We start from the raw sequence: 61463 nt of genomic DNA on the forward strand, positions 1-61463 counted from the left end.
AACTCTCTCAGGGATTTTTTCTTTATTGGTGCATGCACACTCTATTCCTTCCAGACTGCACATCTGTTCTTAAATACCATTCACAATTTGGGTTCCCCGTAAACTTAGTGAATACCATGAACTACCTTGAGTAAAGCTCTACAGATTGAGACCATTTTAAGGTGCATCACATCAATAGTTTGATCTCTAGTTCTGTGCAAAATATACCCACCTAGAATCTTGTTGAAAAATGACTATTTTGTTGTGGGTTATATCTCTGTAACTCCTCAGGTCAAAGATTTGGGTCACTAATCCTACCCTCTTGGGGCACATTGTCACACCCCAATGCCCCCCCACCAGGGGGTCCCCTGGGGAGGCAGATCAGCATTGCATGTTGCTAACGCTGTTGCAAGCATCACAAGGCATTTTGGGAAGAGTTAAAGGGTTAAAGATGTAAGTGTGGAGTGGAAAATTCCTTTGCAGGTTGCAAGAGGCTGAAGGTTTGAACTGGTACAAAAAGCATGGGGAACAAAGGTGCCTAAACAAAACGCCCCCAAAAAAACCCTCCTAAGAGCTGAAGCAAGTTGGAGATCAACAGTGGACCCTGGATGACCTGTGCACAAGACAGAACTCCCATCCACCTCTTCTTCATACGTTGCACCCAGGCTTGGCCAGCCCCATATAGTGTGTGTGTGAGTATGAAAGTGGGTTAGGGCTTGGGGCACTAACACTTTCTTTCTTCCTTTGAATTACATGGGAAACCCCCAGCACTCTCTGCTGTTATTTTATTATTTTATTAATAGAGCTTTAAAACTCAGTCACTTGGTGTGCTCCGTTATCTCCTCCGCTAACGATCCTGTGGCCTCAGCCTAATCACCTGACGCTGCAGGCAGATTGGTAACATAAATCTGTCACAACATCCAATTGCAAAGGAATCTGTCTTAGCATGTAGATTTTAGAGGACCTAGAAATATTGAGCTTTAAACAGGAGTCTGTTGCACCATTGTAAAATAAAAATTGATAACATTAATATAGATATCTGCCATATTCTTCACATTTTCAGAGCTGGTTTTATCTATTATAAGCAAGATCTGGGTATATTAACTTTTTTTAACATAACACACTTTTATAAAGAATCTTATCTTATCTTAGCCAGTGATATTTGTAAGTCAGTTATTCTTGTTCTCCCAGCATGAAAATGTTTGGATAATGTCGGATATCACTATCCAAAGTTTGATTATTTCCTCCTCAAAAGGATTCGTCTCTGTAATATATGCATTAGTGAAGTCAACTTTAGTCTTTCTGTTGACTTAGTGGGCTTTGCACAAGGCCATAGATTCACCTTTCCTTCTCCACACTCCCATGGACATATAAATGCACATTGGGAGAATGTATTGTTTGTTGAATGTATCAGTGGAGCGTTAATATCAGGTAGTAAAGTCTTGCCTTTTATCTCAAATGTTAAACTTATTTACTAAAAATCTCCTTTGGGGGAAAGAGTTATTCATCATTATGCATGAGCAAGAAAAAGGTCAAGGGCCAGATTCTGATAGCCTTACTCATTCTGAATAACCTCATGGTTAAATGGGACTACTTGTAAAGTAAACTGTTACTCAGGGTAAGTAATGCTGTCAGAATCTGTCCCCTAATGAGGATTGATTTAGTTCTTAAATAGAATCCAGTAGGACAGTAAAGAAAAGTTACAGATTATTAATGGACTAGATCTTCAGATGATGTAAACTGATGTAGCGCCATTGAAGTCAATGGATCAATGCTGATTTACACAAGCTAAGGGTCTGGCCCAATCCTCCCTCCCGCCTCCCCACTCAACCCCCAAATTAGTAAAGTCACTGTGATTTGATATGTACTGAAAATATTATTCCAAAAAATGTTAAAAACAAACACACTAAGATGGACATTACTTGAAACATGGTAATTTAAATCAAGAACTTGGAAGATAATGTCCTTGTTATCTTTCATAAGGCTGCATTTTTCAGATCGCAGTAAAAAGGTATTGTTAAGAACGCTGTCATCCTGCCAAAGCAAATTTTGATTTTATACTTTGATTAACATATTTGTAGAATTTTACATATACTGCCCAGAAGGTAGAGTCATGCTGACCTTTTCAGAAGAATTACACTGTGGAGGAGAAACCACTTCTGATAGCCTGATGCTATTGAAAAAGTTTTAACAATTGTCCCAAAAGCTTGAGATCAAGTTGAGACCATGTATCACTACTGAATTCAACTGACAGAGCCTATATTCAAATGAATCATGCAAAGGGACTAATAACAAACCATTGGAGCTCAGTCAGTCTCTCTACAAATGATTCATAATTCTAATCTTACATCAGAAATTAAAAAGTGGGTGAAGATGGGTGGTAGTGCAGTTAGTGGTTGGGTCCCAGGGATCACAGCAGCTTTCTCTGAGTACCCCTTACTGGCTTTTCACTGATGTGGATGCAGAGGAAACAACCACATCATATTCTCACAAACTAAAATGTAGTACACTATGATGATTGTTATTGAACCATGTGATAAATTGCATTTTACAAGCACCTTTGTCTCCTTTGCCTGCACCGTGCCTAATGATCAGTCTCCACTGGAGCATGTTCTGATGTTCCAAACTGAAGAGGTCGGCTTCCAACAGTTACTTAAACCAACTAAACATGCACGGACACCTGCCAGTTTCCTTTTTTTCCTCTAGAATTACATTTGACAAAGGCTCAAGACAAGCAATATTCAATCCTGGTCAAGTGAAAGGTTTAGGGACCAGGTTTTGCCATTCTTACTCCCGTTGACATCTGTGGGACTACTTATATAATAAGGTACTAGTCAATTTGAAAAAGGACAGCAGAATCTGGCCCTTCAGGTCTAATGCCTTGTAACCCTACAGAGTTAGAAATGGAAACTTTATACCATGAGAAAGAGAACACACTCAGCTTTCCAGCAGGACACACTTTGCTTCTAGCCCTGGAAATTCCCAAGATACTGGATCTTAAAACCATCTCATTTTAATATACAGAAAAGCTATTTTAGGTCATTTGTAGGGATTCCTAAAATGTTATTAGTTGTAAACTTCCTTGCCATCTGAACCCTGCGTTGTTGGACTCATGGTTTTTAAAATTTTCTAAAACATTTCTAAAAGAGGTTTTCTTTAAGATATGTGGCTTATATGAAATGTACAGTGATTCATTGTATACAGCTATTATTTGCACTTTTGTGGAATAAGTTGCATTACTCAGACAAGTGAAGCCACAAGTTATATGGCCAGTCCAAACACGTCACTAAAAGCTTTAAACCACACCGTGTATTCCCTATAAAGCATTGTTAAGCAACCATCCAAATATCACTTTTCTCTTCCCCACTGTTCTGAAGAACTCAATATATTTACCACAACAAGTCTCCAGTTTTTAAAACCCTTTGCCTTACTGGGCCAACGTTATGCACTGCGAACATTTTAGAAAAATGTTGGTGACATGCACATGTAAAACCAACAATTATGCTCCTACCTGGATTGTATTTAGTCTCCTAAGTAGCTGTTTCTGTGGTTATTCTTATTCCTTGCAACACTGAGTTCCATATAAAACAGAATTTTTACTGGGAAGGCACACATTTTGGCTAGTACATTCCTATTTGTTAAAAGAAGAACCTTATATTACCTTCCCTGTACATGCACCACTCAGCACCAACCCTACGGTGTAACAAGCTTTCTGAAAAGATTGACGTGCACTTGTGGGGGCAGGGGAAGGCTCAAGTATAGTCCATTTCAAATGTAGTCCATTTCTGTTAAATGTAATCCATGCGTTCCATGGGTGACCCAATCATTAGTCCCAAATACGACTGGGAGTTTGAATTCAGTCCAGAAATTTGCCATAGAATCATAGAATCTCAGGGTTGGAAGGGACCTCAGGAGGTCATATAGTCCAACCCCCTGCTCAAAGCAGGACCAATTCCCAACTAAATCATCCCAGCCAGAGCTTTGTCAAGCCTGACCTTAAAAACCTCTAAGGAAGGAGATTCCACCATCTTCCTCAGTAACCCATTCCAGTGCTTCACCACCCTCCTAGTGAAAAAGTTTTTCCTAATATCCAACCTAAACCTCCCCCGCTGCAACTTGAGACAATTACTCCTTGTTCTGTCATCTGCTACCACTGAGATCCATCCTATTTGGAACCCCCCTTTCAGGTAGTTGAAAGCAGCTATCAAATCCCCCCTCATTCTTCTCTTCTGCAGGCTAAACAATCCCAGTTCCATCAGCCTCTCCTCATAAATCATGTGCTCCAGCCCCCTAATCATTTTTGTTGCCCTCCGCTGTACTCTTTCCAATTTTTCCACATCCTTCTTGTAGTGTGGGGCCCAAAACTAGACACGGTACTCCAGATAAGGCCTCACCAATGTCAAATAGAGGGGAATGTTCATGTCCCTCGATCTGCTGGCAACGTCCGTACTTATACAGCCCAAAATGCCGTTAGCCTTCTTGGCAACAAGTGCACACTGTTGACTCATATCCAGCTTCTCGTCCACTGTAACCCCAAGTCCTTTTCTGCAGAACTGCTGCCTAGCCATTCGGTCCCTAGTCTGTAGCAGTGCATGGGATTCTATAAATCATGAGGAGAAGGGGGATGGCAATGGAGTTCTGTGTGTTTGCATGCAGTCCTAACAGATGGTATTGGAAACCATGGGGGTGCACTAGGCCATGCTGATACTAACACAGAATTCTGTTGATTCCCTCATGAATTCTGATCCAATCCCAGGTGCCGATAGCTGCAAACTTTCCCTGTAGCAGGAACTCCGGACAGGCAGTCACATTTCAGGGAAGTGTATATTTTCAGGGCTACCTTGGTAGCTCTCCATCCCACTCCATTTGTAGATGTGCTGTTCAGTCACTATGTGTTTGAATACTTTGGTGGCATACTTTCCATCAGCAGCTTGGAATTACACCTCTCTTTGCCAATTGGAGAACTGTTATGTCCTCCAAAATGTGCAATGTCTGAAATGACAGAAAAGACTAATATAGCATGCTGTGGCCACCAACTTCTCCTCAAACTCTATTAAAAAAAAAGAGGCATAAAGGAAACATGATGATGATGATGATGATTCTCTCAGCACTTCTTTCACTGAGATTAACACAGCTTGTCCACATTGATTCTGTGCTCTGAAGCCAATGTATTGATGTTCAGTTTTAAAAAGTAACAATTTTCTATCCTTGAAAATCCAAGCTATTCAAGACAATAACCCCCTGGGTCATGTCCTATTCCAGGCACCTCGACCTCTACAGGCTGCAATACCTCCACAGCTCGCCCACACTATAGAAGCTTGGCTCACTGTACTTTCACGGACCATTCCAAGAGGAAGTGTTCCTGTGATGAACTTATGGTTGAAGTTCTGAACAGGGCCAACATGCAGGTTGAGCAACGAAGGCAAACAGACTTGTGACAAGAGGAAAGACATGCTGAGAGGCAAGTGGAAAGGATCAGGCTATCTTCACAGCTTGAGGACAGGGTAGCGGTGCAGGAGTAGGCAATCACTTTGCAGTTCCTGGAACAGGAACAGTTGTTAAGGGAGGAAGATAAAGCACAATGGAGAGAACTGTTTCAGCAGCTGCTGGCTCTAATGGCCGCAAGAATGTAGACTCCTGTTGTGCCAGCATCATGGGCTGCGTCCTTTCCATGGTAGCCTGGCTTGCATTTCAGGAGAAGCTTGGACAACTCTGTAGCTGGGTGGCCCATGCCATCTAGGCCCTATATGCAGCAGGACAGGCCGAATGTATCCCATGCAGTCCTTAGTGCTGAATCTCTTTCCCTTTGGATGCCTCCAGCCCCCTTCCCGGGCACCAAGTGATGGCAAAGGTGTGTAAGCAGAGTCAGGATGAGCTCTACCCTGACATCTGGTGGTAGATTATGGGGAGTGCGGAAAGAAGTGTCAAATATTCGCATTAGCATTTCAGTTATTTGCATGGGCACTCCTACCCCACTTAGCATACCGCAAAGCAGCCTGGGATGGTTATTTTCACAGCTATGGGAGCCCCAATTTTGTTGTTATTGGGGCAGGAGCAATAAAATGTTGTCATCCCAATTAAGTAAATGAGGAACTACAAAACTGTCTTATGATAGAGGGTTTCATTGTCAACTAAATAGCACTTGCTAGACAAGGGACATGGGTTCCAAAACCCAGTCAAGAGAGAGAGGCTGGGGACAGAGATCTGTACTTGGTGGTGCAGGCGCTTTGTGTGAGCCAGAAGCACCAGTTCCACCTGTGCCTCTCTCCACTGTGGAATGTCAGAGTTAATTTTTGATTCCCTTAAGAATCTAAATGAAGGTTACTGAGCTGAATTCACTGGTACTGGGGCTCCCCTACTAAAAGCTGGAATCACTAAGAGCTGAAATCACTGAAGAGCTGGACTTGCTGAGCTGAGAGCACTGAGTACTGTGCTAATGAGTGGGGGAGCCTGAAGCCATACTGTGGAGCAGAGCAGCTGGCAGAGCAGAGTGGAGCAGTTTGTGCAGCCACTGGGTGAGTGGAGCCAAGCAGCTTGCGAGGACGGCTGGAGTGGCTCACAGGACAGCTGGTGGACCAGAGCAGCTGGCAGAGCGGAGCAGCCCACAGAGCAAGCGGAGCTGAGCTGTTTGCAGGAATGACTAGTGGAAGCAGAACCCCACGAAGAGGCAGGGCAGTTGGCCCCGAAACCACGTAAGGTGCCCCTTTCTACCCAGGCTGGGGAGGGGGACCTCTGCAGAGAGACTCTTGAGCTCTGGGGCTGCACTGACCTGGGACAGAGACTTTTGGATTGTGGGACTTTTGGGACTGTGGGTAATTTGGGGGTTGCTGGACTCAAGGGCCCCGAGAGAAGGACATGGCCCAATTTGCTGGAGTGGGTCTTTGCTCACGGTTTGACCTATGAACTCTAGCTGAGGTATTTTCCCAATTTAATGCTTGTTGTTTGTCATGTAATTAAACCTTTTCTGCTACACCAAGACTCTGTGCTTGCGAGAGGGGAAGTATTGCCTCTTCGAGGCGCCCAGGGGTGAGTGTAAAATTTTCCCAGGTCACTGGGTGGGGGCTCGAGCTGGTTTTGCATTATGTTGTGGGGAAGGGACCCCTATGTATTGAACCCGGCCCTTGCTGCTATCGTTTCAGCCCGGCAGAAGGGTTACACGTGGAAGGAAAGGAAAAGAGAATGGGGGGACAGGGGACACACAATACTGTGGTGGGTGCCTTGTACATAGTTTAACTGTTTGCACTTGTTTATGCAATTTGTTCTTGCTTACTTCTAAAGCTTTTTGTGTTGCTGGTGTTTTGGTGTTCTAATGGCAGCTGGCCTACCAGGCAAAGGTGTAATATTGTACTTTTCCAATACATGTGTAAAAATAAAGGTTTTTATTTTATAAAGAAATTTTATTGCCATCACTGCAATACATCATGTAATATGTATTTCAAATAATAAAGGTACACTCATGATCAGGGACAACTGAGAGGTTGTACACAAAACCCATTGTCTCAGCACAACTATATACATCAATCCATACATCAGTTATTTACAGCAATCCATACTGTTCTCCCCCCCTCCCCATTTCATAAGCAGTCATGTCATTCAAATTATTATGCAGGCAATCAACCTCCCCCAAGCAATCAACACCCTCCCTCACATGTACATTCATAAAGGTGCTATTTTCCCTCTTCCATTGGCCCATACAAATCCAAGGCCGCCCAGAGGGGTGGGGGCAAGTGGGGCAATTTGCCCCAGGCCCAGGGCTCCGCAGGAGCCCCCACGAGAATGGCTAAGGCTCCCTCCCCGGCCCCAGCCCGACCCCGCCTCCGCCCCTCACCCGGAGCCTCAGCGCATCCAGGAGCGCCCCTGGACAGCTGCAGCATGGCTCCGGTGAGGCCTGAGCTCCTCCCCACTCAGAGCCACGTGGTAAGAGGCGGGGGCTGCGAGCTCCAGCAGGGCCTGAGCTCCCTCTGCTCAGCCTGGAGCTCGCAGCCCTGCCCCCTTACCACGTGGCTCTGAGTGGGGAGGAGCTCAGGCCTCACTGGAGCCATGCTGCAGCTGTCCAGGGGCGCTCCTGGATGCGCTGAGGCTCTGGGAGAGGGGAGAGCCGGGGGTAAGGGGCCGGTGTCAGGGGCGTTGGATAAGGGGCAGGGAGTCCCGGGGACAGTCAGGGGACAGGGAGGGGGCAGAGGTTGGGGGGGGCAGTCAGGGGACAGGGAACGGGGGGGTTGGATTGTGGGCGTTCTGGGGGTCTGTCACGACTCAGCGGGGGGTGGATAGGGGTCGGGGTAACCAGGGGACAGGGAGCAGAGGTAGGGTCCCGGGGTGGCAGTTGAGGGGGGTCTTTGGGGGACGGTGAGGAGACAAGGAGCAGAATGGGTTGGGGATTCTGAGGGGGCGGGCAGTGGGGGGCAGGAAGTGGATGGGGGCAGGGCCAGGCTGTTTGGGAGGCACAGCCTTCCCTACCTTAAAGCTCTTTCAGCAGTTTGAGGCTTGCAGAAGAGCCAAGCTGTTAGCTTTTCCATTAGGGCTACCATCCCTTTCACTTCTCAAATGCCAAATTATAGTCTATATTTAATTTCAGTGCCATAGGGAGATTCATGTCAGGGGAGGGTAGCTTCATTTAAAATTAGCCACTGGGGGAGGGATCACATGAGAAGAGCAATATCCTACACCACCTACCTCCTTCCCAACCCTACCAAGAGAGACCCCCCCTCCCCTGCATTCCCTGAGGCTTCAGAGGGGTTAATTCAGTGGTTCTCAAACTTTTGTACTGGTGACCCCTTTCACATAGCAAACCTCTGAGCATGACCCCCCCCTTATAAATTAAGAACACCTTTTTATATATTTAACACTATTATAAATGCTGGAGACAAAGCAGGGTTTGAGGTGGAGGCTGACAGCTCGCGACTCCCAGTAATAACCTTGTGACCCTCTGAGGGGTCCGGACCCCCAGTTTGAGAACCCCTGGGTTAATTTAATTTTAGCACCCTGTGTCCATTCACATGCATGTGCTATTTTGAGCATTTTAGTTTTCACAGCATAGGCTCATCCCAGATTCTGGAACAAGCTCAAATGCTCAGTTCGTGGAGTATGTACATAAGCTATACTAAAGACAAACCCACAGTAACCGTCTCCAGTTTGTGAGGGACCCCGTGGAGCCAGTCTCTAGGAAACAGATAAATGCATGGAGGTTAAGTCCATTAATAGCTATTAGCCAGGATGGGTAAGGAATGGTGTCCCTAACCTTAGTTTGTTAGAGAGTGGAGATGGACAGCAGGAGAGAGATCACTTGATCATTACCTGTTAGGTTTACTCCCTCTGGGGCACTTGGCATTGGCCATTGTCGGTAAACAGGATACTGGGCTGGATGGACCTTTGGTTTGACCCAGTATGGCTGTTCTTATGTTCTAACCTAAATGAACCCAAAGTTATGGAGATAGATATGAGTCAAGGAAGCCAGCCGAGTATCAGAAACCTGGAAAAATCTCTGACTGGATGGGCTCAGGCGTTTGGTCACAAGCTGAGGTGGTTCAAAAGTTTTGGATTTTTTTTAAGCAGAATTTTTTTATTGTTTCTTTAAACAATCAAACACAGCAAGCAGCAAATATTTGGCCACACTTCTGAAATCCCAAACCATATTCAGATTTTGGCAGACTAATTTCAGCTTTTCAATTTAAAAAAACACAACAAATTTTGAAGGAAAGCAGACATTGTCTGTGATTTTTTTCTGCTTTTTAAAAACCCCTAGTTTTCGATCCAAAAAAAGTTTTGACGGAAAATATTTGTCCAACCCTTTTAATGAGCTTTAGTGCCTTTTAGCACTAGCTGATGCTGAGAACCAGTGATACCTTGTAAAGAAGTTTTCTCAAAACTGGGTTTGTGCCGAGATGAGGAAGGTTTCTTTTTCCCGCGGCTGCCTGTGGGGGTGGGGAGCAAGTGGGGAAATTTGCCCAGGGCCTGGCAGGGCCCCCACGAGAATATAGTATTGTATAGTATTGCAATTTTTTTTATGGAAGGGGGCCCCGAAATTGCATTGCCCCAGGCCCCCTGAATCCTCTGGGCGGCCCTGTACAAATCCATAACATAGGAGCACAAAGTACTCCTGATTTCTGTTGCCCTTGTGCTTCCAGCTTCAGCTGTGGTAGGTGCACTTTCTGTCTGAGGTGGCCCTGTTCTGTTCAGTGGCCCCTTACTGACACAGGTCTATTCAGAGAGCAATGGCTCACCTTGGCTTCACAAAGATTGTGAAGAGGACAGCAAGACACAGTAATGAACACAGCACTGAGGACACAAACAGGTGTGTAGACACCTTCAATGGGATTTAAATCTGCCAAACATACATTCAATCACCATTCTACACCTGCTAAGAGTGCAATTAAACCTTCCTTTGCCAGGGCCTCTGATATCAGGGTGCATTTTCATAAGCAAAGGCACAAGGGGCTACTTGGTGTTACCCAGAATAACAGTGGGTAACACTGTGTATGACAATGACACAGAATAACTCTGTGTATGACAATGTCACGTAGTGGGAATAGAGTCCCAGCCTGTCCATGAATGTAGACCCCCAATTGTTGCAAAATCCTGGCATCATGAACTTTTCCAGTGCAGCCAACACTGACATTCATAAATCAGCCTCTGTGGTCCACAAGAGCCTCCAAAATTATGGAATAGTACCGTTTGTGGTTTATGTACCCATGTGCTCCTTGAGGAGGGCAAACTATGGGCACATGAGTCCCATCAATGGCCGCAGTGCAGTCTTCAGGAATATATTTTATGTCGGCCATCTTGGGGTAAACCACACACCTGATTGCCTCAGAAACGTCAGCCACCACTTTATCCACAGTTGACTTTCCAACACCAAATTGGTTGGCAGTGAACCTGTAGCAATCTGGGGTAATCAGCTTCCAGACTATTACAGTAACCTGCTTCTGGACTGGCATGGCCACCCTCTTGCGAATGTCTTTATGCTGGAGGGTAGGGGCAAACTGTTCGCAAAGCTCCAGAGACCTAGCTTTCTTGATGTGAAAGTTCTGGACCCTCTGCTGGTCATCCCATGTCTGCTTGATGATATGGTCCCACCGGTCCATGCTTGTTGCACTCCTCCAGCAGTGCCCATCTATGTAGGGCATCAGCAGCTATACGGAGTATCATGAGCAGCATCAGCCAGTTTCATTCTGCCATATCTATGGCCTCCTACTACTACTACTCTGTCATTAGCTCTGTCAGGTGCCTTTGGTGCATCAGATAATACTGCTGAACTGTTCATCAGCATCTCATGGAAGCTCTGCCCATGTCCTGAAGCAATGAAAGTTCAAGCAGGAGAAGTTCTTCAAATGGTGACTTCTCCACATTGCTAGCTCCATCTGCTGGGAACACGCAGACCGAAATGACAGCTCGGCAGGATGTGTTGGCAGGCTGTTCAAACTTCCTGTAACGTGTAATGTCAAGGTTTCCCACACTATGAATAAAGGGCTAGAGTGGCCACATTTTGGGACAGTGCTAGGAAGTCTGGGATATGGGTGGTTGGACTCAGGTCTGTGTACTACAGTGTGGCCACCAGAATCCCAGGGCTCATGCCTGGGTTAAAAAATTCTTAACCATGAGTTGACAGTGTAGATATTCAATTCCTGGGTTCTCATACTCAAGTCCCACTAACCCTGGGCTTACACTGTAGTGCAGTCATACCCTAAGTGTTAAGTATCAGAGGGGTAGCCGCGTTAGTCGGTATCTGTAAAAGCAGCAAAGAGTCCTGTGGCACCTTATAGACTAACAGACGTATTGGAGCATGAGCTTTCGTGGGTGAATACCCACTTCGTCGGATGCATGCATGTATTCACCCACGAAAGCTCATGCTCCAATACGTCTGTTAGTCTATAAGGTGCCACAGGATTCTTTGCTGCTTTTACATACCCTAAGTGTTGTCTCTTTACCAGGCCCTGGCCTAAAGCCTAACTAAGGAGGAGCTGGTTCTAGTCCCATGTCTACAAGAGCAAATCATGGAACCATTCGGTGCCACAGTTTACCCATCTGCAAAATGGGAATAAAATACTTCCCTATTTTATCGGGGTGCTGTGAGTAAAATCCACTAATGTTTATAAAGCATTTTGAACTCCTCATAAGGAAGCTGCTGCAATATACAAGTGTGAAATATTATTTTTATTTTTACTGCATTAATTTAAAATGTACTTAATTCACATAAAAAGCACAGTTGAATATCTAGCTAGATAGCTACAGTATATATGTCAAATAGTATTGAGTTATACATATATTTGAGTCATGTAATTTAATATAACAGATTTAAGAACATACAATATTTAAAAATAGATAGCCTGTACATACTGTAATGGCAATAACAAGTCATCTGTGAAAACCAGAAAAGAAAACAAATCCACACTGACAAACATCAATATCTGTATTGCACACTACAGTTGTTCATCGTGAGGCTTTGGGAAAATGATAGTAAAATGGAGGTTACAAAGGAAGTTTCTGTCTCTATTCTGATGGTTTCATTTGTCAACAGATGAATTTAGCTCCATGACAAGACAACATTAAGGGAACTATTAAGCAATAGATGTGACCAAATGTTATTTGTTTAAACCATCAAAACTTATTATTGTCAGAGCCACTGGCAATGTGACAGGCTTGGAGAGAGCGAATGAAAAGGCTGGTTGCTTTTTAAACTATAACTAGTAAAAAATATGCAGTTAACATAACATAAAAGTCTGAGGAAACTTTTTCTTACCATATCTCCCTTAATGAGGTACTTCTAGAAGAAAACCAAACCAATAAATGCAAAGGTAAATCTTGATTTTATATATAACTGAGGAGTAGTTATACATGTAGGTTCAAATCTCTGATGAACAGTTTACAGACTGCCATTTTATGGATATGGTCATGCCCCAAAGCTGGCTGACTATACTCATGGGGTCATACAGTGTCATTAGGAAAGTTAGCTGTGGCTGGATTATAGAAACATGATGTTTGCACCTCCTCCCAATTTAGCATCATCTGCAAAATCAAATAATATAGAATTTAGTTCCTTCTCCAGATCATCAGTGAGTCAGTCATTATAAAATGAATTAAGGGTCTCAATCCAAAGGTAGGTGGACAACTGGTATCTTTGTTCATGATCTCAGCAGAGAAGCCAACAGTAAAGCTGGTTGGGAATTTTCTGTCAATATGACTTCTTTATGGAAAATGCAGTTTCTGAAAAACTGACATTTTCTGCATACAGTTTTGATTTTACTGATTTTTATATATATAAAATATATATACTTAAATTTTCCATTAGGAAAATCTAATCAAAACATTTCACTCTGGTGTGTTGAGCCAAATAATTTTTTTTAATTTACAGTCAGTCTGACATTAAGCTGCATCTGCCTAAGGTGATGCAGTGCCTCACGGGAAGTTGTAGTTCAGGTGCCTTCATGGCTGTATTCCTTCCTATGAACCAGGCTCTTTGGCCTGCCTACATCTCCCATGATGCATTACAGCCTCCCTTCTGACCAAGCCACATGGTGCATCATGGAAGTAAAACAGTCTGTAGTGCATCATGGAAAATATAATTCTGCCAGGAAGCCTGGCTTATAGAGAAGAATGAGGGAATGAGGCATTTGAACAACAACTCCCATGTGGCACTGAGGTACTTTAGGAACATACAGCTTAATATCTAACTGACTGAAAATTAAAAATTTTTATTTGGTTCAACACACCCAAATGAAATGTTTTAATGTAGGGAATGTTGGAATGTTTCATTTCAATGGAAAAAGTTGAAACAAATCATTTTGACACCTCCAAATTGAAATTTTTCAGAACTTTTTGCTACATGAAAATGTTTTGCTATTTCAACTTTTCTTCACAATTTGGGACAAAAATGAATGTTGAACTATTGGAATTTCCTGTGGGATGGAAATTCTGATTCTTGTATAGCTCTACTAAATGGTCATGAAGACTGAAGAAGCGGTTATTCTAGGTCAGAGGTAAGGCACATTGGCAGGATAGTGTGATGAAGCATGTGCTGCTGCTACCCAGGCCTTACCTGTTCTGTGAATAGACATATTTAGTTTCCATGACATTCAATTTAGAACCTCTCAGGAGCAATACAATTAAACAAAACATTTTCTTAAAAAATCAACTTCATCTCCAAAGGTGAAATGCGGAATGCTCTCCACTTCCAATGAGCAGGATTGGGCCCACTAGGAGGGCTTGTTCAATTGTTTATAATGTATCCATCCTCAAGCTAAAGTATTTCTAGATGCTTTAAAGAGAACAGAATTTTAGGAAACTAATTCAGACTATTTGTTCTGAAAGCATGACTTCTAAGTGCCCAGTTCAATAGGAAGCCATCAGGAGGGATGCCACTTACAATCTAGATGACGATGGGGAGCGGGGGGGGAACTCACATAGAAACCAAAGCTATATAAAATGAAAAGAAATAAAAATGTTATTTCCTGAAAGCAAATCACTTCCCCAGGCTGAATTACAAGCCAGTCAATTTGCTCAGATGGCCCCTTACTTGACATGGTTGAGGCCTTGCTGCTACACAGCAATCACACTCCATCCATGTATAGAAAGAGTGACAAATAGAAGACAATGGCTGGCAAACAGAACAATGTCAGAACGCACAATACTGTAAATTTTACCAGCAGAACTAATTTGGACTGTCATGGACAGGCACAATTAACATGAAGTGACACCACTGTGGTCTGATGATGAGTCTGATGAAAATAGAACTGTCAGAGTGCTTCTCTGTGCAATGATAAATGATGTCATCTCTACTTCAGAACGTTTCAGATGAAAGGAAAGCTTAACCACACAAATCATGGAATGAGAATGACAGGAGAGTATTACATCCAACTCCAAGAATGGAAAAATAGCTTAGATTGCCCGATTCAACTTGATGTAGACACAGTGGCAAAATGAGGACAGACACATGCATGGAATTAAACCACAGGCCACAACTTTCATTAAACTTTAACACGGGAGAGGGACTCTACTCACTCATCACCCACACTCTCCTATGCCAGGCATTTAATTGGTTCTAGTGCAGGAGTTATAGGGCTCCTTGCCATATAACCCATAACTAGCATCAGCGTTACAAGGTTCCTTTCCATATAGCCCATAACATGGGGTAAACTCTCCTCAGCCTGCCCCCCAGGACTCGGTTCTCTTTGAGTGAGGGAGACAGAGGGTGCTGCAGGGTGGGGAATGGAGTCAAAAGAGGCGCCACATAGTCCCCAGACCAGGTTAAATCCTGGGAGCTGGGGAATGCTGGCCAATCAGCACCTCTCTCCCCCACCTGGCCAGTGGGTGCCCGAGACTCCGAGGGGGAAGAGCTACCTTGGCAAGTGTCTCCCTCCCTTGATGCTCTGACTGTCTCCCTTTCACCACCAGCCCCATCAAGTTCCCCCACCTATTGATACAAGAGCTCTGCATTTGGTTCTGGGTAGATGTCAACAACTTGGTGAGCAGCAAAAATACCTAAGCATCCAGAAGGATTGGCCTGTGAAGGATGATTAAAAATACTAATGGCCAGATTCTGCCTGACAGGTGAACATTATAGGGTGTAAGGAGTTTCTCCTGCTCTCACAACTGCCCCAGAGGTGCATGACAATGGGATAGTGAGTAGACAAAGTCATGACTTCACCCCCAGATGCAAGCCAACAGAGCTACCAGCCACTCAGGTGAAGGGAGCATGTTGCACCTCATAAAGGGGTAGTAGCAATGTGCATGTCTAAACTACTAGTGAGTGTATGTTACTTACAAGTCCCCTTCTGTGCCCAAGCTGCAGAAGATATTGCTCTGTTACAGCTCCACCTAGAGAGCCTTGGCTTTTTAGTTCAAGCTATAGAGTCTCACAGTTTTAGCCCTGGGATGTCCCTGTTTCAATCCCTGGTGTATCAGCCAAGATGACTGCTGTCACACAGGCTTCTCCTGCTCAACAGGGAAGCTGCAGGAGGAATGATGGCTCCCTCTGGCGAAAGGTCTCTTAGAGGTGCTTCCTCTAAGGCAGTGAAGCTTTGTACCACCCCCAAAGCACAGTTGTGCCTAAATGGCACAAACAATCCCTAAATGACTGATGAACAGATTTTGCCACTTTTAATGGAAATACTCAGGGAGACAGATACTGTTTAACATGGGTAAGGATGACAGAATCGAGGCTTAAATTTTTCAGTCTTCTTACTTAAAATAAAATAAAATTAAGGTTAAAGGATGAATTACAGCATCACTAGGGCAAATCAAGAGTAACTCCATTGTTTTCTTGAAAGAAATTTATATTTACACCTATGTAAATGAGATCAGAATCTGGACAAGTTGTTTTCACTCATCAGTCATGGAATCTTGTTTGCTAATAGCTTTACTTGCAGCTAATAAAATGATTATGACAACATGAAACGTTTGTTTGGCCGGTGTTTAATTATCTCACTGTTAATTTCTTTGCAAGTCCAATGTGTCAAGCAAAATTATAATATCCATCACACAGATATTTCCTAGCAAAAAAAGTCAGAGGGGTAATCTTCTTGAAAACAAAGAACCAAATGCACCAATCACTGGTTATGATGTTTCAGGACATATCAAAACAAGCTAAAACATTTAAAGAGTTTAGCAGAGCACTGAAATTACAGTACTGCAAACTAGTCTATTTTAAATTCCAGGCAGACTAATAAATAGCCAGAAGCAAATTCATATTTTTAAAAGTCATTCACATTAGTCATCTTGATAATATTACATCCTCTGTCCTTTAGGTGATCCAAGTATTAACTGATCCAAGGAATTTCTTCTTGGAACCTCAGCATATGCAACATTTTATGTTGTTTTAATGTCCTTATCACTTCTCTGGCCCACTTCCAAAGGGTCCTCAAATACAAAAAAAATTTCTGTTCCTCTTCTTTATCACTCCACAATGGGTGGAAGATCCCTTTTTACCACTGCTTTCACTCCCTGAACAATCTGTCTACCTGCCTGAGGAAAGGAAGAGAGAGAGAAGCTAATGACAGTGTATGGTGCTATAGCAGTTTTATTGTCATGAGCTGGAGATTAATTCATTATTAGCTGAAAGCCTGTGATGTCACACAAGGCTAAATTGTAAAACAGGGAGCTGCAACCTCTGGCATGCAGCTTGCCGGGGTAAGCACCCTGGCAGGCCAGGCGGGATTGTTTATCTGCCGTGTCGGCAGGTTCAGCCGATCCCGGCTCCCACTAGCTGTGGTTCGCCATCCCTGGCCAATGGGGGCTGCGGGACGCGGCGCAGGCAAGGGATTGCCGACCCCTGTTGTAAACTGTAAAAAAAGCTGAAAATGGCTGAGAACTTAAAAATTGGACCATAAATCGCAATGATGATTGAACCTGGTGATATTCTAGACAAAAAGAGCTCTCAACCATGCTTGTAGGTGTGTCCATCACTTCACACTGACTCAACAGACATTCTAGGCTTCAGAGTGACAATCCTGGAACCTTACTTTATAGTTCATGAGTGGTGCATTACTCATATTCCTGTTGCTCCGTGTTGCTGTCTCCTCCTCAGCCATGGGGGCCCTGACCCAGATGAAGAGCCTTGATACTACTATAGCAAGTATGGGGAAGGGATCCAAGATTCCATAACCCCATGCAAGGGATGTGGACTACCTTGTATCATGTAGCTGTGTTCTCCAGAGGTTCATTGTAGAGGTGTTTTAGTAGATGGTGCAGGGTTGGAGCAGGGCTAGTGGATCATCTGTGACTATATGTATCTGCCAGGGGCGGCTCCAAGCCCCAGCACGCCAAGCGCGTGCTTGGGGCGGCATGCCGCGGGGGGCGCTCTGCCGGTTGCCGGTAGGGCGGCAGGCGGCTCCGGTGGACCTCACACAGGCGTGCCTGCGGATGGTCCGCTGGTCCCGCGGCTCCGGTGGACCAGCGGACCCTCCACAGGCACGCCTGTGGGAGGTCCACCGGAGCCGCCTGCCACCCTCCCGGCGACTGGCAGAGCGCCCTCCACGGCATGCCGCCCTGCTTGGGGCGGTGAAATGTCTAGAGCCGCCCCTGGTATCTGCTAGTTATTCCTTCCTGCAAACTAAGGACACAAAACCTCCCCATTTCCCTTGTAGATCTCCACAGTTCACCTCCCAATTAATCTGTTCACTAGAGCCAGGATTTGGCCCTCTCTGAATAGGGCTGTTACATTTCACTCTTATGGTTAGATCATGCCTGTTAGGCAGAGGTGAAAGTAAGCTGGTAAGCCCCGGTACTGCATACCAGCAAGACCCGGTGCACCATACTGGGTTGGCCCGGCTTCCCCAGGGGGCAATTTAAAGGGCGTGGGGCTCCCAGAAAAGCAGCTGGGCCCTTTAAATTGCTGCCAGAGCCCCGCTGCTGGAGCCCTGGGGTAGCGGCAGCGGGGTTCTGGGGGCTATTTAAAGGGCCAGGGCTCTCGCTGCATCTACTGCCCTGGGCCCTTTAAATAGCCGCCGGAGCCCTGCCGCCGCTACCCCAGGGCTCCAGCGGCTATTTAAAGGGCCTGGGGTGGTAAGGCAGGGGAGCCCCAGGCCCTTTAAATAGCCCCCGGAGCCCTGCTGCCGGAGCCCTGCTGCTGGAGCCCTGGGGTAGCAGCAGCAGCCAGAGGCTCTGGCAGCGGTTTAAAGGGCCCGGGGCGGTAGTGGTGGTCGAGCCCTGGGCCCTTTAAACTGCTGCCAGAGCCCCCATCTGCTGCTGCTACCCTGGCGGGGGAGGGGGAGGGCGCTTACCGGTACAGGGCGGGCTGGGGCTGGCTCTGACCTCCCCATCCCCGCCCCTTCCACTGGAGGCCCCACCCCTTCCAGGGGCTAGAGCCAACCCCAACCCAGCCCCGTACCGGTCCCTATTTCTACTTTCTACTTTCACCCCTGCTGTTAGGCAAAGCCCTTCACTGAAGGTGAACCACTGACACTCTACCCCAGGGAGTAGAGCTCCCCAGGGCATGTGGTGAATTCATCTGCTGCTGCGCCTCTTTACTGGATGCAGTTTGCTCTTCTGGCACCCCTTCTCCATCCCATGTGCCTGGGTGGGGTGGTACAGTGAATTTCTGTTTGTTTACAATCAATGCTGAGACTGAAGCTGAACTCATGACATTCTTTAAATAATTGTTTTTAAATATTTTTATAAAAACATTATTAATATGGAAATATGTTCATAGAGCTACATTTGTCTTTCATGGTTGCTGTCGATTAGGTGCCAGTCTGAGTGTGTGCAACTCCATTGATGCCCATGGTGTTGAACCCATTTTCACCAGATCTGATTTTGGTCCGAAGTATTTAGTAAAGTCTTTATTCAACCAATTTTGTAAATGGTGACAGTAATGAAACAGTTAACATTCAGGAGCAAATACATCAAGTTAAAAGAGAAAAGAAAATTTCTTTTTATCTTGCTGTCATATGCCAATGATAAAAATATGGGAAGTGTATTTATATCTGATGGCACAAGCCTATCCAATTTCTTGCATTGTTTAGGTTAGGTCATTTATTCAGGTAATTACTGTAGGACAGACTGTGTATGGAAGACAGCATTCAGTTTATGACCAAAATGGACAGCAATTGTCTGGATTGCGAAATTACCTTCAGTACTGGGAAAAAATGTTACTTCTTAAAAAAGACAAAGTCAAAACAAAAAAATATTTATTACTAACAATCAGCAGGTAGTCACTGTTTCCAAGACCAAGACTGATTTCCTGATATCATTAGGGATGTCTACAAATGCATCAGTTACTAGATATTTTCAGCATCTGCATGATGAAATGCATGTCATTGGTATTTCTCACAGGACATCTGTTTGGGAAGGGGTCTAGTCTAGACTAGGATTTAAAGGTAGATGTTAGAACATGTTAGTTATCACATGAACTCAGAAACACCAACTTTCTAATGTGCTGGGGGATGCTCCACCTCCCCACCTCCATTCCAACCCTTCCCCCAAGTCCCCACCCCTGCCCCCACCTTTTCCTGCCCCCGTTCTGCCCCCTCCCCTGAGCGCAACCAGCCCTTGCTGCTCTCCCCTCCCCTCCAGCACCTCCTGCATGTTGTGGAACAGCTGATCTGTGGTGGTTGGGAGGCACTGGGAGGAAGGGGGAGGTGCTGTTTGGCAGGGTGCCGGTGGCTGGAGCACCCACGGAGTCGGCGCCAATGCATGAGCTAACACATTTGAAAAGTCTGTAGACAAGGCAGTGTATATTTTAATACATATTGAGCTGGTCGAATTAAAACCGAGGCTTCCCTGTAGGCTTTAACTCAACTGTCTAATCACGTTAAAGGCAATGTGCCTTGTCTATACTAGACTTTTCAAACTTGTTAAAACACATTCACGTTCTAATAATATACTTTTATTCTAGTCTAGGAAAGACCAAGTAACTGTCAGAGCCAGCTGGTCTAGTCACTAAAGAGTAGTAATAAGTATTTTATATCAAGCATTTATATAACACATTGAATCTGCTAAGATCCCAAAGCACATTACAAATGTAAATTCTAATCCTGCAATGTGATGTAGTGAGCAGACACTTACACCCCTGTGGAACCACTTGCCTGACATGTAATCTCAGATGGGTACAACAGTTAACATGATTTTAAAGGTGTTAAACTGTATTTACAGTAGGTTCTAAGTGGAGTATCAAATAATATTAGTTAACTTGTATTAGTTAACATGATTTTAAAAAACAAACCAACACCATTTTTCCTAGTCTAGACAGATCCTAAGTAAGGGCTTGTGTGAGAACATGACTAATCTTAGGGTATGTCTACACTACGGGATTACTCCAATTTTACAGAATTCGATTTTTGGCAACAGATTGTATAAAATCGAGTGCATGCGGCCACACTAAGCACATTAATTCGGCGGTGTGCGTCCACAGTACCGAGGCTAGCGTCAACTTCTGGAGTGTTGCACTGTGGGTAGCTCTCCCATAGCTATCCCATAGTTCCCGAAGTCTCCCCCACCCATTGGAATTCTGGATTGAGATCCCAATGCCTGATGGGGCAAAAAACATTGTCGTGGATGGTTCTGGGTACGTGTCGTCAGGCCCCCCTCTCCCTCTGTGAAAGCAATGGCAGACAACTGTTTCGTACCTTTTTTCCTGGGTTACCTGTGCAGACGCCATGCCACGGCAAGCATGAAGCCCGCACAGCTGACCATCACCATAAGTCTCCTGGGTGCTGGCAGACGTGGGACTGCATTGCTACACAGCAGCAGCTCATTGCCTTTTGGCAGCAGATGATGCATTAGGACTGAAAGCCATCGTCAGCATACAGAGATGGGAGTGACTCAGCCAGGTCATTTCCCATTTTCTGCCGAGCGCCCAGGAGATGTTGAGGGCTAGCAGTCATAATGCAGCATCTTCTGGTGAGAAGCCAGGAGATGACGATGGCTTGCAGTCATAATGTAGCATCTTCTGGTGAGAAGCCAGGAGATGACGATGGCTTGCAGTCATAATGCAGCATCTTCTGGTGAGAAGCCAGGAGATGACGATGGCTTGCAGTCATAATGTAGCATCTTCTGGTGAGAAGCCAGGAGATGATGATGGCTAGCAGTCATACTGCACTGTCTGCTGCCAGCCTAAGATGTAAAAGATAGATGGAGTGGATCAAAACAAGAAATCGACCAGATTTGTTTTGTATTCATTTGCTCCCCCCTCCCTCCATGAAATCAACAGCCTGCTAAACTCAGGCTTTTGAATTCAATCCTTGAGGGGACCATTCTGTGTGACAGTTGTTTGTGTTTCTCCTTGATGCAAAGCCTCCGCCTTTGTGGATTATAATTCCCTGTAAGCCATGTCTCAGTCGCCCCTCCCTCCGTCAGAGCAATGGCAGACAATCGTTTCACGCCTTTTTTCAGTGCAGACGCCATACCACAGCAAGCATGGAGCCCGCTCAGCTCAACGCAGCAGTCAAGAACATTGTAAACACCTCGCACATTATTGTGCAGTTTATGCTGAACCAGAACCTGTAAAACTGGGCAAGGAGGAGGCGACAGCAATGCAGCAACGAGAGTGATGAGGACATGGACACAGAATTCTCTCAAACCGCGGGCCCCGGCGCTTTGGAGATCATGGTGTTAATGGGGCAGGTTCATGTCATGGAATGCCAATTCTGGGCCAGGGAAACAAGCACAGACTGGTGGAACCGCATAGTGTTGCAGGTGTGGGACGATTCCCAGTGACTGAGAAACTTTCACATGCATAAGGGCACTTTCATGGAACTTTGTGACTTGCTTTCCTCTGCATTGAAGCACCAGAATACCAAGATGAGAGCAGCCCTCACAGTTCACAAGCGAGTGGCGATAGCCCTGTGGAAGCTTGCAATGCCAGACAGTGGTCAGTCAGGAATCAATTTGGAGTGGGCAAATCTACTGTGGGGGTTGCTGTGATGCAAGTAGCCAAAGTAATCACTGACCTGCTGCTACCAAAGGTAGTGACTCTGGGAAATGTGCAGGTCATAGTAGATGGCTTTGCTGCAATGGGATTCCCTAACTGTGGTGGGGCAATAGATGGAACCCATATCCCTATCTTGGCACCGGACCACCAGGGCAGCCAGTGTATAAACCACAAGGGATACTTTTCAATGGTGCTGCAAGCACTAGTGGATCACAAGGGACATTTCACCAACATCAATGTGGGATGGCCGGGAAGGGTTCATGACGCTTGCATCACAGGAACACTAGTCTGTTTAAATGGCTGCAGGAAGGGATTTACTTTCCAGACCAGAAAATAACTTCTGGGGATGTTGACATGCCTATAGCTATCCTTGGGGACCCAGCCTACCCCTTAATGCCATGGCTCATGAAGCCATACACAGGCAGCCTGGACAGTAGTCAGGAGCTGTTATAGGCTGAGCAAGTGCTGAATGGTGGTAGAATGTGCATTTGGATGTTTAAAGGGTCGCTGGCGCACTTTACTGACTCGCTTAGACCTCAGCGAAACCAATATTCCCGTTGTTATTGCTGCATGCTGTGTGCACCACAATCTCTGTGAGAGTAAGGGGGAGACATTTATGGTGGGGTGGGCGGTTAAGACAAATCGCCTGGCTGCTGATTACATGCAGCCAGACACCAGGGTGATTAGAAGAGCACACCAGGAAGCGCTGCTCATCAGAGAAGCTTTGAAAACCAGTTTCATGACTGGCCAGGCTATGGTGTGACAGTTCTGTTTGTTTCTCCTTGATGAAAACCCACTCCCTTGATTGACTCATTCCTTGTAAGCCACCCATCCTCCCCCCTTCGATCACAGCTTGCTTGCAAAGGAAATAAAGTCATTATCATTTAAAAACCATGTATTCTTTATTAATTGATTATAAAAATAGGGAGAGAACTGACAAAGTAGCCCGGGTGGGGTGTGGGAGGAGGAGAGGAGGGAAAGAAAAGGCCACTTCAAAACTTGTTGAATGACAGCTTTCTGTTGCTTGGGCTGTCTACTGGGGTGGAGTGGCAGGGTGAATGGAGCCTCCCCCCCTGCGTTCTTGGGCGTCTGGATGAGGAGGCTATGGAACTTGGGGAGGGGGGAGGGGGATTAAACAGAGGCTGCAGTGGCACTCTGTGAACCTGCTGCCGTTCCTGAAGCTCCACCAGACGCCGGAGTATGTCCGCTTGATCCCGCAGTAGCCCCAGCATTGCATCCTGCCTCCTCTGATCTTCCTGCCGCCACCTCTCATCTCGAGTGTCCGTCTTGTTCTCACGTTCATCCCTCCTGTCCTCATGTTCATGGGCCACTTTCCTGTACTCTGATACTGTGTCCTTCCACTGATTCAGATGAGCTCTTTCATTGCGGGTTGACTGCATGATCTCAGTGAACATTTCATCTCATGTGTGTTTTTTTCGTCGCCTTATTTGAGATAGTCTTCGGGACGGAGGAGGGAGACTTGAAAAATTTGCAGCTGCGTGAGGGAAAAAAGGGAGAGAAGTATTTAAAAAGATACATTTTACAGAACAATGGGTATACTCTTTCATGGTGAACAACACTATTCACATTACATAGCACATGTGATTTTGGTACAAGGTCGCATTTTGCATCTTAATATTGAGTGCCTGTGGCTTTGGTGTTAGAGATCACAGACGCAGGGCCGGGCAACAGAATTCGGCTTGCACGCGGCCATGGTAAGCCATTGTCTTTCGGCTTCTGCAACCTTCATAAAAGCAGCGCCCTCCTTTCCTATACCAAGCAAAGACCGATGAGTGCTGTGGTTTTCGTGTTAACATGCAGCAGCAGAAAACAATTTAACGCCCCCACCCATCCAATTATCTGGGACGATCGCTTTACCCCTCCCTCCACTGCGTGGCTGGTATCAGGGAAGATCCCTGCTAGCCAAACGCAAACAGCTCAGAGCCAATGCTCCCCCCTCCCCCGGCTTGGCTAACTGTGGGAAGGATTTATTTTCAGCCACAGGCAAACAGCCCAGTAGAAACGGCCACCTCTAAATGACCCCTTAATTAAATTCCCGTATTTCAACCAGGTTACCATGAACAATATCACTCTCCTGAGGATAACACAGCGAGATAAAGAACGGATGTTACTCGAATGCCAGCAAACACCGGGACCTTATGCTGCCAGGCTTTGTCATGCAATGATACCAGATTACTTGCTACATGCATGGCATGGTAAAGTGTCCTACCATGGAGGATGGAATAAGGCTGCCCTCCCCAGAAACCTTCCACAAAGGCTTTTGGAGTACTCCAGGAGAGCTTCAGGGAGATGTCCCTGGAGTATTTCCACAACATCCCTAGACACGTTAACAGACTTTTCCAGTAGCTGTACTGGCCACGAATGCAAATTAATAATTAAAAAATGGTTGCTTTTAAACCATGCTTTATATTTACAAAGGTACACTCACCAGAGGTCCCTTCTCCGGCTTCATGGTCTAGGGTACCACCTTGGGAGGGTTGGGATGCTATTTCAGTCAGGCTGAGGAAAAGATCCTGGCTGTTGGGGAGAACGGTGTGCTGTGTGCTCTCCGCAAGCTCGTCCTCCTCCTCGTCATCTTCCCCGTCCGCAAAATTCTCAGGCATGGCTGAGAGTACCCCCTCTGCGGAATCCATGGTCGGGGTGGGGTAGTGGTGGTGCCCCCCTCAGAATTGCATGCAGCTCAGCGTAGAAGCAGCATGTCTGCAGCTCTGCCCCGGAGCATCTGTTTGCTTCTTTGGCTTTCTGGTACACTTTTCTGAGCTCCTTAACTTTCACGTGGCACTGTAGTCAGTTCCTATTGCGAGTCCCTATTGCGGCCTCTCTCCATCATGCTCTTGGAGATTTTTTCAAATGTTTTGGCATTTTGTCTTTTGGAACGTAGTTCTGCTAGCACAGAATCCTCTCCCCATACAGCGATCAGATCCAGTGCCTCCTGTATGGTCCATGCTGGAGCTCTTTTTCGATTCTTGGACTGCATGGTTACGTGTGCTGATCAGCTCTCCATGCTGGGCAAACAGGAAATAAAATTCAAAAGTTCGCGGGGCTTTTCCAGTCTACCTGGCCAGTGCATCCGAGTTCAGACTGCTGTCCAGAGCGGTCACAATGGTGCACTGTGGAGGCCAATACCATCTAATTGCGTCCACACTAACCCTAATTCGAACCGGCAATGTCGATTTCAGCGCTACTCCTCTCGTTGGGGAGGAGTACAGAAATCGATTTTAAGAGCCCTTTATGTCGAAGTAAATGGCTTCGTTGTGTGGACAGGTGCAGGGTTAATTCGATTTAACGCTGCTAAATTCGACCTAAACTCATAGTGTAGACCAGGCCTTAAAGAGTCATGTCAACTAATGTGATGTTAAACAAAACTTGCTGTCGGTGTAGACAGGGACAAACTGTATCCTATCAGCTGTTTGTAATTAAACCTATAGTTACAGTAGGACTAGTCATGATCAGCTGGCACAGTGTCATGACTTGCCCCATCTACATTGAGTACAAAGTCATATTTAATGTCATGTTCATTAACATGACACTTCAAAGTCATGTTCCAACTCAAGCAAATTTTCTACTGAAGACAAACCCTACTGCATATTTACACTACAAGCGTTGCAGCAGCACAGCTAATGTGCTACATATTTGCTACTGTAGGGTAGACGCTTCCTATATCGATGCAAGAGGGTTTTTTGTCAATTTAGTTAATCCACCTTTCTGAGAGGCAGTAGCTAGATTGATAGAATTATTCTTCTATCAACCTATCTGCGTCGACAGTGGGGATTAAGTCAACCTATGTATAGTGCTCAGAGCACAACATTTTTCACAGCCCTAAGCACCGTATCTAATTTTTAAGTGTAATCCAGGCCTGAGAGAGATATAAACAGGATGTCTGCCTCCAGTTTTAAATAATCAAACAAGAGTTTCCTTAGAACAAAGACCTCATGTATTACGATTTTGAAGCTGCTAGCCTAGTGTAGATAAACACAAAATATGTTCTCTTGAAAACACAAGATCACTCTCTGGCTATTTATGGCCATTTCTTCTTAGAAGTACATAATGTACTAAATTGTATATTTAGTAGCACTAGGTGAGGCAAACCCACAGCAAGACCAGGGTTGCTCACTCAGGTGCTCTGATTTACCCCTCCAGCAGAGCCTGTAGTGACTCAGCCCTCAGACATGCTGCAGCAGCCTTATTCCTGGACTGAGCCCAGATCAGATGATCAATTTTTTGATGAGGTATTAAGGTGTAGACAGGAACTAAATGTATATTTATTATTCATCAACTTCAGCTTTATTTATTACAGGGCCCTTTAAAGCTCTGTTGACAAAACGGGGCAAACATGATTTATTCAGTGTCTCTTCTACACATAGCACAATTGTTATATAGCTTGGCTGGATTTTGCTGACTGACAGGGACGCTGAGTCCAGTAGTATCAAGATGACAAACACAATTAGGAGGGTATCAGTTAGTTTCCTGCAGAGACCAAAATGTCAATAACAGACACATGGTTTTCCCCAATTTGGGCAGTAGTGATGCTGCGTGGCAGCTTTTTGAGCAGTGCTTTTCTGTCACATCAACATTTTCACTCAATCTGAGATACAAGAGGGGCAAGCTACTTTGTCAGGCGAGTTACAGACAACCTAGCTGGTTGCTATTTCTGTTGTTTGATCATTAGTCTCATGGTAGTTGGTATTTTCCTTAGAGACCCCTTTTCTTTCTTTAATATCCCTGGGGTGCTGTGAGTGCATACATCTCTCAGCTTTTCTTTCTTTCTCCTGCTCAAGGCTGTGGAGGACACCGAGCTTTAATGGGTTGAAAACCAGAAGGCAAAGGCCCCAAATTTAGATAACACTGGGGGGGGGGGTTACATCTCAGGATTTGGGGGTGGGGTGGGTGACTCGGTATTTTTTAACTCCTAGGGTTGACACTACTGTGACTAGGGTGACCAGATGTCCCGATTTTTGGGTCTTTTTCTTATATAGGCTCCTATTACCCCCCCCCCCCCCATCACGATTTTTCACATTTGCTCTCTGGTCACCCTGTGACCCTGCCCCCATTGCAAACAACGGGAGCCTGGCCCCTGACGGCTGCCGGGCGCAGGATTCAGCAGACTTCAGCCTCCAGGCCCTGCCCTCGCTCAAGGCCTGATCCTGCCCCAGCAGCGGCTCCGCGGCCAGGTTGCCATTAGCGTCACGTGTGCGGAGGTATTGGGCAGGCGGCGCCGCAAACGCGAAGGGGGGAGGTTTGAGCTCCGCCGCGCACCGTAGACCAGGGCTCCTCCCACCCTCTGCTGTTGCCGGGTCCGGGCGTCGAGATGGCGGCTCCCCTCCCTGCGCGGAGCCGGTTTGTGGTGGTGGGAGGGGGGATTGCGGGAGTCACCTGCGCCGAGCGGGTAGGTACCGCCCCTCCCGCCTCGCGCGCGCGCGCGCGACACCCACCACTTCCCGCCGGCCCCCAACCGCCCAGTGAGTGGGGCGCGCGCCGGGGAGCGCGGGGCGGGGCGCGGGAGCCTCTTGGGGTCTAAACACCTGCTCCCCGGTTTGCACTGTAAGAAAATCTCAGCCCCCACTGCAGGTCCCTGAGCTGTCGGGTCCACCAGGGCACCGCTCGGCCATGCACGCGGCCCCTCTCCCCTGTACACACCTCTTCCTCTGTGCACTCCCCTCAGCTGTGCACACAGCTCCCGTCACCAGTGCGCAGACCCCACAGCTGTGCAGACAGTCCCCCTGCACTGTGCAACCCCCACTGTTGTGCATATCCTCCCACCCACCTGTGTGGCACAGGCCCCCTCATCAGTGCACAGCCCATCTGTGCATCCCCTACAGCTGTGTGTCCACACTGCCCATCTGTGCACCCCCCTTCAGCCATGCACACAGACCATCCTTACCTGTGCAACCCTTCACAGCTGTGCACACAGCCCCCCCATCTGTGAACCCACACAGCTGTTCATACTGCCCCCCCTTGTGTTCCAAAATGTTTTCTTTTTTGCTACAGTGTTCCATTGTTGACTTATATTAATTTTATGAGCTACTATAGCCCCCAGATCCTTTTCTGCAGTACGCCTCCTTAGCAGTCATTTCCTATTTTGTACTTGTGCAATTGATTATTTCTCTCTAAATGTAGTACTTTGAATTTGTCCTTACTGAATTTCAGACCATTTTTCCAGTTTGTCAAAATTATTTTAAATTCTAATCCTGTCCTCAAAAGCATTTCCAACCCCTCCGAGCATGGTATTGTACACAAACTTTATAAGTGTACTCTCTAGGCCATTATCCAAATCATTTATGAATATATTGAATAGTGCAGGATCCAGGACAGGGGCCTGCAGGACCCCACTCCATATGCCCCTCCAGCTTGACTCTGAACGATTGATAACTACTTTCTGAGTATGGTATTCCAACCAGTTGTGCACCCACCTTATTATAGGCTTATCTAGGCTATATTTCCCTAGTTTATCAGAACATAATGTGAGACAGTATCGAAACCCTTACTAAAGTCGAGCTATATAATAGATTTAAAAATTTTATTAAAGTGAATGTTTGAAATGAAATATACACAGGTTGAGAGGGAAGGTACTGTACATCTGGGGTGAGGCTTGGGTTATGGGGGGTTACAGATATCATTTGTAAGGATGAAAAGATACATACATATCGCATAACTGGCATAGACCCAGATTGGGGTGCAAGGGTTTTTAAAGTGTCAGTGGATAAGTGGGCTCGGGTACACCACCCATGGAATGAATAAGGAGTCCAAGTCAGTATCGGTGGAGCGGATAAGTACATGAGTGGGGTGCGTCCCTGGGTCCATCAAGGAAGGGAGTGGGTTATTTCCCTGGTTGGTGGTCTCGGTTACTTGGTGTGGTATTGGCGGTGTCCGGTGATGTGTTCGGTATAAATGTCTCTGGACCACCTGATGGTGTCGGACACCATGAGCTGTCTCATGGGCCGGGCGTAGTGTCGACCGACCCCTCACGCTCTCAGAACCGGCTCATTGCGGGGGTCCCACGAGCCCAAGGCTCCCACGATCAGGGCGTGTACCTGGACTTCGTAGCCCTGGGCTCTCAGGGTCTCAGCCAGCGGGGCGTACTTCGACTCCTTCCGTGCTCGGGCCTCGTGGAAGGCTGGTGACCGGTTTTCGAAAGGCACCATGACGTCTACCAGGAGGACCTTCTTCTTTTCTGCGTCCGTCACGACGATGTCGGGTCGCAGTCGGCTGTCTGTCCTGGGGATGGCGGAGTCCAGGGTGATCTTCCCCAGAGACGGCGGGATGGTTTTCACCAGCCAGTTCTGGATGGTGGTGTGGCGGTGCCGCCAGGCTCCGGAGTGCTGCTTACAACCACACAGGACGTGTGGCAGGGTCTCGTTTGCGTAGCCACACTTCCTGCAGCGCTTGTCCCGGTTGCCGTGGCGGATGGCTCCATTGAGGGGAATGCAGTTGAGTCGGGCCCTGTGGACGAACCGCCAGTCGGCGAACCTGGTGAAGCTGCCCCTGGGGAGGAAGTGGTTGCTGGCATCCCATTTGCTGGACACCTCAAACACCTTGCCCTGGTCCGGCTTCCGTTTGAGGTTCTCGGCGTAGTGACAGCGGATGGCACCTTTCAGGGACCTTTCTAGCATGGCTCTGGCGGTTGGGGTGATGATGGTGTGGTCCGGGGTCTTGACGCGTGGCACCAGTATGCCCAGCTCCCGGTGCTCCTCGCACCACTTCCAGCAGCAGCCGATCCTTTTACCCAGGCGTCTCGAGGCATTGCGGGTGCGGGGCCAGAGAGAGGACAGGTCTCCCCCCTCTCTCCCGAACTCAGCCTCCAGAGAGCAGCTGAGGTAAGTGGCAATGTCCCGCTTGGGGGGGGCCCTGGCGATGCATTTCCTGACCGCGTCCCGTATGGCCTCCTGGGTGATGCGCCTCACCGTCTGGTCCGGGCACGTCAGGAGGCGGAAGGCATGGGTCATCACCGCCACATCGCACAGGTCACCCATCCGAGGTACGTTGGCGCTGCCCTGCCTGTGGGAAATGTAGATGATGTCCGTGCATGCCCTCTGGGGAAGGTGGAGCCACTTCTTCACCAGCTGTCTGATGGTGCTGTCATCTACAGCTTTATCAATCTGCAAGGCTTGTTACCATCTCAAAGAAGGATAGTATGTTGGTTTGACATGATTTGTTATTGACAAATCCAGGTTGACTGTTACGTATCACCTCTCTGAAAACATCTGCTCATTTTGCAGCAGCAGTCAAAAGAACAATATCATATGCCACTGTACAAATCAATGGTACATCTACACCTTCAATACTGTGTGCAGTTCTGATCTCCCCATCTCAAAAAGATATATTAGAATTGGAAAAAGTTCAGAGAAGGACAATAAAAATTATTAGGGGTATGGAACAGCTTCCATATAGGGAGAGAGTAGAAAGATTGGCACTGTTCAGCTTAGAAAAGAGGTGACGAAGGGAGATAAGATAGAGGTCTAAAATAATGGAGAAAGTGAAAAAAGGAAGTGTTATTTAACCCTTCATATAACACAAAATCAAGGTGACACCCAATGAGATTAATAAGCAGCAGGTTTAAAACAAACACAAGGCAGTACTTTTGCATACAACACACAATCTGTGGAACTCATTCATTCTCTGGGTGACCCTAAGTCTCTGACTGCCAGAGCTGGGACAGGATGACAGGATGACACTTGCTAATTGCCATGTTCAGTTCATTCCCTCTGAAGCACCTGGCAGTGACCACTGTCAGAAGACAGGATACTGGTCTGATCCAGTATGGCCATTCTTATGTTCTTCTTATCTTCTAGTTGCTTTCAAACTGATTGTTTGATTATTTGCTTTATTAACTTTCTGAGTACCCAAGTTAGGCTGTCTGGTCTATAATTCCCTGAGTTGTCCTTATTCCCCTTTTTATAGGTAGGTATTATATTTGCCCTTTTCCGGTCCTCTGGGATGTCCCAAAACTTCAGCATGAATTCATGAGACAGTTAACTACGACTTTGCCAAAAGATTAGATTACATCATGGGGATGTGCTCGCCGTCCTGGGATGCAGTTCTTTCCATCCCATCATTCCTTGGGCTTCCTATTTCATTTTGTGCCATTTTTCAACAGCCCTTGTAAACTGTGCACTTGCCATCTGTGCCTGACAGCATGGATCCTGAGCTTCTGACCATTCTGGTGATGAGTATTATGAACGCAGTGCAGCTGGTCCTGCAGTATTTCATGAGCTGCGAAACACAGAGTGAGCTGGTGATGCCTGCCCTGCTGTCTTCCGTGGAAATAAATAATTCAAGATTGCTGCTGGCATTCACAGACCAGCTTGCCACAGTGGACCATTGATACTGGGATCGGGAAACAAGCACTGAGTGGCGAGATCGCCTTGTGATGCATGTATGGGATGACGAGCAGTGGCTGCAGAACTTTTGGATGCGCAAAGTCACCTTTCTGGAACTGTGCGTGGAGCTCGCCCCAGCACTGCAGCTTAAGAACACCAGAATGAGAGCTGCTCTGACTGTGGAAAAGCAAGTGGCGATTGCTGTGTGGAAGCTGGCAACTCCAGACTGCTACCGATCAGTTGTGAATCAGTTTGGAGTTGGAAAGTCCACCATGGGGACTGCGGTGATGCAAGTGTGCAAGGCCATTAACCTCCTGCTACAAAGGACTGTGACTCTTAGTAATGTCCAGGAAATAATTGATGACTTTGAGGCAATGGGATTCCCTAACTGCGGCAGGACGATAGATAGAACACATATCCCCGACCATCTTGCGACAGAGTACATCCACCAAAAGGGCTACTTCTCCATGGTCTTGCAGGTGCTGGTGGATCACGGGAGCCATTTCACTGACATCAATGCGGGGTGGTCAGGGAAAGTGCATGATGCACACATCTTTTTGGAACAATGGACTGTATAGAAAGCTGCATGCTGGGACTTTCTTTCCAGACCAGAAGATTCCAGTGGAGGAATATGAAAATTTCCATAGTGATCCTTGGAGATCCCGCATACACCTTGGTCCTGTGGCTCATGAAGCCTTACACAGGAAACCTAGACAGCAGCAAGGAGCAATTCAACAACAGGCTTAGCAGGTGCCGAATGACCATTGCATGTGCCTTTGGCTGGCGCTGTCTTTTTTACCAGGTAGACCTCAATGAGGAAAATATTCCGATAGTCATTGTGGCCTGCTGTACTCTCTATAATATTTGTTAATTGAAGGGGGAAAAGTTTCTCCAGGGTGGGCCACTGAGGCTGATCAACTGGCTGCTGATTTTGAGCAGACAGATAGAAGGGCAATTAGAAGAGCGCAACGGGAGGCTATTCAAATCAGGGAGGTTTTGAAGAAGCTTTTGACAGTGATTCTCAGTATTGTGTCTGTATGTGATGCATTCAGCCAGACAATGTTTACTTATCCCTGTAGTGCTTGCTTCTTGAGGATGTATTACAAGGAGCAAATATTCCTACCTATAGCCACTGTGTTTCAGTGTTAGCACTGAGTGATGTATGTATGTCACAAATAAAGACTCATTTTATTTCAAAGACTCAAGTTTAATAACAGGATAAAACACAAACTTTTGGACAAACGGAACATGAAAATGAGGAACAGTCTTGCGGTTAGGACTTTCATAGCTGGGTGTAATTCCAGTTTTCATTGGAAAATCATTACTGTGAGGGACTGGGAAACACACAGGGGAGTTGGGGGAGGGATGGACCAGAGTTCTGTAGTGGCTGGAGGGAGTCGGGCGTGGATTTGCTCTGATTGCAGGCTAATGAGGGACTTCAACATCTCTGTCTGGTCCAGGAGGTTTATCATCCACTCCTGCCCGTGTCCCTTCCTGGCTTTCAAGCCTCAGTCTTTCATTAATTGTCTCCCTCCATGCTCTTGTTTCACTATGAGCTGCGTCTATTGACTGCAGCACTTGTCAAAACGTATCCTCCTCATTCCTCTTGGGTTTGCTGCCTTATCTGATGGAGGCTCTCTGCCAGTGTGGAGGAGTGTGTTCTCAAGGCACATGTGCAGAAGGCAAAAGAACAGTGAACAGAGACAATATTGTGAGTGCGTTCACAGACATGAATCACAAAAGTTACACACACCTCTTTCTCAAAGTCCCTTGGATAGCACACAGTTGGCCGCGAGTCCCAATTATGGTGAGTTCGCGAGGGGAGGAAAGGGCAAGAAAGTACAAAGGGTGATTTTCGAAGGGTTTACTGTTAGTGGCTAGGGAACCTATTCTGAATACTTGTACCCTTTTCCGCAGGCTAGGGTAATCAAACCCGATATCTCACTCCTCAGGGTAATTCAGGATGCAAGGGAACATCTCCTGCCTGCATGTGGTTTCAGACCGGCTCCGTATGCTGCTTGTCTGTGTGCCACTCTGGTTCCTGCAGAAATAATTGCTGGGTGGTGCGGCAAAGTTTCATACACTGGGGGTAGAAACAAGGCAGCTCTACCAAGCAACCTTCGGCAGCAGATTGCAGAGTACCTACAGGAAAGTTTCCTAGAGATCACTATGGAGGATTCCAGAGACATCCCCATGTACATTAATAAACTTTTTCTGATGTGGCCCCACTGCATAGATGGACAGGCTCTGTTGTTAATTTCTGTCCCTTATCCCATCTCCAACACATAACAAAGTACATGAGAGCTCAATCTCCTGTCACCAGGCAGTATGAAAGCAAAATGAGCACTTACCAGAGCTCTCCTCTCCTGCATCCTCCGCGCCAAAGCCAGAGTGCTGGGATTAGCTAGACCCCTCCGAATTGGAAAAGAGATCCTGACTCACTGTGCCACTTGATGACCCTGCCTTGTGCTCCACATAGTCTTCCAGCTCCACCTCCATCTCCTCGTCCACCACTTCCTCAATGGAGTTGAGTCCGATGGCTGTTGCCTCCATGCCCCTGAAGTATCCACGGGGCTCTTGGTGGTGGAGATGGGGTCACTGCTGAGGATGTCGTGCAGCTCCTTATAGAAGCAGCATATCTTTGGTGCTGCACCAGAGCGATGGTTGGCCTCCCTTGCTTTCTGGTACGCCTGTCTCAGCTCCTTGATTTTAGCACGACACTGCTGCATGTTCTTTTTGTGCCCCTTCTCCTGCATGCCAATAGCAATTAGCCTATAGGTATTGAAATTCCTACAGTTGGTGCAAAGCTGTGACTGCACAACCTCCTCTCCCCATATATCAGCAGATCCAATAGCTCCTGTGTGTTCCACACGGGAGCGCATCTGTTGCATCAGCTGTGTGAACTGTGCACACCGAGCAAACAGGAAGAGGAATTTCAAAAATTCCCAGGCCTTTAAACGGGGGATAGGTGCATATCAGGGCAGCAGAGTTCAAACTGCTGACCAGAATGGTCATGATGGGCATTGTGGGACACTTCCTGGAGGGTGACATAACCAAGTAAGGTGTCTACACTGATGCTGTGTTGCTCTAATTATGTCGCAAAAAGCTCTATGTCGCTTGTTGAGATGGTTTTATTATGTCAGCATAGCAGGGAAGTTACATCAGCGGGAGGAGCATTTCAGTATGTATACCTCAGTGTTTTGTTGACGAAAGCTGACTTTTGTCGACAAAATTGTGTAGTGTAGACAAGACCAAAGAAATAGTGTGATTTAATATTCTAAATGTTGGTTAATTGGCCTGTCTCAAGACAGCTCCTTAAATGGCTTTTTCTAATTGATTTATTTATTTTTATTTCATAGGATGTAGTTAGGATTGCCTGCTTTGCGAACTATAAACTGTTTGTTTATTAACAAGTCCACCTCCCATGAGACTAAATTATAAAACATTCGTAGGTATCTAAACAATAGATTCACAATAATTTGGGGAAACCATATACTTGAGTCTTACCTTACCAAGACAAAAGTATCCACCAGAGGCTCTTCACTCTTAAAAGTGTAATTCCTGTCAAAAACTCTCCTCAGAGAGACCTATAGAAGAAGTTGTAATGGAAATAACCAGTTTATCATTTGTGTTTGGTCATTTGTGGTGTTTAATATTTTCTTTTCCGTTTTTAAATATTAAAATAGCCATGGTTAATAACAGTGATTATTTTGCTTAGTCTTGCTCGTGGAGCCCTTAACGTACCTGCGACTAAATAATGGGAGCCACACGCCTCAGTTGACAGCAAGAGAAACAATTAATAAGATCTGGCCTACCATTTCTTATTACTTGAAACTAAAGAATTGTAGTAATTTTTAAAATAAAATTACTTAGCATCCAACAATTTAAAATTATCCCTTTCAACCCTCCCTGGCATTAGTCAATAATAAAGGTAGTGAATTGCATGAGAATTTATACTGCACTTAGAAGAGCATCTGGGCTCCTTGTTCCTAGCTAAGGGAACTTTCCCTTATGAAGCAAGCCCACATGCCTCTTCCTCTCTTTATAACATACAACATTCTTGCTGCGGCACAGTTTTTTGTCATTAAATTAAAAATCAGTGGCTTCAGATTAACGCACAAACTTGCTGTTACCACTTTAAAGTACTTTTGTTTAAAAAATTGCCATTCACTTACCCGAAGATCATATTCTAGGAACCTGTGTTACGGAAACAACGATATGTGCAAATTTGAACCAAATCCGTTGTTGTATCTTTCTGCTAGAGGACTACAGAAGCCAATGAGAACCTCCCTGGCAAAAATAGCAAAAACATGAATTTTTAAACAGCTTGATTATATAACCAGGACATCAAAAAATCCATAATTAGGCAAAGATTATAATCCATTTTCCATAAAACTCATTCAGAGATACCAGGTATTCACTGTTCTTTCTATAGTCAAAAGTCTTTAATACAATTTTAACTGAGTTACCTCTGGCCACTAATAATTGGACTCTAGGCATACAGGCTCTTCAGATCTCAATTAGTGTGACTTTACACCTCCCAGTTTGGCTTGTGTGATGGTATGAAGAGTCGTCTTGTGGTTAGGTATTTATGCCATGATGTGAGTCTTATGGAAACGTCTGTAAATAAAGAAAGCCTTGGACCTGGGAGTCAGGTTCGCTTCTATTGTATCACCCAAACCAAGTTTACCCTTCTGTAAAATGGAGGTAATATTTGCTTACATCTCTGGGTTTTACAAGACTAAAATCCTTAATACGATAACTTCTGGTTTTTTTTAGTACTGTTATTGTCTTATTTAAAGTCTAATTCCACTGACAGCTGTGTTCACTCATCATGCTCTCTCTTTCTTTACAAGCTGGCTACAGAATTTCCATCAGAAGATATTCTCTTAGTAACAGCTTCTCCAGTTATAAAAGCAGTAACAAATTTCAAACAGGTAAGAGAGAGACTTAATTTTTGTTTTTGTGTTGGTGTCTATAAAAGTTACTAAAGCATTTACTCAGTAGAGATAATTTAGGGCCTGACCCCACAAATGCTTATGCATATGGTTTCAGTCTCTTGCCCTTTTCCCCTTGGCTCCCAGTCTGCTTGTCCAACCTGTTCTAGCTTCCTTCCTTCAAGCTCCCAAGCTCAGTCTCCATTCATAGAATATCAGGGTTGGAAGGGACCTCAGGAGGTCATATAGTCCAACCCCCTGCTCAAAGCAGAACCAATCCCCAGACAGATTTTTGCCCCTGATCCCTAAATGGCCCCCTCAAGGATTGAACTCACACCCCTGGGTTTAGCAGGCCAATGCTCAAACCACTGAGCTATTCCTCCCCTTCTCCCGTCCTGGCTCCCTGTAACAATCTCCATGCCCAGCCATTCCCAGTTTCTCTCCCCTGAGTTCTTCCAGTCCCAGTCTCACCAGACTCCTTTTCCAATCTACTACTTTCCCACCCCCTGGTCTGGCTTTTGCCTCCTCTGCATTTGAATCAGACAGCTTCATCCTCCACGCTATCCGGGTGCCAACAGAAGAGACTGCGCATGCCAGCTTGGAGCAGTCATTATAGGGAAAGTCTGACTTCACCCCCTAGCCCTGGGCTGGAGCATACTCAGTTGCTTGTGGGGATGGTTTATGCAGAGTCTGGTCACAGGTAGGAGCTGTGAGAGAATGGCTCATGCTCAGTTGGTGTATGGAGATAGCATGTTTGTTAGATCAGTCTGCACTAGGAGCTATGAAAGACTCAAGCATGCTCAGTGAAGATGGAATCTTCAGAGATTTTAGCTGTGAATCTCTAAGAAGTCTCTCCTGAATACATGTATGAACTGGGATTTTTCATTTACTTTTATCACTTGGCCAAATTTTGGCATATTTTCACAGGAACAGCAAAATACGTATCCCTTACACAAAGGCCACCCCCCTGCCAAATGTCAAGTCCCTGCTCACAGCATATGGGTCATAGATCTATTCAAAGAAAAGATCACCAGAATTTTTTAATGTGGGCAAAACGGTGTATTTTTTTTCTAGCCTTGTTCTTAAAAACAACTGAACTGTTGTTGCTAAAATTTTCCAAAAAAAATTTAGGCTAAGGCCCAGCATGGAACATTGCAGCCCAAGTGAATTTAGTTTTGCAAAGTTATAAGCAACTGGAAACAGTCTTAAAATGAAAAGCATAGGGCTACCTTAATAATAGATGGTTCCACCAGCATAGGGCTACCTTAATAATAGATGATTCTACCAGCCCCACTTATAACAACAGAAATTAGATATGGAAAAGACCTATTTGATTGATTAGTCAGTCCTCTGGGGGCAAATATAGTCTCAGGTGCTTAATCTAGTCTAATTTTAAATGTCTCAAAATAGGGATTTAGACGTCCAAGTTCCATTTTGAGTGATAACGTACTGCTGAGAGCCTTTCTTAGGAATATTTATTAACAGATTATGTACCTAAATGCTTAATTTTAGTAGTAACTTTCTAACTTGGTTGAAAGAATTTGCTGTGGGTTTCGTGCTTTAAGTTTACAGACTGGGAGTGAACATATCTATTTTCTAATCAATAGGTTTGGTTGAAAACTTAATAAAAGAAGAAAAACAATTAAAACATAAATGATTGCTCTCTTTTTTTTTTTAAACTATAGGTCTCCAAAACACTAGAGGAATTTGATGTTGAAGAACAACCAAGCACTATGTTAGAAAAACGGTATCCCAACATTAAAGTTATAGAGTCTGGAGTGAAACAGTTGAAAAGTCAGGAGCATGTAAGAGAATTTTGTTTTGCCTAATTTTTATGGATCCTGAAAGTGAATGGGTTTAAGAAGGGATCCATTTTTCAAATGAAATATGTTATTAAAACAGAATTTTTAATGATTTAAATTAATTTACCAAGATTTAGAACAGAAGAGAAATGTCACAGTTCACTTATAGTGCACTTTTAGAAGAAATGTAGGCAATGGGGTAAAAAACAATCATAGGTCATAAGTCATTAGAAAATTTCAGTGGTTAGGATGCTTAGATCAGGACTCCTGATTCCTCTAATATATTGCATGGATCTTTAGAGCAGAGTAGCAAAGAGGTTGATCATGAAACCAGATATAATAGAATTAAGATTCCTGAAAAATTTTTAAATCATTAATCGGCACTCTCTGTGAACTGTCACTTGGTTTGTTGCCAAAGAGAAACCAAAAACAGTACTGACTTTATAAATTTATAATAAATACCCACTTTTAACTCTCAGGAGAACAAAATAAATAAATCTCTACACTTCATTCTCCAGCAAAAATATAGTACACACTGTCTCTCTAATCCTTGTTCAGTGTCTTACTTACAGAGTAAAGTTGGAAGGCTTTGTTTTTTACCTCAATATTATTTGTTTACCCACATTCAGAGCCAACTCTGTGTTTTTTGCTTTTATTATATGGTATACCTGTAATTACTGGTATACCTGTAATTAATTCACTGTACTTAGGTTAAGGTAGTATACTCATATTCTATATCTGTTAGGCTGATGTATGCGCTCTGGTATAATACATTATTAATACTATTGTGTGTGTGCTTTATTAATATGTTGCGGGTTTTGTTTTGTTTTAGGGATGTCCCCTTGGATGGCCATTGTGACATTTTGGGGATCACCCAGACCAGTAATGGGTTCAGTAACTCCTGCCCTGTACCTTTGGGTGGCCTTAGTACTATGCTGCTATAGCTCAGAACCCTGACACCAGTAGCCAGACCACAGGCATAAAGGTCTCACCCTTGCTTCCACCAGCCTAGTTACTCCTTATAGGGTGACCCCAACAACCCTTCTGTTCTTGAATCTCCCCAAATCCATCCTTCCTGAGTTCTTAACTAGCAGACACTTGGACTTTGCACAGTCTCAAAGACAGGGATTTATCTGTGAATGCTGGATCTCCCCTAGCTTGGGCTAGGGAGCACTGTGGGAAACTGTTCAAAAGCAATAGGTAACTTTTATTAGAAAAAGGAGTTTATCTAATATGGAAGTGCAAAGCCAGAAGTTGTGTCTTTGTTTATTTTCTGTGTAACTTATATGTGTTTGCCTTTCCTTACAGTTTCATCTTTGAATCTATGAGTTTTCTAGTAAATAAACTTTTTGTTTATTTTTACAGCAACCAGGTCTCTGGTGTGCAAATTGTTTGGATTGTATGTGCCAAAGTGAACTGATAATAGGAGGGCAGGGGCTGTTTTCGCACCTTCATGGGTGTTGAACAAGAGGAAAAATGTCTGAGTGTCTGATAGTTAAGAACTTGGGGTAGGCGGATTTGGGGAAAATTGGAAGGGCTGATAGGGTCACCCTGCAAGGAGTAATGAGGCAGATGAAAGCCAGGGCAAGACCTTTATGCTTGTGGGCTGGTTATTGGTGTCAGGGCTCTGAGCCAAATAGTTTAGCATTTAGGCACTCAAGATTATAAGGCAGATGGTGACAGATCCTTTTACTGGTCTGGGCAGTCCCCCAAAAGTCACAGCCATATTGCATGTGTACATCATCTTTCATCTCAAAGGATCCCAACGCTCTTTATAAGCTCTCTACAAGATGGACAGAACCATTGTAATGTGGCCATCTCTGAGGTGGAGAACAGCAAATAAGCTTACAAAATGTTGCATTTTAAATGTTCCATGCTGCAGCTTTCTGTGGCTTTCTCCAGAACCTGACAATGTTGCTCTTTTAGAATCTGATCCAATGTCTATTGAAGTCAGTGATAGCCTTTCCATTGACTTTAATGAACTTTGGATCAGATACTTGGTTGACCAGATGTGGCAGTATGTAGAGTTGCATCCATGGCACTTATATCCTTTGAAAGACCTGGGGGAAAAAGCATGATTTTGAACACAGATCCCAAAAGCAACTATTTATACTGCAGGCTGCCCCCAACAGAATTCTGTGTACATACATGTAAATTAATCGCAGCCTTCCATTCTACAAAATACAGATGTAATCTCCAATATAAAAAATAGCATTTGGACTAATAAAGCAGTGTAGGTTTTGTCATGATATACAAGCTAATAAAAAACAGTCTAATGCACAAAACAAACTCTTCTGTCAACACCATAACAAAATACAGACTGCCAACAAGAGGCATGCTTTATATTTTGTCTTGTAATCTTATTGAGTTTACTATATGCAATTTCCATGTAAGTGATATAGGAACTCACATAGCACTGTCATGAGCGTAGTATAAACTGCTAAGATATTTAATTAGTTAAGAGAGAGGACTTGCTTAATTATTTTTACTTTTCCCATAGCCAGTTACAGTTTTTGAAACCAGCAAAATACTGTGATTTTTAGGTATGCCCTAGGTTTTCTTAGTTGACCTATATAGATGGTTTACCTTTTTAATCTTTTAACAGAAAATTTTCACAGAAGATGGCAAACAGTGTATATATGAAAAACTTTGCCTATGTGCAGGAGCAAAACCTAAGTTAATTTTTGAAGAAAACCCATATGTATTAGGAATCCGGGATACTGACAGTGCTCAGGTAACGTATTTTCATGGTTCATTAACATGTTAGCATTTTGCATCCTAACCACACACGTGGTTAGTCACAGTGTAATGTAAAAATTATTGTGGAATGAAATAGATAAACAAGATGTTATCCTAATACCAGAAATAAATAATAGAAACCATTGTTACATATTTTTAGAAGCAAAGAAGTAACTCTGAAATGCCATTTTAAAAAATAAGATCTTTATTTTAAAAAATAACTCATGAATGCATAGAGTGGGTTCCCATTATGAGAACCTTCAGAATAAGCAAAATAGTAGTTTATTTTGTGCTGGTAACAGGTGCCAGATTGAAAACATACAGCGTAGGCAGCAAGCTTCCCCATATTCTCTTGCTTACTACAGTATAGGTATGTCTACACCATATATTTTTAGCTCAAGTTCAGTGCTTGCCAATTAACTTGAGGTACTCAACAAATTTGTAAAGGCTTGTGAGGATGCCCCACACATTTGATCCAGGCTGTAAATTTGTTTTTGTAAAGAAATTGGCTATCCAGTAACTTGAGTTAAAGAAGGCTAATGAAGACAAGCCCAGAAAGACAACCTCTAGGGCAGGGGTCAGCAACCTTTCAGAAGTGCTGTGCCGAGTCTTCATTTATTCACTCTAATATAAGGTTTCGCGTGCCAGTAATACATTTTAACATTTTTAGAAGGTCTCTTTCTATAAGTCTATAATATATAACTAAACTATTGTTGTATGTAAAGTAAATAAGGTTTTTAAAATGTTTAAGAAGCTTCATTTAAAATTTAATTAAAATGCAGAGCCCTGCCGGCCCCACCCCCTCCTCCGGACCGGTGGCCAGGACCCAGGCAGTGAGAGTGCCACTGAAAATCAGCTTGTGTGCTTCCTTTGGCACACGTGCCACAGGTTGCCTACCGCTGCTCTAGGGACAGGATAGGAGAGGATAGTTGTTTCCATAGCCTCTCAGTTTTTTATTTCTCTGTTGTGACTAACCACAAGGTTGGTCAGTTGTGTACATTGATCCATATGGTACGGGATGGAGACTACCAGGTCATTCTTTCATAAATTCTTGAACCATCACCAGATCGTCATGACTCTTGGTCACTGCTGATCTGGACTAGATTCAAATCAACAGTTCAGAATTTAATGGCTTTCTGTGCCATGAACTATTCAGTCCCAGTGGATGCAGATTTTTGTTTAAAATATAGTGTCCCAAGTGATAATGATATGATAGAAAATACTGTCTGGTATTCTTTGTTTTCTGAATAGCAGCACCTCTTGCTCATAAGTTATGTAACTCAGGGACTTAATTTTCTTTTTCAAAATCTTTTCCAGGCAAACAAAACAGTCTGTGGCAAATCTAAGAACCTTACTGTTAAATCAATGTTATAAATGCAAAACAGTCTCCTTATCCTGGTCCATTTTCTCTTTTTACAAGATATTGAGTGAAATAAAATTGGACTCAAACAAACAGAACATGATTTCAATATTGGTTTTTAAATACATTATAAAATATGAGAAGAAACGTGCTTTAGTGATTAGGACAAGGGAGAGACTCCTGGATTCTATTACAAACTCTGCCATTTAATCTCAACTAAATCACTTACCTTTCCTCGTCTCAGTTTATTTATCTATAAAAGCAATATAGTAGAGGCACACTGTGGCATCCTAACAGAGCTATAGAGTCTTAATTAACTTCAATAAAATGCCTTAACATAATTAGATGTGTATCATTCACAATCATTAATATAATAATTATTAAAATTAGATATTTGAGAATTTGAGGAATATTAAATTATGTAAATTGATCAAGTTTGAGTGACTAAAATACTGTAAGCTGTACTTTTTTTTTAACTATAGGCCTTTCAGAATCATTTGGCTAAAGCTAAAAGAATAGCAGTTGTGGGAAATGGTGGCATTGCGCTCGAATTAGTGTAAGTAAATTATTTTCTTAAAGTTATTGAGAAATGTGTGCAAATAAAGACTAGAACAACTGGGTTATCCAAGTGTGTGTTATTTTAGGATTTTTTAAAAATGCTTTATAATAACGTTCTAATTATTATTTATTTATATTTAGTAAGGGCATTGATAAAAGGAAGTACTTTCACACAACATGTAATTGGACTGTGGAACTCATTATCACAGAAAATCATTGAGGCCAATAATTCAGTAAGATTCAAAAAGGGATTGGACATTTACATGGATAACAACATCCAGAGTTAAAGTAATGTAAAAATAATTGAAAGGGACGTTAAAGCTCGTGCTTTAGGGTTTAAGCTATTCTCTGTTAGAGATTAGAATGAGACCTAATGTGGGAGTATGGAGCAGATCTGCCTACTGTGTGGTTCTTACACCTTCCTCTGAAGTCCTTTTAATACCAGAATTGGTGTTGGAATGAGGATAATGTGCTGGAAGGACTCTTGCCCCTACTCTGAATTGAGGCTAAAGTGGTGGGGGATGCTGCAGGGATTACCAAATTGGAGAGCCAAGGATAGTCTTGCTTATGGTTTTTCTCTCATCAGGCAAAGATTTTCTTTAGGTACTGTAGTGCACATGACCGGGTTGTGGTGGTGGTGGTGGTGTGTGTGTGTAGGGGGGGGAATCTTGTCATGACGCTGAAGGGCCTTGGATCCATTAGTGACATTTTGTACTGTATATGTACATGTAGATTTGTCTCATAAAAAGGGGGATAATATGTAATCTCCATAACCAGTACTAAAAGGCATGAAAATAGGATGCACACAACTTCTTCTTTCACCAGGGAGGCATTAACTTTGTGTCCAGGTTTAGGAATGAAAGCACCTGTCCTCTTTTTAATCTAGATCAGCGTTTCTCAAACTGGGGTCTGTGGTTTGAGAAACGCTGATCTATGGGCCCCGCTGCTCAACTCCTCCCCCTCCATCCCTCCTAGGCAGGCTCCCTATCTGCCCTGGTTCTTTGCGGCTCCTGGAAGCGTCTGCCAGGTCCCTGTGGACCCTAGACACAGGGGCTGCCAGTGAGGCTCTATTCGCTGCCCCTGCTTGAGTGCCGGCTCCGCAACTCCTATTGGCCAGGAACTGTGACCAATGGCAGCTGTGGGCGCAGCATCTGCAGGCGTGAGGGCAGCACACAGAGCCTCATTGGCCGCGCATCAGCCTAGGGACCACAGGTAAGCACCACCGGGAGCCCGCACCTCAACCCCCTACCCCAGCCCAGAGTCCCCTCCTGTACTCAAAATCCCTTCCAGAGCCCCCAGCCCACAGCCTCCTCCTGCACCCCAAAACCCTCCCAGAGCCCATACCCTCAGCCAGAGCCTTCACCCCCCTCCCGCATTACTAACCCCCTACCCCAGCCCAGAGTCCCCTCCCACACTCCAAATCCCTCATCCCCGGCCCCACCCCAGAGCCCGTACCCCCAGCCGGAGCTCTCACCCCCTTCCCGTATACCAACTCCCTGCCACAGCCTGGTGAAAGTGAGTGAGGGTGGGGGAGAGGAAGCGACAGAGGAAGAGGGGATGGAGCGAGCGGGGGGCAGGGCAGGGGGTCCCCAATTTTTTTTAAATCAAAATGGCAGGCCTCGGGTTGCTAAAGTTTGAGACCTGCTGATCTAGATGACTCATAAACAAAGATTTCCTCTATGGCAACCCATAATTGTATCCATTGTTGAAATATGCTTTCCAGGTATGAAATTGAAGGATGTGAAGTGCTTTGGGCCATCAAAGACAAAGCCATTGGGAATACTTTCTTTGATGCGGGAGCAGCTGAATTCCTTATTCCAAAGCTAACAGCTGAGAAATTAGAGACTGCAATTACATGTAAAAGAACCAAATATACGACAGAAGGTACTGTGCAAACAGTAAAATACAATCCTTGCTTTAGTATATTAGCATATTAGTTGGCACTTGAATTTACACCAACATCCAAAATCATATGTAAACCTGAGATCAGCCGAATTAACAATGTTCAGAAAAGCTTCACTATTCAAAGTAGCATTCCCTCTTTAAAAACACAAACATTAAAAAGATTTTAATTATCATACTGCTAAAATGTTTGTGTAATATTGCTCTCTAAAGATTATTTAATTTATACACTGGTATGTATGCATGTATCTCTGTCTCTATTTGATGATGTTGCATGTTATATAATTGCTCAAGTGCTGCAGCAAGTAATATTGGTAATTGGAAGCACTCTACCCTCTTAGTCCCTGTGCAGCCCTTGGAGGGGGGCCCCACAGGGCTTCACACGCTGCCCTTGCCATGCCTCCAGGTACCTCCCCCGAAGCTCCCATTGGCCGTGGTTCCCCGTTCCCTGCCAATGGGAGCTGCGGAGGGCAGTACCTGGAGGCAGGGCAATGCACGGCACCCTCTGCCCCCCGCCCCAGGGACGTGGTGCCATCTGCTTCTGAGCGCGGTGTGGGGCCTGCAGCACCACGGGCGGGGGGTTTGGAGACAATCCTTCGGGCCTGATCCAAAGCCCCGGATCCAGCCTGCGGGTCGTAGTTTGCTCACCCCTGTGCTAGATGCTTTTTAAAATTCCCCCATCTGTTTTAATTTGGATATTAATATTTTTTCTGTGTTACAATGAGGCCTGCAGTTCTCTAGTCACATGAGTGGCCCCATTGATTCATGTGAGTAAGGGTCTGCTGGAACAACTTCTTTAATCTGTTGTATTGTTGCTGTGTGCTTTCACACCGCGGTTACTTTTTACTCCATCTCTAGTTGCATGTGAGTGGTGGCTAAGGGGTAAAAGGTGTTGTCAAGAAAATAAAATAATAAGATTACAATCCTGAAGTATGATGTGTTCTAGAAGTAGTGGAGTGTTTTGACTCCAGCACATTGTAATCCCCCCATCCCACCACAAGGTCACACTACTCTCTTAGTTCAGAATCCTTTGGAGTTGTGAGGATTGTATAATAGTGCATAAGGTCTTTGAATCGTGCATATGTTGAGTCTGATATTCTCCACATCCTTGACTTCAGGAAGTGAGAAGGAAGAAGGAAGTGTGGCAGCAGCTAACAAACTTGGCACTGCCTTAGGCCCTGATTGGCATGAGGGCCTACATCTTAAAGGAACTAAAGAGGTAAGGCTGACATCATCCTAACTATATTTGTTTAGATGCTAGTTTAAGTGTGTGGGAATGCATGGGCAGTACAGTGCCACACAATGTTTCTAGGAATAAGACCAGAATGAACATGAACTAATTCTCCTCGTACACCAAATTTTCATTTGTAAATCCAGTAACTTCAGTAGAGTTATTTCTGACTTTCACTGATGTGAGGAGAATTGGATCTACTGCTGTGCTTTTGCTCCTTCATCTTCAGATACAAGCTCAGATGTTTTTGTCCACATTTCTATGGGATTGGGCCTGATTGTAGTTTTAATAAAGAGCAACAAAAGCTATTTGCATACTTTCTAACTTCAGCTGCTTCAAATAAAGTTTAATCTCAGAAAGAAAGAATAATGAAACTCACCCAAAGGTACAGCACACAACAGTCACTTATCATTACAGATATTCATGTTTCCTTTTTAATGAAACAATATAAATACATTTTTAAAACCCTGGAAGTAGGGTTGTGTGGACCTTTTTTTGTTTGAAAAAAATAAACAAAAATCAACTAAGTGGGCATTTCTATGTTTTTATCAGATTTTCATTTTTTGATCTTTTCGGTCACTCTGAAGTATTTATTTGAATATAACATATATTTGAAAGATTTTTATGTGAGAAATATTAGCCTCAAATTTCAATTTTCAATTAAATTTTTAACTATTCTAAAAAATTAGAAAGAAAGGAATGGGCATATCAAAGTTGTTGCGTGTCTCTCAAAATAATCATAGAATCATAGCACTGAAAGGGACCTCAAGAGATCTTCTAGTCCAGTCCCCTGCACCAAGGTAGGGCTAAGTATTATCTAGACTATCCCTGAGAGGTGTTTGTCCAACTTGCTCTTAAAAATCTCCAATGATGGAGATTCCACAACCTCCCTAGGCAATTTATTCCAGTCTTTAACCGCCCTGACAGTTAGGAAGTTTTTCCTAATGTCCAACCTAAACTGCCCTTGCTGAAATTTAAGCCCATTGCTTCTTGTTCTGTCCTCAGAGGTTAATGAGAACAATTTTTCTCCTTCCTCCTTATAACAACTTCTTAGGTACTTGACAACTGTTATCATGTCGTGTGTCTCCCCCCCGCCCCGGTCATCTTTTCTCCAGACTAAACAGACCCAGTTTCTTCAATCTTCCTTCATCGGTCATGTTTTCTAGACCTTTAGTCATTTTTGTTGCTCTTCTTTGGAGTTTCCCTAGTTTGTCCACATCTTTCCTGAAATGTGGTGCCCAGAACTGGACACAATATTCCAGTTGAGGCCTAATCAGTATGGAGAAGAGGGAAAGAATTACTTCTCGTGTCTTGCTTACCACACTCCTGCTAATACATACCATAATTATGTTTGCTATTTTTTCAGTAAGTGTTACACTTTTGACTCATATTTAGCTTGTGATCTACTATGATCCCCAGACCCCTTTCCACAGTCATCTCTAAGTCCTTCTTAGACAGTCATTTTCCATTTTGTATGCGTGCAACTGATTGTTCCTTCGTAAATGGAGACTTTGCATTTGTCTTTATTGAATTTCGTCCTATTTACTTCAGACCATTTCTCTAGTTTGTCCAGATCATTTTGAATTTTAAATCTATCCTCCAAAGGACTTGCAATCCCTTCCAGCTTGGTATCGGCCGGAAACTTCATAAATTTACTCTCTATGCCATTATCTAAATCACTGATGAAGATATTGAACAGAACAGGACTCAGAACTGATCCCTGTGGGACTCCATTTGATATGCCCTTCCACCTTGATGATGAACTACTGATAACTACTCTCTGGGAATGGTTTTCCAACCAGTTATGCACCCACCTTTTAGTAGTGCCATGTAGGTTGTATTTCCCTAGTTTGTTTATGAGAAGGTCATACGAGACAGTTTTAAAAGCCTTACTAAAGTCAAGATCTACCACATCTAATGCTTCTCCCTGTCCACCCTATCAAATATTTGCCTTTTTCCAGTCCTTTGGAATCTCATTCGCCTTCAATGACTTTTTAAAGATAATCGCTAATGGCTCAGATATCTCCTCAGTGAGCTCCTTGAGTATTCTAGGATGCATTTAATCAGACCCTGGTGACTTGAAGACACCTAACTTGTCTAAGTAATTTTTAATTTGTTCTTTCCCTATTTAGTCTCTGATCCTACCTCATTTTCACTGGCATTCAATGTTAGACATCAAATTTAGAACAGCCTCTCCCCTAGTAGCTTTCTCCATCTTCTGAAATAAAAAATAATTTCCAATACATTCCAGTAGCCGGTTGTTTAATCCATACCCTGCTGTCTTATTTTCCCAACAGATATCTAAGTAGTTGAAAGCCCCCATCACCACCAAGTCCTATGCTTTGGATGATTTTGTTAGTTGTTTATAAAAAAAACAAAACACCTCATCCGTCTTCTTCCTGCTTAGATGGTCTGTAGTAGACCCCTACCATGACATCACCCTTGTTTTTTTTAACCCTTTTATCCTAACCCAGAAACTTTCAACAAGTCTGTCTCCTATTTCCATCTCAACCTCAGTCCAATGTATACACTTTGGATATACACCGCTACCTCGATATAACACCACCCGATATAACACGAATTTGGATATAACGTGGTAAAGCAGTGCTTCGGGGGTGCGGGGCTGCGCACTCCGGTGGATCAAAGCAAGTTCAATATAACACGGTTTCACCTATAATGCGTTAAGATTTTTTGGCTCCCAAGGACAGTGTTATAGCGAGATAGAGGTGTATAAGGCAACACTTCCTCCACTTTGATACCACTGTTGTCAACAAAATGTAGATGTGAGTTGTTGAAATTTGTACTGAGCATGAGGAAGATTATGATCAAAACATAGCATGCAGGGAAGGACTAAACTTACAAAAGCAATTGAAGGAAGTTTGAGACTTGACAGATTGAAGAGTGGTGATACTACTGGCGCAGTCTGTGGGCATTTGGTTTGCTGTAATCAATATCAAAGAATGAGAACTGCACAAAGATTGAATCATAAAATGATTCAGAAAAACTATGGCACCTCTGCATGACTAACATGACTGATTCCAAATGTTAGTCATAGATTGAGCTCAGAACTGGAATAAGTTGAAATGTGGCGGATGAAACATAAGAGAGAAGGAAGGAATTCAGCAAATCCAAATCTATGTAAAGTGTCATAAGAGATAGTCACAGTTCATTTAATCAAAATGGTGAAAAATCGTGGAATTGAAATCCTGAAAGACAGGATAGTTGAATTCAGATTTATCAATTTTTTAAAAATCTGTACTCTTCTCTAGACAACTCAGTGTCAGTTGAGCATGTTTTTAGCCATTAAGATTGTTTTGGTTAAAACTCTGTGACAAAGAAGGTGATGAGAAAGCAGGTAAGTACCGATACTGATGGGCGGTAACAAAAGGGACTCAACTAATATGTCAGATTTCAACATTTGGGACATTCTTTTTCATCTTACTAATATTTAATTTAGGAGAAAGTTTTCTAGCATGTATGATAGTATTGTTATTGCTAATTGTATATCTTGTAACTATCAGTTTTCTTATTTAGTTTTCTCACAAAGTTCACATTGAAACACGGTGTGAAATAAAGAAAATATACCTTCAGCAAGAATTCAAGCAGCTGCAGAAGACCTCTTTGTCTTTTCCTAAAGACAATTCAGATAACCAGAATGCACACCCAGATGAAGGTAAATATCACAGAAGAAACAATATGCAGATTCTAATTTGAAACCCTCCTTGAGGATGCAAGCACAGCAGAAGTACAATATATTTGTACTATTTGTTTCAAAGCAAATAAAATGGATGAGGAGAGATCATCCGTTTCTATAACCTAGCATAGCTCCATTAAGTCAATGAAGCTATGAAAACTTATACCCACTGAGGATCTGACCGATGGGCTCCAAACCAGAAAATAGGTATTTTATATCAATATCCTCATTTAATATGAGGCACCCAAGTTCACCCATCTTAGTATTTAGACCTCTAGCATTTGTATACAAGCACTTATAACATTTTTCAATATTTAGTTGTCTGCCTTCATATGATGTAATTAAATGGGATTCTTTTCCATTTGACTGTTTCTCTTCAGTTCCTACCTGTACTTTATCAACTTCTATACTCTCCTTTTTACTAAGATATAGAGTATTCCCTTTAATAAATCCTCTAATAAATGGCTCTGTCTGAACTGTGTGCTCCTCTATGCCTGTTGGTCTCTTAAAATGTAATAATCTTAAAATGTTAGTGCATTAATTCAGTAGAGCATTTTCTGGGTATTACATGTATAGATTTAATAATACTTAGCATTTATATAAGACTTTATATCTTCATAGTACTTTACAAACATAATATAATCCACAGAATACCCCAGTGAGGTGGGACAGTGGTGAGTAGTAGTATTCCTATTTTACAAATGGGGAAACTGAGGCAGAGTAAATCTAAAAAGGAGTTAATGTCAGAACGAGGATTTGATCTTTGGTGTCTAGGCTCCTAAGCCTATGATTAAAATAAGAAAAGTGGTGGGCAAATTGTGAGGATTATTTTTGCCTCGAATAATGAGGTAGGTTGTTCACAAGTAACTTATTCCTTGTGTATTTCATGTCTTATTAAAATAATAATGTGCATTGGTTGTGTTCTCAGGTGAGAATTTTCACTTTTTCAGAGCTGTGGCCTGTATATATGGAATTAACCAATGGGAAGATATATGGCTGTGATTTCATTGTCAGTGCAACTGGAGTTGTGCCAAATGTTAAGCCATTTCTTGATGGTAATAATGTAAGGGTCATTATTAAATATAAGTACTGACTTCTTTTTAAAATAAGAAAATATACTTTGGTAGCTATTTTATGTTACATTTCCTAAGATAAAATGTTGAAAGGTAAGGATTTTGCATGTTGTAAACAAATTTAAAATGAGGTAAATGCTATGAAATTGAGTACTCTAGAAATTCCTAACATATTAAAAAATGAATTTCTGTAGAGTTATGGGCTCTTACAATTGGACCAAATCAATATCAAAGCTGGAATTAAAATCTGAGAATTCCTAGCTCACAGTTACATGTTGACACCATGAGATCATGCTGCTTCCCATACTTATATCTATGTTAAGAGTGGTGATGTTTTTTTGTAGTTTAGGTCACTAAGCAAAACATACAGCTGGTATTACAAAAAACATCTTTGTTTCTTACCTAGTGTTCAGTATTGAGGTATGAAATGTAAATTGTGAATGACTGTTACATGTTGACTCGCTTGTGAAGTCACTCATACTACTTTGGGATATCAATAAATAAAAAACAAACGAAAAAACCTTGCAAAGCTACACCATGTACTAAAAACAACCTTTTATGCTCCCTTGGGGTTCTGTGCTTTCTGTAACACCAAGGAATTGGTGTATGCTGATGTGTTACAATGGAGTGCAATCTGGCTGACTTCCACTTCAGGTGATCTTAAGTTAAAATAAATTTAGAATCATAGAAGTACCAATGACTGTCTTACCAATGCTACATCTGGATTTTGGAGTTAGCTCACTTTAAAAGAAAAATATGTGCAGATCATTTGTAAAACACAGCACTGATCTCGATTTCAAACTGTGTTCCAGTAGTCTTTATGTGAATATGAACAGCACATATTAACATGCTCTCTGTGGGGCTACAATTTAAAACCACTATGAAAATTAAGTTAACATTGACTATGCCCAGCCGCTTATTAAACAGATATTGAAACAGAGCACATTAAATCTGTAGTTTGTACTGATTGCCTGTTTTGGATTGAATTTGAGGTGTTGATTTTGACCAATAGGTATAAATTCCTAAATAATATGGAGCCTTTCTCTGTGAGAAATTGCCATTGGGTGATTTTGGGAAAAGGGACAAGATGTCTGCTGCTGATCAAGCGAAAGGAGGTGGCAGGGCAATAGAGAGAGACGAGCATGAGGAAGGCTGGAACAAGACTACAGAAGGCTTTTAAAAACATGGTCAACAATTTGAACTGGATTCTGAAATGAATGGGGAGCCACGGAAGTAGTTTGAGGGTGGGTGGTGTGATAGCACTTCTTCGGATGTGTGAAAGGGTGGGAAGCAGCATGCTGAACATGTTTGATCTTGGTGAAGCTGTAAAAAAGGGAGCTGCCATAGCTAATAGCATCACTTTTTGATATTTGGTCAGATTAAATTAATTTAGTTGGTAAATTTACAAAAGGGATTGATTTAGTGCATTATATCCAAATGGGATGCTACTGTAAATAAACTAAATAAAATAAATGAGATTGCAGCAGAATAGTATTGCTGTATTCAGGAATGAAGGCTGACTTAAGGTACAGGGTAGGAAAAGAATAATCAGCCTCTAAAAGAAGAAACCACACCACATTTTTTAACTAATTTATTTTTGCAATTTTGAATGTCTTTTTATGTTTGAATGATAACACTGAGTGGTATTGAGAAATTAAATTTAGCTCTTGAATATAATATGGAGAACTGTTATATTAGCTCAGCCAAAGCTGTTTAACCAGGACATACATAGATAGTTAGAAAAGCTGCTTTAATGTGGCATGCCTCCGGGAACCTATTTTCTTCAATTAAAATGAATGAGTTTTCCATTTTAACAAGACAGTTTTAATTATACAAGCTGCTTTGTGGTGATGGTTTCTTCTCCTGACAGTTATAAGTAGTCATATTAGAAGCATGGATAAAGGTCACAAATTTGGCAAATAACTAGGGCTGTCAATTAATCGCAGTTAACTCACGCGATTAACTCAAAATAATCGCGATTTAAAAAATGAATTGCGATTAATTGCACGTATAACAATAGAATACCAATTAACATTTATTAAATATTTTTGGATGTTTTTCTGCATTTTCAATATTGATTTCAATTACAACACAGAATACAAAGTGCACAGTACTCGTACTCACTTTATATTATTTTTTTATTACAAATATTTGCACTGTAAAAATGATAAAAGAAATAGTATCTTTCAATTCACCTCATACAAGTACTGAAGTGCAATCTCTTTATCCTGAAGCGTAACTTACAAATGCAGATTTTTTCGTTACATAACTGCATGAAAAAACAAAACAGTGTAAAACTTTAGCGCCTACAAGTCCAGTCAGGCCTACTTATTCTGCCAGTCGCTAAGAAAAACAAGTTTGTTTACATTGATGGGAGATACTGCTGCCTGCTTCCATGCTGATGATGCTTGTTAAAAAAAACAATGCATCAATTAAATTTGTGACTGTACTCCTTGAGGGGGGAGAATTGTATGTCTCCTGCTCTGTTTTACCCGCATTGTGCCATATACACCTCTATCCCAATATATCGCGATCCGATATAACGCGGGTTCGCATATAGCACGGTAAAGGTCTGACATGCTGCTTTGAGCAGCGTGTTAAGGGTGCCAGACCAAGCCGGGGCTGAGGGGTTTGATAAGGGGCAGAGAGTCTTGGGGGCAGTCAGGGGCTCCCACCCCAGGGTCTGGGGGGCAGGAGCTGTGGGAGGGCACTTTTGGGGGCCCAGCAGTCCCAGAGTGGTCCGGGGGATTAGCGGGGGGCCGGGAGCAGCCCGCTCTGCTTCCCTTGACCCGGCCCCAGCCGTGTCGCTTGGGGGAGGAGGCTTGGGGGAAGGGATCCCCCTGCACTCACCAGCAGCAGTGGAAGCGGAGCAGCCCGGCCCCAGCCCGCTCCACTCCACCAGCTGCAGTGCTCCGCTTTCCACCGCAGGTGAGTATGGGGCGGGCGTCCTTTCCCCAACCTCCCCGCACTCACTGCAGCTGGGAGGTGGCAGAGTGGAGCGGGCTGGGGCTGCGTCGCTCCGCTTCCTGCTGCTGGTGAGTGCGGAGGGAGTCCTTTCCCCAGCCTCCCTGCACTCACCGGCGGTGGGAAGCGGAGCAGCCCAGCCCCAGCCAGCTCCACTCCGCCAGCTCCCAGCCGTGACGCTCTACTTCCCGCTGGGTATGTGAGTGCAGGACCTTTCCCCAGCTGCCCCCCAGCGACACAGCTGGGGCTGGGGTAAGGAAAGCGGAGCGGGCTGGGGATACGTTGCTCCGCTTCCCGCCGCAGGTGAATGGGGGGGGGGGGCGTCCTTTCCACAACCTCCCTGCACGCACGACGGCGGGAAGCAGAGGGCCGCAGCTGGGAGCTCGCGGAGTGGAGCGGGCTGGGGCCGGGCTGCTCCACGTCCCACCACTGCCGATGAGTGCCTGTCAGGGGGCGGGGGGTGAATAGGGGTCGGAGCAGTCAGGGGACAGGGGGGTTGGGTAAGGGGTGAGGTCCTGGGAGTGATTAGGGAGGGGGGGGTCTCTGGAGGGGGCGGTCAGGGAACAAGGAACGGAGGAGGCAAAGCAAGTTTGATATAACGCGGTCTCACCGATAACACGGTGAGATTTTTTTGTCTCACAAAGACCGCATTATATTGGGTAGAGGTGTATTTCATGTTATAGCAGTCTCAGATGATGACCCAGCATATATTCATTTTAAGAACACTTTCACAGCAATTTTGACAAAATGCAAAGATGGTACCAATGTGAGATTTCAAAAAATAGCTACAGCGCTCGACCCGAGGTTTAAAAATCTGAAGTGCCTTCCAAATCTGAGAGGGACGAGGTGTGCAGCATGTTTTTAGAAGTCTTAGAAGAGCAACACTTGGATGTGGAAACTACAGAACCCAAACAGGCAAAAAAGAAAATCGGCCTTCTGCTGGTGATATCTGACTCAGATGATGAAAATGAACATGCCTCAGTCCGCACTGCTTTGGATCGTTATCAGGCAGAACCCATCATCAGCATGGAAGCATGTCCTCTGGAAATGGTGGTTGAAGCATGAAGGGACATATGAATCTTTAGCACATCTGGTACGTAAATATCTTGCAACGCCAGCTACAACAGTGAAATGTGAACGCCTGTTCTCGCTTTCAGGTGACATTGTAAACAAGGAGCAGGTAGCATTATCTCCTTCAAATTGTACCCAACCTTGTTTGTCTGAGTAATTGGCTGACCAAGAAATAGGACTGAGTGGACTTGTAGGCTCTAAAGTTCTACATTGTTTTATTTTTGAATGCAGTTTTTTTTACATAATTCTACATCTGTAAGTTCAACTTTCATGATAAAGAGATTGCATTACAGTACTTGTATGAGGTGAATTGAAAAATATATATATTTTTATTTTTTTACAATGCAAATATTTGTAATAAAAAATATGAAGTGAGCACTGTACACTGTATTTTGTGTTGTAATTGAAATTAATATATTTGAAAATGTAGTAAGCATCCAAAAATATTTAAAATGTTATTCTATTGTTTAACAGCATGATTAATCTTTTTAATTGCTTGACAGCCCTACTAATAACCTTAGCCTGCATTGCCCAGTGGTAGCCAGGGAACTGCCCTGTTGGATAAGAGACGTAAATGTGATTTTAAAATTGCCCATGTTTTGGTTGAATGGAGTTGCTGAATATGGCAGAGACATGTGGCATGATGGACAGCTTTAAGACAAATACTGTGTAAATGAGATTAGCACTTAACCAGGCTGAATTTAAAGCTCTTGGGGCATTCCAATTAAATGGCTTTTGCTAGGTTGTTTTTTCTTCAGCACTGATCCATACAAATATTTAGTTTGCTCTAGGTGAAGATGGCGGTCTGAAAGTGGATAAACATATGCACTCTTCAGTAGCAGATATCTATGCAGCAGGGGATATCTGCACTGCATCGTGGGAACCTAGTCCAGTGTGGCAGCAGGTGAATAAATGTATATGCATTCTAATCCAAAGGCTAAATAGCACAGTATTTTTGTACATCTAATGTATGTACATACGAGGTTTATTCAAGCAGTATATCTCAATAGAGTGTGATGATTCTACCTGATATCAATGCACTTACAGTTTGTTTCTGAAAACCAAGTCACTCCTCATCTCTAGCCTAACTGTATACGATATGTGAACTGATATGTTCATTACACATAGCATGTCTATTAACCTTGTATTTTTTTAGATGAGGCTTTGGACCCAAGCTAGACAGATGGGATGGTATGCAGCAAAGTGCATGGTAGCAGATTTTTTAGGGGAATCTATTGACATGGACTTCAGTTTTGAACTCTTTGCTCATGTTACAAAATTTTTCAATTATAAGGTAAGTAAACTAATTCTTACACAGTTTAAAAGCACTGATTAGTTGGTATTGGCATCTGTTGATTTGATCAAACCAACCATCATGCCACTCAAAGAAATGATTTCTTAGCTGGCTAATATTGACAAAGACACTGATTGTGTACTGTATATAATACTCTGTTAATGTTTCATTCATTGTTTTTTTATTGATGCTAACCATGAAGGCTAAACACGAACTGAATAGAGGGCCTACAAACACAAGTCAGCGTATGTCAACGAACATATCCTCCATCTTTGACACACATTCCTAGCTATATCCTTATGGTGCATTCTATGGTTATATTCACTGCAAACTCAACATGGTGGCTGGTTCGTTAAATGCTTTGCATCTCAATGGACGATTACTCTTAAACCCAATGCTTGAAATTCGTCATGTTCCAATGACAACTTTTTAAAGTAAATTGTCACTATGACCTCTGTGCCAAAATGATGGTCTTCGTGTTGTGTAAAAATATCCATGAAGATGAGATTTAGATCACCAAACTCGTTTAATCTGAGATCTAAAAGAGATGCAAATTCAGTTTTCCACAGGTGATTAAATATATCTTATTTTGCCATCTGGTTCATAAGCCCGTTTTGTAACATCTGTGAAATCATCCTACTATCAAATATACACAGTGCGTTCCCACTGTGGTCAAATGTCAAAGTGGTTTTTAAAGGTAAGTAATTTATTGCTCTTACGGAGAAGGAAATTAAATCACAGGGTGATAGCAGACTGGCCCAAGGTGATATAGTGATGTGGTGGCAGAGTGAAGAATAGAACCCAGGTCTCTGCTCTAGATCATGCTGTCTGTAAACCAGCGAGAATTGTCTGCACACATCTGAGAGTAGAATTTCACATTAACATCAACCCTTTTGAAGTTTACAGCATTTGCAGCAAAGAGAAGATTCTGAATCATGTTCCTCTTGTAATATCTTAATTTTTCTCCATCTCTAGGTGGTGCTTTTGGGAAAGTACAATGCTCAGGGTTTGGATTTAGACCATGAACTAATGTTGAGGTGCACCAAAGGGCAAGAATATGTCAAAGTGGTGATGCAGAATGGACGAATGATGGGAGCTGTATTGATTGGTGAAACAGACTTAGAAGAAACCTTTGAAAACTTGATTTTAAATCAGATGGATCTTTCAGCATATGGGGAAGATCTTCTAAATCCAAATGTTGACATAGAGGATTATTTTGACTGAAACAAAAACACTGCTCTCCATGATTTGATTTAGAGTTTGGACTTTCTGTGCTGTGGTTTATATAACAATTTACAGAAATCAAGTAACCAGGTGTAATTACAATTCTGGAGTGAAGATACTGTGCTGGTGCTGCCAGGCACTAAGAGGCAGGTGGGAGAGATGTGCTGAAATGAAGCAGCACAAAAAAAAATAAAAATTCTTTGGCATATCAGGGCAAAGTGTATGTAAGTCTATTGTAAATCAGATTGAGAGGTTTTTTTAAAAACAGGAATTTTTCACATTTTAGTAATATAGTACTTGAAAACCTTCAACTGTTTCAACCTAATTGGAATTATATAGTGTTTGACAACTGGCTTTTCCTTCCTTGTCATTCTTAAGCTAGCAAATCCAGTGTGGTGGGAGTACTGCGCTGACTTGTCCTAGAAGTGCCTGATAGCAACTTTGGGCAGGTAGAGCACAAAGTCATTTAAAGAAGGAGGTAGCAGTCACTGCATTTTCAGTATCACCTGCAGGAAGACTTGCATTAACAGGATCTCCTGGAGGAGCCTTACTCTTGGTAACTGGCACATCATGTCAGTTTGGGCATTATACAGATTTTCATTGGCCCATTCCCCAAGGGGAAGTCCAGGCCACGCACTTTGTTCTTTGTGGCCCCTTGTGTCCAAATGTGTGTGCAGGTTTTTCCCAGGTAACTGACATGGTCATTTAAGAAAGACACTTTTAAAGTGGGCTTGTTTTTGTTAGACTTTTTTTCTCACTCAGACTTATTTGCACTTTATTTCCAGGGAGGAGGTTGTGCAGGTATTAAAGCCTAAAACTTGTACTGTAGCAATTGCCAATGGAATATTTAATTTTGAGCTGAAAAATTATTTCTGCCACTAAAATAAATGTACTGTAACAATCTAGCACATAGTATGTTGTATAACTTCCAAGTGGCATGTTATAAATGGTGATGTAAGGGTGCAAACCAACTCAAAGCTTAAGCACAGCTAGCTTTCAGTATCTGTTAACCCTGGAAAATAAGTGCTCAAAGTAGCCAAGAACTTTAAAGCCATTCCTAAATACCAAGCTACAGCAATGAGATTTTAATATAAAAAAGCATTAATTTCCAAAGCAATATTTTTCTTTTTTAAAATTAACAGTATGATGCACACCACTGAATCAGGATAGCCATTTTCATTGCAACTTCTTCTAGAAAATCCTTTTAGCCTAATTATGTAGTATTCATTGCCGTTCATAAATAAGATGGAGTGAATTAATTCCACTGAAAGGGAAGCTTTCATATAAGTGGTGTTTAATCCTGTATGAAATTGTAAGCTTTAGTCTTAACAGACAAGAAATTACTACAAGAAACAATAAAGATGAATCAAAACAAAGTAGTTTTTAATGCAATACAAAACTATTTTGGTATCTGTGGATCTCTCTGGGGGAAAACGTTGTTTTAAATGGAAAATTAGTTACATTTATTCCCAAAACTATACTAGGGCTCAGAGCCAAAAATATTGAAACAAGGAAGTTCAGCATTATTACAGATGCTCCATCACTGACACCTGCTGTTCAGAAAAAGGGGTGTGTGGGGGAAGCATGACTGTATGAGAGAAGGATGAAACTTAATCCAAGCGCCTCACAGAAAAGTTTATTTATCATGAAGCACTAACCTACAAACATCAGGTGTGACCACCCTCTGTGTCCCCAGCCCCAGCCAAATCAGCAGAAGATAAATGTAGTTTTAACCAACTTGAAAAGCTGTTAGATAAATACAGCATGTAAGAGTTTTAGTTCGCTCAAGTTTTCAACCTTATAGGTGCCTAAATATAGCTTTATTGTAGGTACCTATTTGAAAATCTTGACAAATGCATATTTATGTAGGTGATTTACCAGAGCTGCGTGAGGAATCTTGCATCACTTCTACTCCTATTAAATCTACATCTAAGCATGTGAAGTCACTTGCTTATTAAATTCAGCTACTAAAAAAATTCTTTTGGGGGAGGGGAGGGTGTACCATGGAAGGACAAGAGAAGAGACAGGTGAGTTTAATTTTTTTTTAAATAATTTGAAGATTTTCTTTGGTGGTATGGACTGTTAATATAGACCCATATGAAGGTATGGTAAAGGGAGCAAAGGATAGTTAAGGTGATCAAAGCCACACATTGAAAAGTAGCTTTTTTTTTTCCCATAGCCATCATATAATGCCCCAAAACATGCTCCAGCATTCTGGTATGATCTGTTATCTGCCTACTGTTTCTGTGCAGCAATTGTTATTTTAAAAAAACCTATTTAAAGAAGTCAATGACAAAAACACTGACTTCTACGTTTGAAGGATGAGGACCAGGGGTAAAAGTATGTGTGACAGGAGAAGGTAGTGATATTCTAACCTCCACCCACACAAGTAGGTGACTGCAGCTGTTCAGAATATAGTTACCCTTTGTGGGAGTTGACTATACCAAGTCCATCGGTTCTACTGGGCTTCACAGGGTTAGCTTCCCCTGGTTGTGGTTTGTGTGACCTGCTAGCTTCCTTGAGCTTGGTTCTTTGGGAGTTCAGACCTGCTAGAGCTCTTCACATTTGGGGAGGAAAGTGGTGGTACTCTCTCCCACTCCCTCATGTAGCATGGCTAAAAAAAGCAGCTATTCCCAATAGATTGTGCAGATCTTATCACTGAATGATTAGTGAAATGTAAACATTTTGAGTATTATCATTAAGCATGTGATTAGCATCCATTAAAATGAATGAGGTAGGTCACACCTCTGAGCTACGGTTTCAGGTTCTACAAACAAACATTAGTGCAACAGCTAGCTTTGAAAAAGTGACCCAAACGTACTCAGCAACCACACCACAGAATCTTACAAATGGAAGCTGGTGGAGAATGTTGTAGCATGAAAGAGGGACTGATATGCCAGCACAGTCCAATCAGAGCCCTGATCAGGCCCAGTCCTGCCAACCTTATCCTGGAAAAATGCAGTGATATCAAGAATTGTCCCATAGTAAAACTTGCCAAATTTAGCCAAACACTACTGGTAGACTTGTGCATGTTTGACCTCACGCATAGAAAACTCTAGCCAAATGTAAAATATTAGCTGTTTTCTTTCATAGGATAAAAGATAGCTAAACATTTTTTGAGATTTTGCTGAGGGGCTTGCACACATTTCTACCCTTCATGATTTCCATGAAGTTGGCCAAAAGATTTTGCTAAATGCTAATTTTATAAATTTATAAAAAATGCAGCAAAATTTCTCATTAACAGCTAAATATCCATTTGTTGCTGCTTTTTTAAAGCCCTCCATGCCAAAGATTTCCCAATTAACAGTTCCAGTGTTTAAAAAGTAGCTGCAAGTTGGGATATCTGACATAAGAAATAGCACAACTATTTGGTGTACCATAGCTGCTCCTGCTGTGGTACACCAAACTTCTAAGGTACCTAGTAGCACACCACATGTACCACACCTGTGGCAAGCACTGAAGGCACTTCAAATTCTAGGCACTTAGTCCAAATGGGACCCAACAGCTGCTCATACACATGGCTAAAGGAAGGGGCATTTAACTAAGGTTGGCCAAAAGGGGAAGGTTGCAAATAGTCTAGCTACAGTGGCTTAGACATTTGCAATTTAAGGTAGGAACCACTGTTATTCCAGTTGGGCTTGGTGAGGGGAGGGCTGTGGGTGCTAGGGTTCCTTGGGTCTAGTATCTGGGTGCCTCTCCAGTCCAATCTCTGCTAGAGGCAAATAGGAGCTTTCAGGTTTTAAGGCCAGGATTTGTTGTTAGAGTGTATTATTGAGGCTCCTCTGCTGCTTGCCCACAGGTTCTGCACTACCAGATCTGGTTGCAATATCTACCACTCACAACCTGTTCATGCACAGTATGAACTCTACCCATGACTCCCCTGCATTCAACTTCCCTGCTACTCCAAATTTACCATGCAGCCACCACTCCTTCAGAG

General features: G+C 43.5%; 1 protein-coding gene across 2 annotated transcripts; it reads left to right on the top strand.

Annotated features, from left to right (window-relative positions):
• Positions 1–27539: 27539 nt before the first annotated feature.
• Positions 27540–57698, top strand: PYROXD1 (pyridine nucleotide-disulphide oxidoreductase domain 1). 2 transcript variants are annotated; one of them, XM_045001903.1, is made up of 12 exons: positions 27540–27558; positions 36534–36614; positions 38300–38419; positions 41022–41150; positions 42998–43071; positions 44797–44957; positions 46094–46194; positions 49741–49879; positions 50851–50963; positions 55790–55912; positions 56165–56302; positions 57278–57698. In XM_045001903.1, exons 3-12 carry the CDS (start codon positions 38348–38350, stop codon positions 57524–57526), a joined length of 1299 nt encoding a protein of 432 aa, XP_044857838.1. In that variant the 5' UTR covers positions 27540–27558; positions 36534–36614; positions 38300–38347; the 3' UTR covers positions 57527–57698. The 2 variants fall into 2 exon arrangements, with proteins under 2 accessions (XP_044857838.1, XP_044857837.1); XM_045001902.1 differs by lacking the exon at positions 27540–27558 and adding an exon at positions 27603–27746.
• The last annotated feature ends 3765 nt before the right edge of the window (positions 57699–61463 follow it).

The sequence above is a fragment of the Mauremys mutica genome, chromosome 1 (genome assembly GCF_020497125.1).
Source record: "Mauremys mutica isolate MM-2020 ecotype Southern chromosome 1, ASM2049712v1, whole genome shotgun sequence".
Classification (NCBI taxonomy): domain Eukaryota; kingdom Metazoa; phylum Chordata; order Testudines; family Geoemydidae; genus Mauremys; species Mauremys mutica.

Bases quoted from the DNA above. Each gene is read 5' to 3' on its own strand.
- PYROXD1 (XM_045001902.1), top strand. From the start codon at position 27,669: ATGGCGGCTCCCCTCCCTGCGCGGAGCCGGTTTGTGGTGGTGGGAGGG. The intron at 27,747-36,533 runs GTAGGTACCGCC...TTTCTTTACAAG, and splicing joins GAGTCACCTGCGCCGAGCGG to CTGGCTACAGAATTTCCATC. The intron at 38,420-41,021 runs GTAAGAGAATTT...ATCTTTTAACAG, and splicing joins AGTTGAAAAGTCAGGAGCAT to AAAATTTTCACAGAAGATGG.